Source organism: Siphateles boraxobius, unplaced genomic scaffold (genome assembly GCF_051911475.1).
Source record: "Siphateles boraxobius isolate OS27281-9 unplaced genomic scaffold, OSU_SipBor_1 119, whole genome shotgun sequence".
Classification (NCBI taxonomy): Eukaryota; Metazoa; Chordata; class Actinopteri; order Cypriniformes; family Leuciscidae; genus Siphateles; species Siphateles boraxobius.
In genome coordinates, this window is record NW_027508721.1 from 2,011,018 (window position 1) to 2,071,965 (window position 60,948).

A 60,948-nucleotide genomic window follows, 5' to 3' on the forward strand; every position below is an offset into this window, starting at 1 on the left:
GGGTGTATGCACATTTGCATATGTGTGTGTATGACAGACGTTGTCAAAGACAGTCCCAGTTATCATCTCCTCCATCTAAATTGCTCTGCTGCCCCTGAAATGGACTTTGAACTCTGGTAGAGCAGCGGTCAGGGCTAAAGCTTTCCACTGTGTTTGACCTTGTGATTTTGCTGTCACTTTCTTGAAATAATACAGCTGAACCAGCAGAATCACATTCAACAAGGGAAAAACATCTTTTGAATTTGCCCTGAAGAAGGCCAAAGAGGCCGAAACATGTTGGCATATGTTTTTTAATGGATAGCCAAGTTTAAATAAAGGCTTTTTAAACTTATATTCCTTTTGAGTGCCTCAGAATTACTGTTTATAAGGGAAAAACATACTAGCATGAAATTACTTGATGAATGCATTAAAGTGTTTGATTTCTGCAACACTTTTGGCACCGAACAAAACTGCAAAAAACAACTGTTTTTTTACAAGTTTTAAGCATTTCCCATTTAGGCATTAAGGTAATGCTGCCTTATGGCTTGTTTCCACTGAGCGGTATGGAACAGTACAGTACAGTACAGTACGATTTGTGACGGTGAACCCTGATGGAACCCTTTCCACCGCCAAGAGTAGGCTACCCTTACTTGATGGGGCCTGTAGCCATGCCGGAAAGAAGCGATCAACATCATTTTTGCGCGAAGAAGAAAGCGACATAGTAAACAAATGTTTGACATACAGCAGATCTTGTTCTTGCTTCTCGGCATGTGGCTGTTTGTCACAAGAAGACAAACGCCGACATTAGGCGTTTTTCAATATCAAGTATACAAAGTTCGGACATGCCAAGTCTGACTCAAATATTTTACCAAATTTTTATCAACTGTTAACCACAAAAGTTACCTTAAATTAGTCAGGACAATAATCATGCTCATAAATCACGCATCTGAGATTGCAACCATAGCAATATATATTTATTTTTTATTGTTAAAATAATTGGCATTTGGCTATCAGATGCTAATCAAACTGTGATGCGGTTAGAGAGGACTCAAAAGCGAGAGTGTCAATTACAGTTCTTTAATGGAAACAAAAGTCTTGACCACAGGTAATCCAAACAGAAAGTTCAATAATATTCAGCAACTGAAGATACCAGAAGACTGGCAGTATTACGTGAACATAAATGTCCTCTGTGGCAGGGATGAACAGAAGGCAGATGAAGCAGCGACTCTCGTGACTCACGGAGAAACAATTGGTGCTGGGCACTGGCGGTGAACACTGAGCAGGTAATTAGCTCCAGCCCTTAGCAGGTAAGGTTCTGTAGTCATACAATGACGAGCACAGAGTAATTCCAAGCGTAGAAGATATTCCATAGAATAGAAAAGATAAGACAGGACTGTAAAACCCACTGGAAAACAAGTAACTGTGACATTCAATAATCTGACAACAAGACAGGGAAAGAAAGGGTTAGAAGAAGCCAAGATAATGAGAGGTGATGAGGAACAGGTGGAGAGGAATGAGCATAATGAAAAGTGAAAACACCTGTCAGTAATGAGAGTGAGAGGGGGATGTGTGTGTGTGTCCAGCAGAGAGAGACAGAGAAGGAGACAGGATCGTCGAGGAGCGAGGGGGCGAGCGATTGACGGGCTTTATACAAGAGACGTGCGACAGAGTTAATGATCCTGACTATGCGGAATGGTCCGATAAAACGGGGTGCCAATTTACGGAACTCGGACTGGAGAGGCAAATTGGAAGTGGAAAGCCACACTCTCTGACCAGTTACATAGCGGGGGCTCTTGACGCGAGATCTGTTGGCATGAGATGCTCATGCGTCTTCTCGAACGACAAAGAGCGGATCTTACCCTCTTCCAAGTTTGCTTACAACGACTGATGAAAGCTAGAACGGATGGACAGTTAGAATTAGCTTCTTGTGATAGGAATAACGGGGGTTGATAACCGAGACAACAATGAAAGGGTGAGAGACCCGTGGCAGAAGAAGGCAGCGAGTTATGTGCATATTCTGCCCAGGGGAGCTGTTCTGCCCAGGACACAGGATTACGATAGGCAAGACTGCGGAGAATGCGGGCGACAATCTAATTGGACTGTTCGGCCTGACCATTAGTCTGGGGATGAAAACCCGAAGAAAAGCTGACGGTAGCACCAATGAGGCGACAGAACTCTCTCCAAAACTGCGAGGTAAATTGCGGCCCCCTATTGGAAACAACGTCAGTGGGTAACCCATGTAACTTGAACACATGATTAACCTAAATCTGGGCTGTCTCCTTGGCAGAGGGGAGTTTGGCGAGAGGAATAAAGCGAGCAGACTTGGAAAAACGATCGACAACAGTTAAGATGACGGTATTGCCGGCCGAGGGAGGGAGACCGGTGATAAAATCGAGAGCAATATGGGACCACGGACGAGTAGGGACCGGTAGCGGACGCAGCAGACCGGCAGGAGGGAAATTACCAGCCTTGGTCTGGGCGCAGACAGAACAGGAGGCGATGAAACGACGCGCATCACGATCTAAGGTAGGCCACCAGAAATGGTGATGGATAAAAGCGATAGTACCTCGGACGCCGGGATGGGCAGTTAACCTGGATGAATGAACCCACTGAAGGACGGCCAAGCGTGTAGGCACCGGGACAAAAAGACAGCCCCTAGGGCAGTTCCGTGGGGTGTCGCATGAGATAGAGAGCGCTTTACCTGTCTCTCGATTCCCCAAACTGTAGTACCCACCACACGATCGGGAGGAATAATTTCCTCCTGGGATGTGATGGAGGTCGAGAAATCAGAGAGACGAGATAATGCGTCAGGCTTGATGTTCTTAGATCCGGGACGATAAGAGATGGAGAAGTCGAAACGCTTAAAAAATAGCGCCCAACGAGCTTGACGCGCATTCAATCTCTTAGCAGAACGGATATATTCCAAATTACGATGGTCAGTCCAGACGATAAAAGGGACGGTGGAGCCCTCTAACCACTGTCGCCATTCACCCAGAGCCAGGCGAATGGCGAGCAGTTCGCGATTACCGACATCGTAATTTGTGACCGGTCACAGAAACTAGGGACACAAGTCAGTTCTGGGGCATTTTGAGTTATTCATAGATTCTGAAAGTGTAATCTCCAAGCTTTCCAACGATGTGTAACATGTGGAAATCTGATTATATTTGGAGAAGTTGTGGCCATTTGAAGGTAGGCACTTAAAAAAGCTCAAAGATGAGAAAACAACCTCTAAAGATTGTGCAGTTCTCACCTGTCTTTGCTGCTGGGAGTGACAATAGGGCTCATTTACATCTCATTTAGATAAGCCATACCCCCTGTAAAGCTCCCCCCTGTGCTTTACAGCTTTTTTTGCACTTCGAATGAGTGTACTTCTGCCGCTCTAGGCGAAAAACAATTGTGCTGCCCCTCTATTTGCAACGTACCAGCAACAACACACAAAGACCAATATGCCATATAGCCTACATATAACGCAAAACCAGCAACAACACACAAAGACCAATATGCCATATACATATAACTTAAAACCAGCAACAACACACAAAGACCAATATGCCATACACATATAACGCAAAACCAGCAACAACACACAAAGACCAATAAGCCGTAGGCCTACATATAACGCAAATAGTGTGCAACGCTCGTGTGCCCAAAATGTCAACAATATTAAAGTTTATGCAGGAGGCAAATGCCTGCTGGCATTTTTCTTTAAGCAGTCATGACAGGAATTTTGCAAATAATCACATTACACCACCTCAAATTACTGTTGCAAATCTCTTTACACCACTTTCTTATGTGCGTATACACACACAAATGAAATGTCCGCAAGCACATTATATCATAAGCAGGTTCAGCATCTTAAATAACGACTAAAGAGCAAATGAAGCTTAACCTACATTTCAGAAACGCGCACGGCAGGCCGTCATCGCAGCAAAGGTCTTAACTGCATCCTCTATTTCGATTCTCTGTGCCAGTTCATGTTCTATGGAGATTGTTGCCAGTCCATTAACTCTGTTCCCTGTTCACAAAACGTTCCCCATTCAAAGCAATCGGGACCTCACATATGAAACAGCCAGCCACCGCTGTCAGCGAGCCGAGCGGCCGTATTCAGGCACTGAGGGCGCGCACGCCGCGCCCATACCTCAGGTTCAGTTTCCCGAGCCCACGAAGTGCGGCGAAAACATTTTCGGTGTAACTGCCATTGTTCAGCTCGTCTACGACAATCTTTGCGGCATCCATCATCATTGAATTTTTATATCAGATAGAGCCGGCCAGAGCACAGCATAATAAGTAGCCATGAGGTTCACTTGGAGGGCGGGGGCAAAAGCGCCGGGTTATTCAGTATGGAAATACACACAGACAATGACACGCCACGCCCCTACTGCATAATAGAATCTCCGAAAACAAGCCGATTTCAACCTCAAAATGTAAGCTTTTAAATATACCAATACTGCTATCTCAAACATGGAGAGGCTTCTTCGTGATTTCAATTAACAGATTCTGCAAAAAATTGAAATTCATCAATTTTGAAAAAAAACTCTTCTTTCTCATTTTGCTCGAAAGTTGTGCTGCCGACTTGTGTCCCTGGTTTCTGTGACGGGTCACAATTACGTTCTGCGGGAGCGAGTCGATGAGAAAAGTAAGCGCACGTGTGTATCTTGCCATCAGAAGCTGACCGCTGAGAAAGAACGGCACCTACCCCCACCTCAGAAGCGTCGACCTCGACGACAAACTGTCTTGTGACATCCGGAGTGAGAAGAATGGGGCGCAGAGGTAACGAGAGTCTTTAGACGGTGAAAAGCCTCTTGAGCTGATTCTGACCATCTAAAACGGGACTTAACTGAGGTTAACGCGGTTAGCGGCGTGGCTACTTGACTAAAATTGCGCATTAAGACGATGATAATAATTTGCAAAACCTAGAACGCGCTGCAACGAGACATGAGAATCAGGGACGGGCCACTCGGCAACAGCCTGGACCTTAGTGGTATCCATACTGATTCCCTCTGCAGAGATGACCGAGCCCAGGAACGTTAGGGAGGATGCGTGAAAGGTGCATTTCTCAGCTTTGACAAAGAGTCGATTCTCAAGTAAGCGTTGGAGAATGCGGCGAACGTGTTGTACATGGACCTGGGGAGAGGGTGAGAAAATGTCGTCGATATAGACAAAACTAATATATTAAGCATATCCCGAAAGACGTCGTTGACAAGAGCCTGAAAGATGGCGGGGGCGTTGACCAATCCGGACGGAAGAACCTTATATTTGAAGTGCCTGAGGGGTGTGTTAAAGGCGGTCTTCCACTCGTCCCCCTCTCTAATTCGTACAAGATAAGCGTTACGGAGATCGAGCTTGGAAAAAATCTTTGCTTCCTGCAAGATCTCAAAGGCCAATGACATCAGTGGCGAGGGATAGTGTTTCATGACCGTGATGTCATTCAGCCCCCGATAATCAATGCAGGGACGCAGAGACCCGTCCTTCTTCTCAACAAAGAAAAACCCCGCGCCGGCAGGCGACGGGGATGGAACTATGGTGCCGGCGTTAAGAGATTCGGACAGATAATCTTCTAACGCCTTCCGTTCAGGAGCCGATAGGGAGTAGAGTCTTCCCCAAGGGGGCGTGGTCCCCGGGAGAAGATAAATACCGCAGTCGTAAGGGCGGTGAGGGGGGAGAGAAGTGGCTCGGGAACGACTGAATACCCCTGCAGATCATGATATTCCTCCGGTACTCCAGACAAATCCCCTGGCTCCTCCTGCAAAACAGAAATAGAAGAAAGAGGGGGAACAGTAGACACCAAACAATCAACATGACAAGACAACCTCCAAGACAAAATAGATCCCAGGGACCAATCAATGTGAGGATTATGGAGCTTAAGCCAGGGATGACCTAAACTATAGGAGTGTAAGGAGAATGAAAATTTTTTACAATAAATTGTATCTCTGTGATTACCATAAACGGTAAGAGTCAATGGAACAGTCTCTGAACTCTTGGTAGGGAACTACCATCTAGAGCTAAAAGGGGGTCAGAATCCTTTAAGAATGTGAGAGGAATACCTTGCTGAAGTGCCCACTCCTCACCAACAAAAATCCCCTCTGCCCCAGAGTCAATCAAGGCGGAGCAGGTGACAGATAAATTGGACCAGTGAAGGTGCACCAGTAGTGAAGTGCAGGAGCTTGAAGGGGTAACCTTGGTGATGGCCTCGCCAGTAACCCTCCGCCTACTGACGAGCGCTGGCTTTTACCGGGCACAAAGAGACGAAATGATTGGCGGTTGTGCAGTACATACAAAGGCGATTAGAAATCCTCCTCTCGTGCTCCTTAGGAGAAATCCGAAGTCCTCCAAGCTGAATCGGCTCGAGATCCGTACTCACGGCTGCGGGAACGGAATTGGCAGGGAACGAGGAAAAGAGAGCGACTTCCATGTGGCAAGCTCTGCGCCGTAGATCAAACCACTTCTCGACCCGAATAGCCAGGTCAATGAGATCGTCGAGCCGAGTAGGAACCTCCTTGTGGCGAACAGGACGGCCGAGGGACGTGAGAGAACGGCGCGAGGCCGGTGGTGCGATTGCTAATGAGCAACACCTGTATAGCACACCGGTCTCGCATCTCTCACGGAGGAGCGGAAGCATAAAGGGGGAGCGACGACATTAATGATCGAGAGAGGAACAGGCCTGTATTTTAGTTGTGTTTTGGTTTTTGTATTTGTGTTTTATTTTAGCCAGCAGTCGTCCGCGAGGGGCTGCTGGCCGTTACGTTTATTTGTGGTAAGCCAGCAGTTGTCCGCGAGGGGCTGCTGGTGGTATTTTAGTTTGTTTATTTTATTTTAAATAAAGTTTGTTAAATGTTCGCCGGTTCTCGCCTCCTTCTTCCCTGAACATTGTTACACTGGTGCCGAAACCCGGGAAGAGGGAGGAACGCGCTGTCAGAGAGTCCTCGCTACTGTGTGGAATCCGGGGTGCCATCGAGCATGGTGCGCGAGTCGCCGCCGCTCGCCGTGGGCCGGAGCCTGCTGCCATCCGCCGAACGAGGGGAGGAGCAGGGAGCGGGGGACTCGCGGCCATGGACGCTCGAGGCGGTGCGCTGGAGTGAGTTGCCGGGGGGACGGTCGAGCTCGCTGCCGGCCGCCTGGGAGTTGGAGGGGCGGCTGCCGTCCGGGAGGGAGCGGGGGAGTCGCCGCCGCTCGCCGTGGGCCGTAGCCTGCTGCCGTCCACCAGTGAAGGGGAGGAGCAGGGAGTGGGGGACTCCTGCCGACTGCCCTAGGAACCCAAGGAGCCGTCGCCGTCCACCGGGCGGCGGAGGAGCGTCGAGCCGTCCACCGAGGGCTACCCAGCGTCACCGCCAGGCACCGCGGAGAAGATCACCCAGATGGTGGGGGACCAGATGGCAGCGCGTTGTGGGAACCGGACCAAATTTTTTTTCCTCTCTCCCCTCTCTCGATCTGTCGCTCCTCATGCTTCCGTCTCCGTTTCCCTCGGCTTGTCGGTCCATACCCCCCAGGGATCGCCGCCGCCCGGGGGGGAGTAGGCACAGGCTCGTGGGTACCCCCAGGCCTGTGAGGGGCGATGGGGGTATGTGGCGAACAGGACGGCCGAGGGACGTGAGAGAACGGCGCGAGGCCGGTGGTGCGATTGCTAATGAGCAACACCTGTATAGCACACCGGTCTCGCATCTCTCACGGAGGAGCGGAAGCATAAAGGGGGAGCGACGACATTAATGATCGAGAGAGGAACAGGCCTGTATTTTAGTTGTGTTTTGGTTTTTGTATTTGTGTTTTATTTTAGCCAGCAGTCGTCCGCGAGGGGCTGCTGGCCGTTACGTTTATTTGTGGTAAGCCAGCAGTCGTCCGCGAGGGGCTGCTGGCGGTATTTTAGTTTGTTTATTTTATTTTAAATAAAGTTTGTTAAATGTTCGCCGGTTCCCGCCTCCTTCTTCCCTGAACATTGTTACACTCCTGAACGAGGATCTCGTCCCTCAACTCAGGATTGAGACCCTCCATGATGCGAGCGACCAACGCAGGTTGATTCCAGCCACAGGTAGTAGCGAGGGTCCGGAAATCAATAGAGAAATCAGGCACGGAGTGCCTTCCCTGCCGGAGAGAAGAAAGCAGCCGAGAAGCCTCCTCATCGTAGGCAGATCGATCAAAGACCCGCATCATCTCATCCTTGAAAAGCGAAAAGCTGAAGATGCAATCCGTCTCCGCCTCCCAGTTGGCCGCTCCCCATTCCCGAGCCCGGTCAGCGAGAAGGGAGATAACGTAAGCGACCTTAACCCGCTTCTTAGCATACGTCACCTGCAGCTCAACCTGGCAAAGACTGAGCTTCTCGTCCTCCCTGCCAATCCGTCTCTACAGCACGACTTCACTATCCAGTCATCCTCAATCACCCCATCATGGTCGGTCAGAAATCTTGGAGTGATATTTGATGACCAGCTGACCTTCACAGACCACATTACAAAGACAGCTCGATCATGCAGGTTTGCAATGTATAACATCAGGAAGATCAGGCCTTTCCTAACTGAGCATGCAACACAACTTCTCATCCAGGCCCTGGTTATTTCTAGGCTTGATTATTGCAATGCTCTTCTAGCTGGACTTCCATCATGTGTTACTAAACCTCTACAAAGAATCCAGAATGCTGCAGCCCGCCTTGCCTTCAACGAGCCCAAAAGGGCTCACGTCACTACTCTGTTCATCTCACTGCATTGGCTACCACTCGCTGCTCGCATCAAATTCAAAGCTTTGACACTTGCTTACAGATCTACCACAAAATCAGCTCCGTCCTACTTTCACTCCCTACTACAAGTCTACGTCCCTACCAGAAGCCTACGATCGGCCAAGGAGCGACGGCTCGTGGTGCCATCACAGCGAGGCACTAAATCACTCTCCAGAACATTCTCATTCACGGTTCCATGCTGGTGGAATGATCTCCCCACCCTCGTCCGTAATGCAGAATCCCTGACAGCATTAAAAAGACAACTGAAAACTCATCTCTTCCGTGAGTACTTAACATAAAAAAAAAAATAATAATAAAAAAAATTCTTCTCTTTTAAATCTTTCCTTCCCTTTTAAATCTTCCCTTGTCTGGCTTTTGCTACTCTGAGCAATGCCTGAACTTTGTATTTTGAGCACTTCTTGCGTCGTTCTTCCCTCTTCACGATGACTCGTTTGCTTTAGTCCTCAGATATAAGTCGCTTTGGATAAAAGCGTCTGCTAAATGACTAAATGTAAATTTAAATATCACGGGCTGAAGGGAAAATACCACCTCGCACTGGGTAAGGAAAGAGCGACATTGTGTTGGCTCACCCGAATAGACTGGAGGATTATTAATCCTCGGCTCCAGCTCTGAGCGGCCAGCATCTCGACAGCGTGTCTGGTGGTGGAGTTGTCCTCATGTGACTCACGGAGAAACAGTTGGTGCTGGCAGTTGGTGCACAGCCGGTGAACACTGAGCAGGTAATTAGCTCCAGCCCTTAGCAGGTAAGGTTCTGTAGACATACAATGACCAGCACAGAGTAATTCCAAGCGTAGAAGATATTACGTAGAATAGAAAAGATAAGACATGACTTTAAAACACACTGGTCAACAAGTAACTGTGACATTCAATAATCTGACAACAAGACAGGGAAAGAGAGGGTTAGAAGAAGCCAAGATAATGAGAGGAGATGAGGAACAAGTGGAGAGGAATGAGCATAATGAAAAGTAAAAACAGCTGTCAGTTATGAGAGTGAGAGGGGGATGTGTGTGTGTGTGTGTGTGTGTGTGTGTGTGTGTGTGTGTGTGTCCAGCAGAGGGAGACAGAGAAGGAGACAGGGTCGTGACACAAACAAACAGATTAAAATTCTGTTTGCTGGCGCTACTGGCACAAAATTATCACACTTTAGGTGTTATGCCCCTTCAATCACACAAACTATTTTTCAAATAAACACAACTCAAGCAATCACGCAAAACACTTTCAAATCACTCAAAATCACTAATACACAACAAATGCTAATTAATGATATTGAAGGCAAGCAAGCAAAAAGAATGATGCGATAAGTGACGACAGGACGTTTTATAGGACTGCAGGTGCTGACCAATCAGGGTGTAGAAGTTATCAGTCTTCCCTGATGAAAAATCCAGCATAAACCAGCATGAATTCCATGTTGGTCCGGGCTGGTTTATGCTAGTTAGAGCTTGTATAGTGTCAGTATAGTGCTGGTCTGGGGTGCGTTTCCCAAACGCATTGCTGGCTAACTATGATTGCAATTTCCATTGAACTCCATTGGTAACAATAGAACTTGCGACCATAGTTGGCTTTGGGAAACGCACCCCTGGCTGGTTGACCATTATAGTCATGCTGTTCTCAAGCAAAACCGAGCTAGTGTAGCTGGTCATCTTAGCTCCACCCCCTTAAAATGTGAGGGAAGAATAAACCTGTGTATCCTCACTCATGATTCCTCAGGAAGCTTCCTTGCTCCTCATTCCCACCTCCTCGTTGTGCAATTAGATAACTGAGATGCCCTTCAAGATTGCTGAGTTCGATTGCATCAAATTGAGTTTTGAGAAGCACCCAGTGTGTTTCCTCTCTAATGGTGTGTTCACACTTGTAGTTCAGTTCCTTTAAGAGTTTGGTTAACTCAACATTGGCTGCGTTTCCATTACCTTTCTAATTGTGCAAACTGAAATTGCAAATTGAAAATACGCCCAATGGAAACACGTAAATTTAGCAAAAACTCACACGTATTGCAAAAAAGTTTTATATGCTTACATGAGGTGGTTTTTGAGGCTGTTTGAAAAAAGGAATATTTTGCAAAACTGCAATGGAAACAGTTTCTGCGTATTTACAGGTCACCTGACGTAGATGGTGTGGTATGTTTGGACAGAAGACGAGTTCCCTTTCAAGGGAACTCGAGCTGCGTCAAGTAGGGCTGGACCAGAATATTCGAATATTCGTTCGGTGGGTTGGTATTCGATTTGAAAATTTGACATTCGAATATTCGTTTTTTTTTTTTTTTTGCACACCTGGGATCCCCCGCGAAACGGTTCTCACTCGCGCTTGAATAAGGCCGGCGACACACTGGCTGCATGGCGTGAGCGTCTCAGCTGTGTGGCATGTACGTTTTTATTTCAGCTCCCATGTTAACAGGTTGGAGTTTGCACACTGCCTGTGTGAAACACGCGTCTCAGGCGCGGCTCGAGCCACGCGGAAAATGCGTGCATGCTAGAAATAGAACCGACGCCTAACTGCAACGGGAGTGTTCTCTGGCTAGAGCGCAGAACAGCGGAGTTTGTATGGACCGAAGTGCATGCCTGAGCTTGTGTTTTGGGTTAAGCTGCGTTGCTTTGACATTGTGGAAAATAGAATAATAGAAACAAAATGTATTAGCCTTTTACCCGTTATTATCAATCTAAATTAATCTCGTTTTTAATTTAACTTAATTTCGATTTTCTTTATTTAAATTTTGTTTTTTCTTTATTTAAGTTTCATTTTTCTTTATTTAAATTTCGTTTTTTCTTTATTTAAGTTTCATTTTTCTTTATTTAAATTTCGTTTTTCTTTATTTAAGTTTCGTTTTTCTTTATTTAAGTTTCGTTTTTCTTTATTTAAATTTATTTTTTTCTTTATTTAAATTTAGTTTTTCCTTATTTAAATTATTTTTTTTCTTTATTTAAATTTCGTTTTTCTTTATTTAAATCTACCCTTTACTGTGTCAGTAATTTGTTAGTCAGAAAAATATTAGACTACCTTAAAAGTATTGCTTAATTTAACAGACCTGTGTGTGTGCGTTTTATATCATAGTGGTGTGTCCGTTCTCGGAGCATATAAACCCTGCCCGCGTGAGGTGCGCTGCTTCCCGCTCGCGCTGTTCTGTAGCTGACTAAAAGTTTATTAATTCTGAATGTGTCGCGTCTCGCGTGTCCATCTGTATTGCACCAAATGCAACACTGCACTCCCTTGTGAAGTCGGTTGGATGAACGGTTCTCAAAATAATCAAAATGCAAAAAGACAGACCAACACAGAGATTCCTGCCTTTATTAGTGAAAAGAATATGTTCAGCCCCCTCTCGCCGAAGCTTCGAATATTCGATGTTCATTACTACCGAAGCTTCGAAGCTCAAAAAATGGTATTCGGACGAGCCCTAGCGTCAAGCTGTGGGAACGCCTCTGCGTGTGTGCGTCATGAAGCACGTATGGAATCAGTCCAATGGAGAGACGGAACGTCATAGGCGGGTGACTTCATCGACCAGGAAACTATAAAGCACCCCCAAAACACAAGCGCGACAGCTTCTTTGCCTTCAGTAAGCGCTATATGTGGATCTGTCTCAAGTGTTTTTGTCTGTCACTAAGCAGGAGTTTCACTATTTCAAAAAACTATATGTATATATATATATATATATATATATATATATATATATATTATATTGAGAGACAATGGCGAGCGAACAACAATTTAAGAAGTGTGTTCCTCCCTGCTCGCGCTATTTAACGAGCGGGGATACACACAGCTTATGTGTTGTTTGTTTGGGAGTGCAGCTTGCCCAGTCAGCTCTCGAGGGGGCTGATTGTGAGCATTGCGAGCGTTTGCCTCTTAGAACGCGCCGCTCCCGCCGATCACTCTTTGAGGAGAGTGGTTCGGTTTCGCGATCCCCCCAGATCGGGTCACGCTTATGCCGAGGCTGAGCGGCGACGTCATTCGTGGGGATCGCAGATGGATCTAACACCGGGGCTTGAGACGGGCTCTGCCCTATCTCAGCCCTTACCTGTTAGATCCAGTGCCTCAGTCTCGGGTTCGGAAGCACACTCTGCGGTTTCTTCCCCCCGAACTGAGGCCCCAGTACTGCAACTATCCAGTTCTGAGGATCTGGATGTTGTTAGTCTGGATGCGGGAGAAGTCGATGATTCGCCATCTCGCTCTCCCGAAAGTGAGGAGCTTATGGAGGTGCTCACTCGTGCTGTTTCTAAATTAAGCATCGAGTGGCCAGCTGTTAGGCAGGAGTCTAGAGAAAAATCTAAATTAGATGAAAGATTCTTGCCTTCCCGTTCTCAACCTCCACACCGGTGCTTGCCCCTCTTCCCTGATCTCCACACAGAGGTTTCGAGATTGTGGAAAAGGCCGGTCTCTTATCGTGTTTTTAGCCCTCAAACTTCCACTTATTCAAACATTTTGGGGGGGCTAAATCTCATGGTTATGGGGCGATGCCCAAAGCAGAAGCGGCGCTTGCTAGTCATCTTTCTGCTGAAGCTGCATCTTCTTTTAAAGCACCACTTTTACCCTCTAAGCCTCTTAGAAGTACGTCAGCTTTAGTGGGTAAGGCGTATTCGGCGGCCGGTCAAGCCTCGGCGTGCCTGCACACGATGTCCATCTTGCAGGCATACCAGGCTGACTTATTAAAGGATGTGAGTGACACTCAAGAGGTCAGCACTGACGTAGTTCGCGAACTGCGTCAGGCTGCAGATTTATCTCTGCGCGCCACCAAGGAGTCGGCCAAGCTAATGGGCCGTACTATGGCAGCCCTGGTGGCCGCAGAGAGGCATCTATGGTTAAATCTCTCTGGTATGAAAGAAAAAGACAAAGCTTTTCTTTTGGACGCTCCGCTCTCTCCTCATGGTCTTTTTGGTGATTCTGTAAATACTGTCATAGATAGATTTCAGGAAGAGAAGAAACAGTCGGCAGCGTTTCAGAAATGTATGCCTCTTAAAATTCATGTCCCCGGTACTGCTGGGCGGGAGCAGTCCAGGCCGTCAGTCAGCTCCTCACATAGGGCGCAACAGAAGCAGAGTGTCGCGTCTCGCGCTCCCCCTTCCAGAGGTGAAAGCGCTCCTTCAAAAGGGGGCTATAGAACGGGTTCCTCCTCCCAGGTTGGAGTCAGGTTTTTACAGCCGATATTTCATCGTTCCAAAGAAGGATGGGGGGTTGCGTCCAATTTTAGATCTGCGCCTGTTGAATCGCTCGGTAGGGAAGCTAAAATTCAAGATGCTCACTATCAAGCAGATCGTGTCACAAATCAGATCCGAGGACTGGTTTGTCACGATAGATCTGAAGGACGCGTACTTCCATATTTCCATCCTTCCACAAGACAGGAAGTTCCTGAGGTTCGCCTTCGGGGGCGAGGCGTACCAATACAAGGTTCTTCCATTTGGCCTAGCTTTATCTCCCCGCACTTTCACGAAATGCATGGATGCAGCTTTAGCGCCCCTGAGGTTTCAGGGCATTCGTATCCTCAATTACATCGACGATTGGTTGATTTTAGCTCAGACAGAGCAGATGGCGGTTCAGCATCGAGATGTTATTCTCGCTCATATGAGAAAGTTGGGGTTGAGGCTGAACGCAAAGAAAAGTGTATTATCTCCTTCTCAGAAGACCACTTTTCTGGGTGTTGTTTGGGATTCGATCTCTATGCGGGCGCGACTTTCTCCGACCCGCATCACTTCGATTCTTTCAGCTATGAAACAAGTAAAGCTAGGCCAGCTACTCACTGTAAAACAGTTTCATAGACTGTTGGGTCTGATGGCAGCAGCGTCCAACGTTATACCTTGCGGCCTGTTGTACATGCGGCCTGTTGCGGCTCTGCTACCAGGAGTTCTGGAGAGGGTTCGCTGGGACGGGGTCAGCCTACTTCTAGTAGCCCCGTTCTGGCCGGCCCGAGTATGGTTCGTGGACCTAATATCTCTTCTGGACGGCTCTCCCTTGGAGATTCCGATCAGGAGGGATCTACTCTCTCAGGAGGGCGGTACGATATTTCACCCCCGCCCAGAGTTGTGGAAACTGTGGGCTTGGCCTCTGAGGGGGCCCAGCTCATAGAATCTGGTCTCTCAACTGAGGTTGTTGAGACCATCCTTCACTCCAGAGCTCCGTCCACGAGGAAGTTATATGCCCTGAAGTGGAAACTTTTCACTTCTTGGTGTGCAGAACACCGGCAGGACCCAGTTAACGGCCCAGTGGGTGCAGTGCTGGAGTTTCTGCAGGAGCGTTTCTCTGCAGGGTTATCCCCCTCCACACTAAAGGTGTATGTGCCGGCACTAGCTGCTTACCATGTCCCTTTCAGTGGAGTTTCTCTTGGGAGACACCCACTTATAACTCGCTTCCTTCGTGGCACTTTGAGGCTGAGGCCTGCAGTTCGTACAAGGGTGCCGACTTGGAATTTGGCCATTGTACTAAAGGGCCTTTCTTTGGCCCCCTTTGAACCTATTGAGGAAGTTTCTGAGAAATTTCTCACGTATAAAACTCTTTTTCTGCTTGCAATCTCCTCACTTAAGAGAATCGGAGATTTGCAGGCCCTGTCGGTTGCACCCTCGTGCCTGGAGTTTTCGCCTGGTATGGTTAGGGCTTTTCTATACCCTAGACCAGGTTATGTCCCTAAGGTCCCTACTAATGCTGTCAGACCTACAGTGCTGCAGGCTTTCTATCCTCCTCCTTTTGTGTCATCAGATCAGGAGAAACTTAACCTTCTCTGCCCGGTTAGGGCGTTAGACGCTTATGTCCACAGAGCTGCCCTGTGGAGGAAATCAGAACAGTTATTTGTGTGCTTTGGTCCACCCAGGAAAGGGTGTCCCGCGTCTAAACAGAGAATGAGCAAGTGGGTGGTTGAGGCCATCTCACTTGCTTATGAGTCGGCTGGTCAGACTTCACCTTTGGCTGTACGAGCCCACTCTACTAGGAGTATGGCTGCTTCTAAAGCATTGTTGTCAGGAGTATCGCTAAGTGATGTTTGTGATGCGGCTGGGTGGTCCTCACCGCATACATTTGTTAAGTTCTATGAATTGGACTTAAGTTCCACTCCTGGGGCGCAGGTGCTCTCGTCCTCTGTGCGCTAGTTCCCACATGACGGTCATTTGCTCCTATGGCGACGTGGGTATTGGCGTTCCCACAGCTCGACGCAGCTCGAGTACCCTTGAAAGGGAACGTCTCGGTTACGTATGTAACCCTAGTTCCCTGATAGGGAACGAGACGCTGCGTCGTTTTGCCATACTCCCAGCATGCCCGTTAGCGCTTCCTTCAGGCCTATCAGAAGATGTCGCGCTTGTGTTTTGGGGGTGCTTTATAGTTTCCTGGTCGATGACGTCACCCGCCTATGACGTTCCGTCTCTCCATTGGACTGATTCCATACGTGCTTCATGACGCACACACGCAGAGGCGTTCCCACAGCTTGACGCAGCGTCTCGTTCCCTATCAGGGAACTAGGGTTTCATACGTAACCGAGACGTTCTTTATTAAACTCATAAAAGAAAAAAGAATTAGGGAATACTGGAATGCCACAATCAAGACCTGAAAGCAGATATGAGGGAGAAACACCCAGAAACACCTCATACGCAGACATATAAGGGGCTTTCCATGCCATTAATGCTTGGATAACATGCAAAAAATAATGGCTCGTGAGGTGGCTGGGATATACACAAACCTACCAACTTTCGTTGGCATAATTGTTGGAATGACTTATTGCAAGAGAAAAAAATTACGTTTCAGTCGCATAACATCAGTTAATGGAAACGTCATCATTTCGCAAAGGTTTTTTATTGACATTGCAAAAATATCACAAAAGTTTTTCACAAATCTGTAATGGAAACGCGGTTACTGTGTCAGTAGCTGATGCTATGGGGAAACCCTTCTTCCAGAATACTGAAGTCCTATTGCATTGCGCCAACCTCTCTGCCTCTTGCTGAGTGGTTTGCGTTTGTAGCTACAGTATGTAGACCTTGTTTTAAACCTCTATTTTACTACCATTCTTTGTGGTTTAAATAGCTAAGTATAACTTAATCATCACCACATATCTGATATGATACAATATTATATAATATCACATTCATCTGACATTGCTATCTTTTTAAAATAGTGTTTATTTTAAATTGTTATCGCTAAGACAATCCATTAGCATTTCGTTAGCCAGTTAACTTGGAATTCGTTTTTTCCCCCTTTCTTGTCTCTCTTGTGCCCCATCTTTTAAGAGTCCATCAAACAACTGCGCTAAGTCGATATCAATCAACAATTATAAACAGTTTGCCACATGTTTAGCATATGTTTAGCCTTCTCTGTCAGTGCTGAGGGATTCAATTGTGATAAGTGTAGGGAAATAGTTAATCAGACAGAGAAGATTTCAAAATTAGAGACACGCATCCAAACTTTAATCGAGGGTAATAGGAATGCAAGGGCTTTAGAAACTGCTTTGAATGCGAGCCTTGTACATTGTTCGGTTCCGGTTAAGGAGCCCACTGCAGCGGGGCAGCTGGGTGAGTGTAGGACAGAATAGTCGCAGGACAAAACACCGGTCTTCCGTGTAAACTCGCAACTACGATGTCGAAGTTACGAAGTTCTCCTGTGCGTATAAATACGAAATAGTCGCAGAACAAAACACCGGTCTTCCGTGTAAACTCGCAACTATGATGTCGAAGTTACGAAGTTCTCCTGTGCATATAAATACGAAATAATCCACGCAATTATTAGTGAATGAGACCCGATGTCAGATGCAAAAAATTTCATTCATGTGTTCATAACCTCAAGGCTAGATTATTGTAATGCTTTACAGGGTCATTGCTCATGCTCAATAAACAAAGTCCAGCTGGTCCAAAATGCAGTGTGACCATATTAGCCTGGTTCTGGCAACACTGCATTGGCTTCCTATTAAACATTGCATACAATTTAAAATCCTGCTGATTACTGATTACAAAGCTCTAAATGGTTTAACTCCTCAGTACTTGTGTAAAGATCTCATCTTTGGGTTGCTGTTCCCTTCCTGACCAGCAGGGGGTGCTCTCCTTGAGTCTTCTATGCCATGCTCACTCCAGGCCTACAGATGGCACTTATACTCTGGGTCCTGTTCTCTCCACTCCTGCAGATGGTGCCAACGTCCCTAACCTTGTTCAGCACTCTGCTCGTTAACCCTCATTCCCATCACCTGTGTCTAGCCCTTTATAAGTCTGTTTGTTCCCTGCCTTTGTGTTCAGTCTTGAGACTATGTACTCTGTGTCTCAGTGCTTTGTGATCAGTTCTCAGTGATCAGTTCTCAAGTTAAGTTTGTTCTTTATTAAGCCTTTTTGACCCTCGTGTCTATTTTGTTTCTCTGTTTAATGGAAGCTCTGCTTTCCTTGTTTATTTGTACTTTGTATTTTTTCTTCAAGTAAAGATTATATTTTTGGAAAGGAACACAGACTTTGTGGATCATTTCTCTTCTGCTTTTCAACTGTTGGGGAGATAGCTCAGTGGAAGACACCTTGCACTTGAGCACAGCAGACCCGGGTTCGATCCCCACCTAAGGCAACCCTGTTATAGCAAGACTGAACCATGGAATCAAGCCCAGCGGAAGAGTCTTCACCACCCTCAAACGTAGAACGGATTCTGTCAGTCCTTTCGGATCAAGCTGCTACCGTTCAGAAGCATGATCAGGCTCTGGCAGAGATCCTTCACCTTTTGAGTCACCAGTCTCAAGCCTCTTCATCCCAAGACCAACCTCCTGATCCTCCCCCCAGATCCATGGCTGCTTTACCATCAGAGCCCAGACTACCAGCCCCTGAGCGATTCGATGGCAGTCCTGAGAGATGCAGAGGTTTCATTACCCAGTGTACACTGGCCTTCCAGCTCCAGCCCAGCAGTTTTCCCACTGAAAGTAGTAGAGTGGCTTACATCATTACCCTTCTCTCTGGCAATGCACTGGACTGGGCCTCAGCCTTGTGGGATCAGAGATCTTTACTTACTGCCAACAGTCAAGACTTCATTTCTGAGATGAAGAGAGTTTTCCATCATCCAGCTAGTACGGGAGATGTGGATCACCGCTTGCTCAATCTCTCTCAAGGTACCCGGAGTGTAGCGGAGTTTGCTATAGAGTTTCGCACTCTCGCTACAGAGAGTGGATGGGATCAACGAGCCCTGAGAGCTACCTTTCACCATGCCTTGTCACCTGAGCTCAAGGATGAGTTAGCATTCCGAGATCCTGTTCCTGATCTCGAATCCCTCATTGACGTGGCCATCCGGGTAGACCTTCGACTCAAGGAACGCAGACAGGAGCGACAGCTGGAGAACAGATTGCATGAGTCTGCTGTTCCTATTAAAATGCCTTCCTCTCTTAGTGACCCCGAGGAACCCATGCAGCTGGGTGGAACCAGGATATCCCAAGCTGAACGCAACAAACGGATGAGAGAGAGATGCTGTTTCTATTGTGGCAAGCCAGGCCACTTTCGCTCGGCATGTCCTGAGTTGTCGGGAAAAGCCAACTCTCGTCCAGGAGGAGGGGGGCCAGGGCGAGAAAAGAAATTATCCCCTGCTCTGCGACCTCTGGTTTGACCATCCATGCCACCATCACCCAGGGCATTCAACATCATCAAGTTAGTGCCTTTGTAGACTCCGGGGCCGTTGGGAGTTTTATGGACTTTGAGATGGCCAAGAGACTTTCTATTCAGCCTGTGATGCTTCAGAAAGCCCTTAACATTACGGCAGTTGATGGCAGCCCTCTGGGTTCAGGACAGGTTAATCATTGTACCCCACCTCTCCAGCTTAGAGTGGGGCAACACCAGGAACAGATACAGTTTTTTTTTAATTTATTCTCCTAAACTCCCTCTAATCCTTGGCGTTCCATGGCTGACCGCTCACAACCCTCACATTGACTGGTCCAGAGGGATTGTTAGAAACTGGGGAACTAACTGTCGAGTCTCAGACATTGCCTTCTGCTGTTCCCTCAATCCACTAGAATCACTCCCAGAACCTTTGCCCGATATCTCCATGTGGAGATCTGCCTCTGTTTCCGAGACACTGTCCACGGAGGTCATGGCTGTTCCCAAGATGGAGCCAGTTAAAACCAAGTCTCTAGCTCAGCTTCCCGAGTTATCCCGAGTTCCCCCGGAGTATGCAGACCTTTATGAAGTCTTCAGTAAGGACAGAGCTGCCTCACTGCCGCCTCATAGGCCTTATGATTGCCCTATTGAACTGGTTCCTGGTACCTGCCCACCTCGTGGGAGGCTCTACTCTCTCTCTGGTCCTGAAAGATTAGCCATGGACAAATACCTCAAAGAAGCTCTGGACAGTGGATTCATCCGTCCTTCCACCTCACCGGCAGGAGCTGGTTTTTTCTTTGTTGAAAAGAAGGATGGCAGCCTCCGACCCTGCATAGACTACCGAGGCTTAAACCATATTACCATCAAGAACCGGTACCCTCTTCCCCTCATGACCACGGCTTTTGAGATCTTGCAGGGTGCCACCATATTTACTAAACTGGACCTTCGTAATGCTTACCATCTAGCGAGAATCCGTGAGGGAGACGAGTGGAAGACTGCATTCAACACTCCAACGGGCCACTACGAATACCAGGTAATGCCATTCGGCCTGGTTAATGCCCCATCCGTCTTCCAGGCCTTTATTAATGATGCTCTTAGAGAAATGCTGAATACATCTGTGTTTGTGTATCTTGATGACATACTCATATTTTCCCGCAACTACAAGGAACATTTTCAGCATGTTCGGCAGGTTCTGGTCCAGCTGCTGAAACACAAACTCTTTGTGAAGTTGGAAAAGAGTGAGTTTCATGTTCCAGCAGTCTCATTTCTAGGCTTCCATGTGTCCAAGGGCAGCCTCCATATTGATCCTGGGAAGATTCAGGCAGTCCTGGGATGGACCCATCCAACTTCTGTGAAGCAGGTACAGCGATTTCTAGGCATTTCCAATTTTTATAGGAGGTTCATTAGAAACTTCAGTTCTGTTGCAGAACCTCTCTCTGCACTGACAAAGTATCACAGAGGAGTAGGAGTGATAACAAGCTTCACCCATGTGCATTTTTCTCTCGTCGACTCACCCCAACTCAGAAGAATTATGATATTGGGAACAGGGAGCTGCTAGCCATTAAGATGGCATTGGAAGAGTGGAGGCATTGGCTGGAGGGGACCAAACACCATTTCCTCATATGGACGGACCATAGAAACCTCATTTACATCCGGGAGGCGAAGAGTTTGAACTCTCGACAAGCTCGTTGGGCTCTCTTTTTTAACCGATTTAACTTCACTCTTTCCTATCGCCCAGGTTCCAAGAATCTCAAACCAGATGCACTCTCGAGACAGTTTGAGCCACAAGAGGAGGAGTCCGTTCCAGAACCCATTATCCCCACTTCCAGGGTGATGGCCCCTATCCAGTGGGATATTGAGACGGCTGTCAAGATGGCTCAACTGCAGCAGCCTAGACCAGGTAATGGCCCTCCTGGTCGCCTCTTTGTCCCTAAAGGTCTGCGTTCTAAGGTATGGCAGTGGGCTCATGCTTCCCTCCCTTCTGGACACCCGGGTACAACCAGAACATGCAAGCTTGTCCAGAGGAGGTTCTGGTGGCCTAAACTGCACAAAGATGTCCGGGCCTTTGTCGCTGCATGCTCCGTTTGTGCCCAGAATAAGGAGCCTAGAACCCACCCTCAAGGCTTGCTACACCCACTTCCTATTCCCAGACGCCCTTGGTCCCACATTTCCTTGGACTTCATCACAGGCCTACCACAGTCTCAAGGAAATACGGTAATTCTGGTGGTGGTGGATAGATTTTCAAAGACTTGCCGTCTCTTACCTTTGCCCAAGCTCCCCACAGCAAACCAAACAGCAGAACTATTGATGAGGCATGTGTTCAGGATCCACGGCTTCCCGCAGGATATGGTTTCCGACCGGGGTCCACAGTTTACTTCCCGGTTCTGGAAGGCATTCAGCCGGCTCATCGGATCTTCCATCAGTCTGTCTTCTGGCTTCCACCCCCAGTCCAACGGCCAGACAGAGAGGGTAAATCAAGACATTGAAAGGACATTAAGATGCCTGGTTGCCGACAATCAATCCACATGGAGCTCTCGATTAATTTGGGCTGAATTTGCACATAACACCCTTTACCATTCCTCCCTAGACATGTCTCCCTTTGAATGTCAGTATGGTTTCTATCCCCCTCTGTTTCCTGGACAGGAGCCAGAGGTTGACGTCCCTGCTGCTACTCAGCTGGTCCGCCGGTGCCGACGTTCCTGGCAAAGAGCACGTGTTGCCTTATTGAGAGCCACCCGACAACAACATAGGCAGGCTAACCGACACCGGAGGGTGGGACCCACGCTTCGCTCAGGGCAAAGAGTATGGCTGTCAACCCGAGATCTTCCTCTGCGGGTGGAATCCCGCAAGCTGGCCCCACGATACATCGGTCCATTCAAGGTCCTCCGGAGGATTAATCCAGTTTACTATCGACTCCATCTGCCCAGGTCCATGAAGGTTCACCCCACTTTTCATTTTTCCCGGTTGAAGCCTGTTGTTTGCTCTACTCTGTCCCCAGTTAGGAAGCCTGCCCCAGTACCTCGCATCATTGATGGCAAGCCAGCTTACACGGTCCGCAGACTGCTTGATTCTCGCTAGGTCCGCGGGAGAACTCAATATCTGGTGGACTGGGAGGGCTATGGTCCGGAGGAGCGGACCTGGGTTCCTGCTCGAGACATCCTGGATCCGACTCTAATCTCAGAGTTTCACCGGGCCCGAGGGAACTGCCAGACGAACGTCGGGAGCCGTTCCTAGGGGAGGGGCTCCTGTAAAGATCTCATCTTTGGGTTGCTGTTCCCTTCCTGACCAGCAGGGGGTGCTCTCCTTGAGTCTTCTATGCCATGCTCACTCCAGGCCTACAGATGGCACTTATACTCTGGGTCCTGTTCTCTCCACTCCTGCAGATGGTGCCAACGTCCCTAGCCTTGTTCAGCACTCTGCTCGTTAACCCTCATTCCCATCACCTGTGTCTAGCCCTTTATAAGTCTGTTTGTTCCCTGCCTTTGTGTTCAGTCTTGAGACTATGTACTCTGTGTCTCAGTGCTTTGTGATCAGTTCTCAAGTTAAGTTTGTTCTTTATTAAGCCTTTTTGACCATCGTGTCTATTTTGTTTCTCTGTTTAATGGAAGCTCTGCTTTCCTTGTTTATTTGTACTTTGTATTTTTTCTTCAAGTAAAGATTATATTTTTGGAAAGGAACACAGACTCTTCTGCTTTTGGGTTCAACTGTTGGGGAGATAGCTCAGTGGAAGACACCTTGCACTTGAGCACAGCAGACCCGGGTTCGATCCCCACCTAAGGCAACCCCGTTATAACTTGAGCGAGCTCCTATTGCATCATATTCCTTCATGTTTATTGCTGTCTCAAAATTCAAAATTAATAATACCTCGAATATCAAAATCAACTAAAGGCGGTAGGTCATTTTCCTATTTCGCACCTAAACTTTGGAACAGTCTTTGTAGCATTGTCTGGAAGGCAGACACACTCTGTCAGTTTAAATCTAGGCTAAAGACCCCATCTCTTTAACCTAGCAAACACATAACACACTATCACATTTCTATAATTCAAATCTGTTAAAGGATTTTTAGGCTGCATAAATTAGATCAACCGGAACCAGGAACACTTCCCATAACACCCAATGGTGTTACATCATAAGAAGATTGCCATCTATGCTTATATTAGTCTCTCTAATTCATCCTTATTCCAAAGATTATCGGTGTCCGCCGGAGCCGTCCAGATCAAATGGTGGACCTGCACCTAGTGATGACCGCAATTACAGCCCTGAATAACAGCGGAGACCATGACAACTAGATGTCGTCGACATGAAATCCATCAGCACAGATCGCCACAGCAAAGACCACAAGAACCAGACAAGTCCTCTGAACCTGAAGTTTCACCTAAGATTTTTTTCTCCATTGTCATCAATAGTGTTTGGGTTCCTTGCCACTGAACTGAACTGAGCTAGGCGATGACATCACCATTTTCTACAGAGATGCTTATTGGTGAATTGAACTCATTCTATATTTGAGGATCTTTACACAGTTATTGAATGAAATTGAATCAATACTGAAATGATCTTGAACACAATACACACTTATATCAATGGCAGTTAAATGTTGTGAAAAGTGGTTGCCAGAGGGGTTGGATATGGATGATCATGGATCAGAACTGTAATCTCACCTCTCTTAGGTACCAGGTGTTTGTCTTCCAGAAATAGAATAAAAATGGCACATCTAATGAATTATCCCTGTCCTGTTTCAAAATCTGTACCCCTCCCCAGGATATTACAGAAATCTGTCTCTCACACACCTTTATAATGCCCATCAATCTCTTTTACTGCGGGCTACACAAGGCGAGAGGTGATCCAAGTCCATAATGACAGATTGGAATCTCCATCATCCTGTAAATGAGAGGTGAGTACAATTTACACAACACTTCTCTGTTATAAACCACCCTGCACCTAATATGGCATCCAAGCCTTTGATTTGAGTCAATGCAAAACATATGTGTGTGTGTTTTTAAAGTAAGAAAATATCAATGAATAATTATAGTACATGAGGTGCAGTGGAATGAGGATGTTTGGTAAACTGATAATGTTAACAGCTTTTGTAGGAATTTTCTTCAAGAAAATTTCTGGGACAGTAAGAATAAAACTGAACCTAACACAACCCATATTAAGTCTTAGTACTTGAATAGCTACACTGTAAGAGCACATTTGTCACGTTGTCATGTGTTTGTGTTATTCTGGTCTGTTGTGAGCACATGACGGTCTTGTTATTTCTTGTGCCATGTGCTCTCCTGTCTATTGTCTAACCCCGCCCATCTTGTTATCTCATTATTGGTTAATTTCCCCCACCTGCCCGCCTTGTTACCTCTTTCGTTTGTTGGCCTATTTAATCTCCCTGTGTCTGCAGTCCTGGGCTGATTCGTTGTACATGTAACGTGTTTCGGGTGTACCTTCCCGTTTGTTCTGAGCTTTGGAGTTCGTGCCTTACCTGTCTGTCATCCAAATAAACCACTCTGCAACTGAATCCACGTCTGTCTTCCCTCACCCGTGACAGAACGAATCAGCTAACATGTGGATTCAGCGGAGCGAACTTTGTTCTGCAGAGAGGGAGAACGGGATCTCCTTATTCAAATACTTCGCCATGTGCGCTCAGAGGAATGAGGAGATCAGGGCAGCCGGCGGTCAGTCGGGAAGAGGTGAGACCAGGACTGCGACTGGCAACCATATTAAGACCCCTGCTGACTCTCAGGGGTTTGAGGTAACCCGGTTGGCCAGGTTCTCTGGGACCCGCGGAGGTCGTAGGAGAGGAGGTGATAGAGGTGAGTCCCAGCATCTCTCTTCACATTGATCTCTCCTCGACCCTGAGTTCCATCACCGCTGGTTTCGTCAAGCATGAGGACATCACCACGGGTCCCATCCAGCACAAAGCCCTCACCGCCGGTTTCGTCCAGCATGAAGCCTTCGCCAATGGTTCCGTCCAGCGTAGGGCCTTCACTATGCTTCCGTCCAGCCCAGAGTCTGCACATTGCCGTCAGAGACGGTGGAGGAGGAAAACCTCCAGCCGCCTTGAGAACCCGGAGGCCGTGCCGAAGCAGCCCGCCGTTTTTCCGGAGGTTGTACCAGAGATCGCTCACATCACGTCTGCCGAGTCAGAGACTGTTCACGTCCCGTCTGCCCAGTCAGAGACTGTTCAGGTCATGTCTGCCCAGCCAGAGATGGTTCACGTCACATCTGCCCATACAGTCACGGCTCACGTCACGTCTGCCCAGTAGGAGACAGATCGGGAGATGCCCATTCTCGTGGCCGGAGCGGCACTGATCGGCTATTCCTGAGCCGGACCCAGTGTCTGTTCCTGAGCCGGAGCCAGTGTCTGTTCCTGAGCCGGAGCCAGTGTCTGTTCCTGAGCCGGAGCCAGTGTCTGCTGTTCCTGAGCCGGAGCCAGTGTCTGCTGTTCCTGAGCCGGAGCCAGTGTCTGCTGTTCCTGAGCCGGAGCCAGTGTCTGCTGTTCCTGAGCCGGAGCCAGTGTCTGCTGTTCCTGAGCCGGAGCCAGTGTCTGCTGTTCCTGAGCCGGAGCCAGTGTCTGCTGTTCCTGAGCCGGAGCCAGTGTCTGCTGTTCCTGAGCCGGAGCCAGTGTCTGCTGTTCCTGAGCCGGAGCCAGTGTCTGCTGTTCCTGAGCCGGAGCCAGTGTCTGCTGTTCCTGAGCCGGAGCCAGTGTCTGCTGTTCCTGAGCCGGAGCCAGTGTCTGCTGTTCCTGAGCCGGAGCCAGTGTCTGCTGTTCCTGAGCCGGAGCCAGTGTCTGCTGTTCCTGAGCCGGAGCCAGTGTCTGCTGTTCCTGAGCCGGAGCCAGTGTCTGCTGTTCCTGAGCCGGAGCCAGTGTCTGCTGTTCCTGAGCCGGAGCCAGTGTCTGCTGTTCCTGAGCCAATGTTTGTTTCTGTGTTTGTGTCTGTCCTTGTGGCTGTTACTATCCTGGTGTCTGTTCCTGAGACGGTGTCTGTTTCTGAGCCGGTGTCTGTTTCTGTTCCTGAGCCGGAGCCAGTGTCTGCTGTTCCTGAGCCAATGTTTATTTCTGTGTTTGTGTCTGTCCTTGTGGCTGTTACTATCCTGGTGTCTGTTCCTGAGCCGGTGTCTGTTCCTGAGCCGGTGTCTGTTTCTGTTCCTGAGCCGGAGCCAGTGTCTGCTGTTCCTGAGCCAATGTTTGTTTCTGTGTTTGTGTCTGTCCTTGTGGCTGTTACTATCCTGGTGTCTGTTCCTGAGCCGGTGTCTGTTCCTGAGCCGGTGTCTGTTCCTGAGCCGGTGTCTGTTCCTGAGCCGGTGTCGTGACCGCCCTGACCGGCAGAGAGGTCGTCTGCTTTGCCCTGGCCGCCCGATGGGTCGTCTGCTTCGCCCTGGCAGCCCGATGGACCGTCTGCTTCGCCCTGGCCGCCCGATGGACCGTCTGCTTCGCCCTGGCCGCCAGATGGGTCGTCTGCTTCGCCCTGGCCGCCCGATGGGTCAACTGCTTCGCCCTGGCCGCCCGATGGGTCAACTGCTTCGCCCTGGCCGCCCAATTGGACCGTCTGCTTCGCACTGGCCTGCCCGATGGACTGTCTGCTTCGCCCTGGCTGCCGGCTAAACAATCACCCGCTGTTTCTGTTCCCTTCCATGGACCTGGCCTCCCATACCTCCCCCTGATCCTCCTCCGTTCCACCTCCCTCCTGGACTCTTGTTTTGTTTGTTTTTTGTGGGTCTTGGAGCGTCTGGTAGCCGCTCCGTAGAGGGGGGTTTATGTCACGTTGTCATGTGTTTGTGTTATTCTGGTCTGTTGTGAGCACATGACTGTCTTGTTATTTCTTGTGCTATGTGCTCTCATGTCTATTGTCTAACAGCGCCCATCTTGTTATCTCATTATTGGTTAATTTCCCCCACCTGCCCACCTTGTTACCTCTTTCGTTTGTTGGCCTATTTAATCTCCCTGTGTCTGCAGTCCTGGGCTGATTCGTTGTACATGTTACGTGTTTCGTGTGTACCTTCCCGTTTGTTCTGAGCTTTGGAGTTTGTGCCTTACCTTTCTGTCATCCAAATAAATCACTCTGCAACTGAATCCACGTCTCTCGTCTCTCACCCGTGACAGAATTCTGGCAAATCAAGCACACCCACATTACTTTCACAGCATGTATCAATTATTATTAATGTTAATTTATACATATGCATTTTACATGACAAGTAACATATTGATACATTAACACATTGACATATATCATAAACAAACATGAATTAACAATGAAACATAGAATATGTATCAATAAATTTTGTAAAAATTCATTTTTAATTCATGCACTATTAAGTAAGGGATAATGTACATCCAGCAAGCTGTTATTGCAGAATAAACCTTGACAGGTCGATCTTGTATCAGCCTGAAGGGGTTTATACTGTAATAACAACCGGCTGGATGTACATTATCCAGCTTATTACATGGCTATTTGCCACATAAGTAAATGATTAGACATGAAATATTGATCTTGAAATATTTTATTAGCTCTTTAAACGCAAAGCTTCCGCAGAGAAAGCAGTTGCTAGCAAGTAGCAATTTCACACTAGACAGACATTTAAGGGATAGGTACAGTCATGCCACTTATTACACGGCACATATTTCGCCACATAAATAATTATGGGGTTAAGAGATTTTGATCTGACATTAAACTGTTTAAAAAAGTATCTGTTTGTTATGTTATAATCCATTACAGTGCAAAAAACAATAGTCGCAAAATGGCAGCATGTTGCGTTTGTATGAAACAAGAGAGTGAGGCTGCGATACTGGATGACATAGGCCTAATTCAATAACTGTACACAAAATATTGATTTGACTGAGTTTTAATATTTTATTAGCTCACCAAATGCAAAACTTGTTTCTAGCGGTTGCTAGCAGGGAATAACATAGGCCTACCACTGGATGGTGAGATTGACCAATCAGAATCAAGTATTCCACAGAGTAATAATTAATGCTAACAAATTTAACTTTATCATAAAGAGTTATGGTATTGTTAAAATGTCAACAGACATTATCACGTTTGTTTTTATGTCACACAATTATTTGAGTGTGTTAATAAACTGATGAATCTCTGTGTACTTTAGCTGTTTTTATTTTTTGTTTTAAATAACTCAATAGTATTAACTACTCTCAAAATAGCATCATACTTCTCTTAAAGAAAAAGCGTCATATAAATCCTCTTGAAGGATGCCAATTTTAAATCAGGCTATGATCCCATGCATGTTTATGGATTATATCCCCTGGATCTCAAAAATGTCAGTTCCTGTGCAGTTTCACAGCATTATATATGTTTGCTTTCTCAACCCTAACATGATGTTAGTAGATGTCCCACTCAAATGAGTGTCTCAAATTTGAGTGTTCAGTGACCCAATGAAACATAATAATCTGAATTTATTGTACAAGATATGTGAAAGTGTGTGTGTGTGCAGTGTGTTTCTTTTCTATGCTGTGAACATGATTCTGCTTTTAACAGTTGGCAGGTAACCTACTGCAGTTGTGTAAAGCAGAAGCTAGCCTTTTATAGCCTACTGTCTCTTCTAGTATTTGTGTGCGTGTGAGAGAGAAAGAGCTGGCATCTGCAGAAATCTGCAGCCATGCCCATTCAAACGGAAGATATCTGAGACATGCCGCTAAGTCAAGTAGATTTTGAATTTATACAGTATACATAAAAGAAAGATATATTTGTAAAATGTTGAGGCAGAAATCACCATTCACATGTATACATGCAGTCAAATCGAGTTGCACATTCCTCAGATCATATTTAAAATGAATATTCTGACATCTATCAACCCTAATGTGATGTGAAACTTTTTTTCTGGTATGCAAAACAAGTTATCAAAATGTTGCTCTTTCACAGTTCTTTGTGACTCGTGAGCATGTTGTAACTAAACAATATAGAAAGGGATTTGAACCCTTATGTCCTTGTATGATAATTGAAAACTAGACCACTAGACCACAGGTCATGTTATCTCTCAGAGAAGTGAGCCAGAACCATAATTGGTGTCACAGAAAGAAGTAGAATCTTTCAGAAGATAATGGAAGATTTGGTTTAAGCCCTTTTTGCGATTTCTCTGGAACAAAGGTCAAAGAGAAAGGGAGCACTTTTTTTTGTGACAGGTATGTGTTAGACAGCAGCTAATGGAAGGATAAGGAATACTTACAATTTTCTGAAATAAATTAAATTCTTTAGTTCACCCAAAAAATTAAAGATTTGAATTAGAACGTTTGATTCATATTGATTATGTTTACAATGATTTTGACTTTTGAATGTTTTGAAGCAGTAAAGTTTTGGTGGAAAGGACTTTTAAAGGTGGGACAGAAGTCTCTAGTAACAGTCTGGTCTGCAGCACTCATCATGAGAAGGAATAAGAACTCAGAATATTTATTTAAACTTCATAACACTCGGGGAAGAAATCACAAACCACTAGCCGAGAACCGACAAGGGACTGAACATAAATATAAATACAAGATGAACACAATGACTGACAGATGATAATTAACCATAGAAACAAACGAGGAGATAATAAGTAATCAATGAAACCAAAACTAAATGGAGCAGAGAAACAGGAACAAAGGTAAACAAAACAGAATATAAAAAGTCCATAACCGTGACATCTCACAGGTTTCATTAAAAATCGGCCTATGTTAATTTGTGTTTGAAAGGTAAATGAAAGTCTTATTGGTTTGAAACAACTTAAATTATAATATAATCATATTAATACTGATTAAGCTAGAATTCCGAGTGAATTGTTCTAATATAGCATATTGCAGCTACTAATAATTGATTCATATGGATTTAGTTCACAATGGCTTTGTGAACGTTTTTAAGAATGTTTTAGTAGAATGGCTTTCAATAGAGGGACACAAATCTTGCAGGTTTCATTAAAATATGTTAATTTGTGGTTCAAAGATGAACAAAAGTCTTGGGTTTGGAATAACACAAATTACCATTTAAAATTTTGGGTGAACTAATGACAAACAATGGAGATAGTTGTGCTGATACAGTTGATTTTTTGTTGATTTTTGTTGGCCTGAGATGGAAGATGACCTCTAAATACTGTCTAAAAACATGTTGTGGTATCCCTTAAAAAAGACACTTGGCCGTATGTAACAGTAATAAATGTAAGAAAAGAAAGACATTTTGATAGATAGATAGATAGATAGATAGATAGATAGATAGATAGATAGGGTAAAGTGAAACATATTTAAATTAATATATTAACTGTTTAATAAATTACCTGTTATCAACCGTTTCCAGCACTTCGCACGGGAAACGGCGCGGTCCATCACGTGGTTCTCCCGGAGCGATGCCCCATTTGAGAATGTATCTGTTCTCAGATCCTTGCACTGCATCCGAAGATCACTCAGCCAGGAATACACAATAGCCTGGTACAATAGTATAAAATATTGACGGTACCGAAGTTTGTGAGCTAAAAATGCAGAAAAGGATAAAAGCAGACGTATCTGGGAGATTGAAACAGTCCGTCCCATCATTGTTCCTGCACTTCATCGCTTAAAAGTTGGAGCCGGTGTCTTACTGTCGGTTATTTTCGTGTTTTCGGGAAACATGTTTACAAATGCAATAACTATGTTTCTTTCTTGTTAAGACATGCGTGCTGACTTGATGAATGGCTCAAGCGTGCTTCAAATGTAAGCGCGCGTAATCTGACTGGAGTCTGTGGACGGGCTCGCGAACTGGAATACATTGTATTAACGCGAGCAAAACATCTGTCGATGATTGGGAGACGGCTGCTGAAAACTGAGAGAGGAAGAGCAAAGCCTGGAGCACAGAGAATAAGTCTCGTGTAGTGTTAAACACACCTGTCCTGGAAAGGACGGAGGGCTCTGGAGGGTGATAGTGACCGTGGACTGGACATCACTGTGAACCTTCACCCGGGACAGAAGAGAGGAAGAGAGAGAGCGCGAGTAAAGGGCTCCGTGATGGCATCAAAGTGGTTTTTATGTCCCTGTCTATTTTGGCTGTGCGTGACAAGTAAGAAGCTTTGGCATAGGCTACTTGTTTTTCAATAACACTTATTTTTATATAGGGCTATGGTTTGTCTTATATATTCAGAATATTAGTAATGACACATGAACTCAGCATGCAATACTTTTTATTACAGACATTGGTAACAAGGTGTTTTTCTTTATCCTTTGTACCCCCCCTCCTCCTCTCCATCTCCTCTTCTCTCTCTCTCTCTCTCTCTCTCTCTCTCTCTCTCTCTCTCTCTGTCCTAATGGATGCATGAGTTCATGTGGGACACGTGCATAGTGAGAGACTTGTTGATTAAGTTTATGTATTTGTTCATTAAGTAGGTCAAATACTATTCTTTTTGTTTCCATGTTACTGAAACTTAACAGAGTTGATAAGTAGTTTTTTACACTACTTCAGAAGACCTTAGATATAGTGCTTGAGTTGTATAGGCTTTTGATACAGGGCTTTTTGTAATTTTTGGAGCTTGAAGGCCCCTGGTCCCGATTCACTTTCATTGAAGAGAGCAGAATGAACACAATTTTACTTCTCTTTTTGTATTCCATGCAAGAAAGAAAACCATATAGGTTGTATTTTTTATATTTAACCTTTCAACCACATACAGAATGAGTCTGATTTAGTCAAATACACACACACACACACACACACACACACACACACACACACACACACACACACACACACACACACACACACACACACACACTATATATATATATATATATATATATATGTATATTTATATATACAAATAGTAATACATCATTATATACAAACATTTAAGAAACCTGCATGTGTAGATATTATTGTGAAAGTTTTTGAAGTTAAGATATTTTTTGAGCTAAACTATTTATTTTTCTGTAGTCCATATGTCCATAGACCCTTATAAGTTGAAGTAAATTAAGTAAAAATAGAGGTACATGGAAGAGATATGTTATCACAGAATTTCCTTTCCCAAACTTCAGTAGCTTTAAAAAAAAAAGAATCCCATGGGTTATATAACACAAAGTAGAGTTTACATGTACAATAAATAATACAATAAGAAAGAAATAGTTTTATTTTGGGTAAATTAAATCAAACATCAATAAACTTTTAAAAGAGTTCATAGATTTTTCCACTGTAGTTCTGTAGAGGCATGGATTTAGATTCAATTTATAACAAGCATTCAGTTTATTTTACATAAAAAAATTATGGTCCAAGTCTTTGTGACAGTTTGTGCCCATAGCAAGACAGAAAAACTTCTGTACAACATCCGTATTTTCAAATGATCAACCGTATGTTACTGTTATATGTAGCAGTTCCGAAGATACAGGATTAAGATCGATGTGCATATATAACTTAATAAAGATAGCATGTGATTTGGATTTATTTGCTATCGTCATTCAATTACATCTGCAGATTGAAAAAAAAAACATAAGATAAAATGAATATGTAATAAGCAAAGGTACAGAACAGTAACCATAATATCAAGAAATTTGTCATGGAATTACTGTCAAGACTTTGAGTAAACAGTATGTCAAATCAATTTCTAAGATGCAAAGAACATACTATATATTTTTGTGTGTGTTTGTGTAGTAGTTATGGTTATGCCTGTGTAAAATTATTACTATACTGTAGGAGAAGACCCATAATGTGAGGGATGAGAGCACTTAACCCCCACTAACATCCATTAACACAAGAGCAATCATGACAAAAGCACACAACCTCTTCACAGGCAGTTCACATAAATTACAGCTCAACGAATATAGCCACAAAAACACATATATAGTGTAAATTACATCTATATGATTCATTTCACCTTTAATTATCATCTCTTTCACAAGTTGTTGCTTATGTTGATGTATCTCTTTTACACATCCTTTCTGTAAGTCTACAGTTTAAAGTATAAATCTACCTTTAGCTTTACACTTGGGTTCTAAACTAGAACCATGTTATGGATACATGAAATTAACTAAATTAGCTGTACCAAGAGCGTGCATTTAAAATGTTTACCTGAAGCTATAGGTAGCAAAAGAAAGACAATGAAAGAGGGCAATCTTACAAATATAAGAGTAGCTCAATTTGTGAAAATAAAATGATCTATATAGGGCTCATAAGTAAATATGAGATCACTGATGACATCAAGGCAGTAAAGATCATCACTCTACTGTCTGTAGTATGATGGTAAAGGCTGCTCCAGGGTCAGTGCTCATTAGTGCTTAGTAAACCGATGCCACTAAACAAATATTTAAAATATATATGTTGTGTCTATGTTTCAAATGCTAAGAGATTAGGTAGAGAGAGAATCCACTTGCATGCACGTTTTTTTTTTATAACAAAACTCAACATGAATAGGCAGGAACATCTGACCCAAAACACAAACACGATCCACCATGAAACAAGCAAAGGACAATAGAAACATGCAAAGCATAATAGGGCTATATATACACAGGCAAACAGGCTTAACCGGGTAATGAGGAAACGAGACACACCAGGGGATCCTAATCAACATGAAAAACTACAATGACAAACATGGCTCTAGGACAGGAAATACAACAAAAGTCCAGACAAGACATGGGGAAATATATGACATGCTACATTATTTTGGAAATTCAATGTGAAAGTATTACAATATAAAAAATATATTAAAAACTTTAATGTTATGTGCGATTTAACACAATTATTTACATAAAAATGTGCGATTAAACACAATTAATTACAGAAAATGTGCTATTAATTAGTTCTTTTTTAAAATCGATTGACAGCACTAGTATACATGTTTTTACATTCTGTTTAAAAAATACCTGCTTGTAATTACAGCTGTATTTAATTTCTGTAATTACATCTTTAATTACACTGTTGAGCTTATCCCTTAACACATCCTTAAACCTAACCATACCATGAAACATATCCATAACCTTACCCATGTCTCACCTCAATAGCAGCAAAAGTGTTTTGTAAAACAACTTAAACACAATAAGTACACTACAATACTTAGCAATTAATATTACAAAAATATATCAGCACCCCCAAGTGTGTGTGTGTGTGTGTGTGTGTGTGTGTGTGTGTGTGTGTGTGTGTGTGTGTGTGTGTGTGTGTGTGTGTGTGTGTGTGTTTCTCAAACACTATTAGAAGTTGGTGACACAATATTAACAACATTTAGTTTCAGTCTTTGAATTTCATTAGCTGAGTGGCGTTCCAAGAGTTTTGATGTACAGTCCAACAACACTGGGAGTTTTCTCTGTTTGTATCAGTCTGCTTGCCTTCGTCTGTGAATTAGAGGTGGAGATTGTTTTGTTACTCCTTCTACAGTTTTTATTGTTACGCTAGTTGGTGGTGAAATGGGCTGAATGAAAAAAAAATAAACACAATTTAAAATAACTTTTCTATAAGCAATAAGACTTCAGTTATCTTGACGTCAGATGAGCTTCATTACATTTACAGTGACATCACAAAGGACCGGGCTCGTTGGTCTAAGGGTATGATTCTCCCTTTGTGTGCAAGAGGTCTCGGCTTCAAAACCTGGAAAAGCCCTGCGGTTTTAGAATGAGTGGCAGGAGCAGCCAATTGGATCCTTCCTTGCAGCACTGAGTGTGAAATCCCTGCAGCGGGTTGTGTTCATCTGTACTTCAATTTAAACAAGATTTAATCAGATGACAAGAGTTTATTATACATTGAAAATGGTTGTGCAGCTTAATATTTTTGTGGAAACCATGATACATTTTTGGATTTTCTGACGAATAGAAAGTTAAGATTTATTTAAAATAGAAATATTTTGTGTAATTATAAATGTCTTTATTGACACTTTTATTGAATTTATGTTCATCCTTGCTGAATAAAAATATTATGAATAAAAAGTATTAAATTCATTAGAAAAAAACTTACTGACCAAATACATGGAATAGTTTGTATCTACCTTGGCTTTGTTCGGAACAGACAATATTGTGTCTAAAATGTAATGTAAATTGTGAAATATTAAAGTCCTGTTTATTTATAAACGTGCTCATATTTTTATAAGTGGTTTTGGGTACTGTACTGATTACTGCATTTGATCCACTGCAGTTCATAAACATTGAAATACTGACAAATAGAATCTATAAAATGGATATTAGACTTTGAATCAGATGCTGCTGCAGATGTTTTTTCTGTCTTATGACGCATTGGCCAACGCCTGGAAATGGTGTTCACAGATGGGTCTAAGATTAGAGCTAATAGGTCAGACACACATACACTCATTCATTGATTGTCCTTCCAGAATCGTCTATGACTTTTGCATGGGAAACCATGGGAATCTGGACTTTGTGTTGCTTAAGGAGACAAGCCATCCAAAATTACTAAGGCTCAGCATAGCCTCAAAAGCTCAAAGGTGCGTGTGTGTGTGTGTGTGTATCTCTTCTGGTGTGGAATGGATCATACCAATTGAGTCTGACACAATCTTGGATTCATGACGGGAACTAGGGGTGTGTGTGTGTGTGTGTGTGTGTGTGTGTGTGTGTGTGTGTGTGTGTGTGTGTGTGTGTGTGTGTGTGTGTGTGTGTGTGTGTGTGTGTGTGTGTGTGTGTGTGGTGTGTTTGTGTGTCAGTGTTCTGTTTTGGGAGTAGGAGTAGAGTCACTGGAGATCTTATCCCACATGCAGTGGGGAGGAAATGGCATGTGTCTGTGTGTGTGTGTTTTTTTGCTACAGTCTTGGCAAGTCATTGTTTTGCCATGTCATTGGCATACTCCCTTCAGCGCATTGGTGGGCTTATGAGTTATGATGGGATAAGATGCATAGTAAAATTATTCTGACATGTTTGTGTTTTTTGCTCTGCAGTGAAAGCAGATTACATGCAGTTTAGCAGACATTTTTTACTTTTTCATGATATTCTAAAAAACCCAATAACTATATTTTAAAATGAAACTGTAGAGATGTATCACTGCTGTGTGACTTTAATGTCTTTCGATGAATATCTTAGGTTTTGGCAAACAAACATTAGATAGATTCAAAGCTAGAACAGCATTGAATGTGCGATATCATATATCAATTTAATTATTAGTGATCCATTTATAATTCTTTTAGGCAAAACAGTCATCATTTAGTTTATTTATAGTAATTTATAAATAGTCAATTTAACACAATATGCTGCTCAGACTGGTGAAGTCAGATGTCAGAAATCCAAGGATTTCAGAATGATCTGTTTTTGCTGTTTGTTTTCAGTAAATGGTCTTACAATCTTTGATCAAGGAAAGTTTGATTAGTTTGATGACCCATTTGCCATTTATTGATCTTCAAACATTTCTTTTTCTCCCCATGTGGATCTGTGTGTGTGTGTGTGTGTGTGTGTGTGTGTGTGTGTGTGTGTGTGTGTGTGTGTGTGTTTGTGTTTCTGTTAGTGTCTCTTGCTGCTGATGCAGAGGAAAGGCTGGTAGATTTTCTGCTTGGTCCTGAGCGTTACAACAAACTTATCCGGCCTGCAGTCAATAAGAGTCAGCAGGTCACTATTGGCATCAAAGTATCTCTTGCACAGCTCATTAGTGTGGTAAGTGTTTCTCTCTCTCTCGCGCTCGCGCGCGCTCTCTCTCTCTCTCTCTCTCTCTCTCTCTCTCTCTCTCTCTCTCTCTCTCTCTCTCTCTCACGCCCAAAATATTAGAGCAAAAAACTACAGACTTCAAACTTTTAAACGGTAGTGTATATAATTTTATATGAGTATATATTTATTTTATATAAGTATATATTTATTTAAATAAAAAAAAATTCTGACCCCAAACATTTGAATGGTAGTGTATGTAGTTTATATTTTAGGCATTTAGCATACAGTAGTATCCAGAGCAACTTAAAGAAAGTTTATATAAATATGAATTTAAATATGAAAAATGTATTACAAATTTAAATAAATATTATAAAATATTCTTGCTTTAAAAAGTTTAAAGCATTTGATGTTCAAGCACACAATTGCATTACATCCATGGTGCAACAGAAGAATGCCCTTGACACATTAGAGACTTAAGGTACATTCACAGTGAGAGGTAAATTAACTTTGACACTGTGCTCTAACCAGGCATAATGCCACAAAGTGACAAGCAACACAACAATTTGTTTCTATATTTGTCCGGTTACATTCTGTATCTCCGCCCACTGCAAAATTTGTTCCGCTCATTTGTCCAACTCTGTGCTTCAGACAGCTGTATATTAAACAGTATATATATATTCAGACTGACTTCCACTCTTTGTGAGGACGCTGGAACCCTGCCACATGGGTGATACAGGTTTGAGTCTGGATTGTGTCATATCCTCATTATATCCAAACAAATTTCTGTCATGAAACTCTAGATGGCACAGGCCAATAGCTCAACCTGCTTGCAATCAAATCATTATCTAAAGTGCACAGCTGATTGGTTCCTGCTGTATCAGTATACAACTGTATCAGTGGCCTGCTGTATCAACCTTAAAAGACAGCACTTGGTTAGCATTTTTGTCTTAGCAGTGCTGCACGCTATTCAGCACGGTGGAGCCTGGGAAGGTGGAGCGTGCTGAATAGTGTGCTGCACTGCTAAGGCAAAAATGCTAACCAAGTGCTGTATTTTAAGATCTATTCTGCCAAGACCAAACATTTCAACATTGCCATACCCATTACCATGCCAAACACTCCGAGAGTTGTCATGCCAGAAATTATTTTCTCTTCCTTTTTCACTGTTGCATACAAACTAGGACTGTCAAGTGATTCAATTTTTTATTCATATTAACTACATGATGTGCGTGCCGATTTTCAAATTTGTATTCAGCTTAGAAATTACCCCCAAAAGATCATTTAAAGTTGTTATTGTGTTAAATGAGAAAAGCATCAAATAGACATTACAAAAAGTAGCTTTTATGTTCCAGAAAAGAAAGAAAGTCATAGAGGTTTGAAACACCTGAGGGTGAGTAAGTGACAGAATCAGACGTTTCGGAATCAGACGTTTATTTGGACAACTGAGCGGGTGAACTAGAAGCAGGTGAGTAAGAAGTGCAATGATGAATCGAAGAGTGGGATGCTGGCAGTGAATGGAATGTATCTTCTTACAGGAATGTTGATGGGTCAATGAAGGCGTGGAATGCAGGATTGCTGGCGACTTTGGAGACACGGAGGAAGGACGAGACGCTGGGAGAATCACACGGAGGACAATGAGAGAGAGAGCCTGGCATATCTGTAAAAGTACCCCCCCTCCACGGCCCGCTCCTGAGGGCCCGACGTCGTGGTGGCCGACCGCTACCTCAGGGTGCTGGACAATCGGGATGAGCAGCATGGAATGCTTCCAGTAGAGTGGGATTGAGGATGTCGGCTCTGGGAACCCATGATCGTTCTTGAGGTCCATAGCTTTCCCAATCTATCAGGTACTCGAGGATACCACCACGGCACTGGGAGTCCAAGATCTCCTGGACCTGGTAGGTTGCGCCATCCTCAAGGATTGATGGAAGGGGGGGTTCCACTGCTTGGCCAGGCTCTGGGGAAACGGAAACAAGCGGGTGATGGGGTTTATGGAGTGAGACAAGAAAGGCAGGATGAATTCTGAAATGTGCTGAGATTTGGAGGAGGTACTTGACCAGGTTGATCCACCTGATGATTTTGAAGGGACCCATAAATCTGTGACTGAGCTTCTTGCAGGGTAGGCGCATCCTGATGTCCCGGGTTGACAGCCAGACATTCTGACCTGGTTGATAGGAGGGAGTCTCAGCACGTCTGAGGTCGTCTGTCGTCCTGCACCTGCGCACTGCCTGTTGGAGCTGGTGGTGAGCTGGTGTTCTGGGTTCTGGTGGCCCTGGCAGAAGGTTCGTAAGAAACTGACAATTTCCTGAATCTTCCTCTCGTTCTGCCCGTTCGACTGCAGGTGGTTCCCGGACGATAGGCTTACGGTCACACCTAGGAGAGAGAAAAACACTTTCCATACCCTGGATATAATCTACGGTCCACGGTCTGAAACGATGTCTTCTGTGAGTCCATAGTATCTGAAGACGTTATTGAAGAGGACTTCTGCTGCTTCCATTGCTGTGGGTAGTCCTTTGAGGGGGAGACGACAGGATTTGGAGAATCGGTCAATTATCACCAGGATGCATGTGTTACCGTCAGAAGGTGGGAGGTCAGAGGTGCAACCATGGCCGGTTAGGAACGGGCAGTGGTAGAAACTTGCCAGATGGTAGGTGGTGAGGACTCTTGGCCATGGCACAGTCTGCACATCCTTGGATGAACCTTCTCACATTCCTAGCCATGTTAGGCCACCAAAAGCGATCTCTTAGCAGCGAGAGGGTGTTATTGGCCCCTGGGTGGCCAGTGCCCAAGGATTTATGTGCAGAGGGAATCAGGGGTGCGTGTTGTGCTCTGGTGACATATTGATGTCCGGAGGGACAGCCCGGTGGAGCGGTGTTGGAGGCATTGGAGGAGGTGATGGAGTCTGAAGACCACTGGATGGGACTCACAATAAGCTCGGGTGGCAGGATGAGCTCGGGTTCTTCGCTGAACTCTTCTGGAGCATACAGACGGGAAAGAGTGCCAGCCTTCACATTCTTTGAACTTGGAAGATAGGAAATGGATAAATTAAAATCAGGTAAAGAACAATGCCCAATGGGGCTGGCGGGAATTGAGTCTCTTGGCTTATTTTAAGGTTCGGAGGTTCTTATGATCAATGATGACTGTGAAGGGGTATTGAGCACCCTCCAACCAATGCCTCCACTCCTCTAGGGCTAGTTTGATGGCAAGGAGTTCTCGGTTGCCGACATCTTAGTTCCTCTCCGCCAGGCTGTGTTTTTTTGGAGTAGAAAGCGCATGGATGGAGTTTGGCTGGTATCCCCTGCTGCTGAGACAGCACCGCTCCTACCCCGGTGGTGGATGCATCCACTTCCACAACAAAATGTTGCTTGGGGTCTGGACAGATGAGGAGCGGTGAACTGGTGAATGTCTTCTTCAGTTGTTGGAAGGCTTCGTTGGCAGCTGGGGGCCAGGACAGAGACTTGGGCTTATTCTGCAGGAGATTGGTGATTGGGCTGGTGATGGAACTGTAGCCAAAGATGAATCGTTTGTAAAAGTTTGCGAAGCCAATGAAGCATTGGAGTTATTTAATGGTGGATGGTGTGGGCCAGTTCTGGATGGCTTCCACCTTCCCCTTATCCATCTGGATTCCTTGTCACTTATGGTATAGCCAAGGAACTGCACTGAGGGTTAGTCGAAGGAACACTTCTCAGATTTGAGAAAGAGATGTAATTCCTTCAGGCGTTTCAGGACCTCCGCAACATGATGGCAATGGTCGGCCATGCTCCGGGAGTAAATGAGGATTTCATCTATGTAGACAAAGACGTATCGGTGAAGAAACTCCTGGAGCACCACATGCATGAAGAATACGGAGGGGGCGTTTACTAGATCATATGGCATAACCAAATACTCATAGTGTCCAGTAGGGGTCACGAAGGTGGTCTTTCACTCGTCCCCCTAACTTATCCGGATGAGGTTTTATGCGCCGCGGTGGTCCAACTTGGTACACAACGTGGGGCACTGGCTCACCCGAAATCAGGTCGATAGCGCAGTCCATGGCGCGTTGCCTGGTTCTGGAGTGCTGAGGTGCTCTTGCTGGCGGAGGAAGATAGATGGTGTTTGACAGATTGCCTTGACAGAGATGATAAAGTTGCTCAACTATTGATGACTCTCCCACAGGTTTGCCCATTGTAGCGCTCGCCCCCTCAGCAGGGAAATGATGAACGCGATCTTATCCCGGTCATTGGTAAAGAGATGCATCTCCAGGGTCAACGAACATTGCAGGAGAAATCAGTTGCAAACTTTCGCCAGACCAGAGGTACTCAATCACACGGAGGAGAATGGAAACAAGATGCTGGAGAATGACGCTGGAGTAAAGGTTGGAGATAGATCGCTGGAGAAGTCAGGTAGGTCGTTGCAGGGTAAGGTAAGTAGTCCTCTTCATACTTCATTAGCAAAATTTAACAAAAACAGTCTAAAATCTAACACAATATTAACTTATATAAAATCAATATCACATTTGCACGTGCTATTTGGGACAGAGACAGCACTCGTGTGATGCTTGTTAATCATGCCATGTTATACTGCTTAACTATTTAATTTGATATAAAATGAGACAAAAACTTCTACAGGGGTTGCCCCAATATCTTGAATTTTAGGGGCATTCTAACTGCATTCTGTAGTATAGGCTACATCAAGCAGTGAGCTGTTGCCCTGCATCATGTTTGTCACGAATCAACTGTATGAAGGTGACAGCCCTAATACAAACACATTCAATGTTCTGTTCTTTTTACAGAATGAGAGGGAACAAATCATGACAACGAATGTGTGGCTGACGCAGGTAAGCTCACTCTGTATGTTTGTGCACTCATCTGAACAGTGTTATAAAACACAGTCAAATGAGCTGTCCTATACATGAGTACAAACACAGCACGTAGCAGATTAGAGTTGAAATTAAATTATAGTTCACTTTAAGGTCATTTCTGTTGCATGATGGAAAATCCTGTTTAACCGAGCGAATGCATTTAGCTGTTCTGTTTTAAATGAATTTGGTGCATCGTCTTTTTTTTTCAACAGCATTTCCAACCACATTCTACTTTTTCTGTAGGAGTGGAATGACTACAGACTGGTGTGGGATCCGAATGAGTACGATGGCATCAAAAAACTACGAATACCATCGCAGCACATCTGGCTCCCTGATATAGTACTCTATAACAAGTATGCCATAACTTGACCAGTAGCATACTGTGTACTGTATATAGACTTCCATTCAAACGATTGGGGTCGATAATATTATTTAATGTTTTTGAAAGTCTCTTATGCTCTCCAAGGCTGCATTATAATTACAGTAAAATAATAATATTAGTAAAAAATAGTTATTATTAAAAGTAATTTTGTGAAATATTATTACATTTTTAATTGACTGTATTTAATATATTTTAAAGTGTAATTTATTCCTGTGATGTATATATAAATAGTAACAATGTAAAAGTCTTTACTGTCACTTTTTATCAATTTAATGTAATGCATCCTTGCTCAATAAAGAGAAAACAAAACTTACTGACCCCAAACTTTTTGAACAATAGTATGAGCACAACATTAAGGATTCTTTCTGTTGGATGACTAGTTCAGAAGATTTTTTTTGCAGTTTAGTTTATTTATATTTGATATGAATATTGATATTATTATAAATTATATATAATTATTTATATATTATTTATTAAATTATTTATATATTAATTTCATACTATATTTCTGATATACTGTATATACTTACATTCAGTATAGTTATACAGTGCTTAGCATAAGTGAACAAACCCATGCTAAAGTTGATTAAGAAGAGGAATAAAACTCATATTTTGGAAATTTATCTTAATGCCTTGATTAAAAACATGAGGAAAAATCCAACCTTTAAGGACACCAATTTTCTTTGTGAATGAATAATGTATCGTAGATTAATAAATGTTCTTCCTTAAAATACAGGTTGCATAAGTCAGGACAACCCTATGTTAAATTCCCATAGAGGCAGGCAGATTTTTTTTTAAAGGCCAGTTGTTTCATGGATCCAGGATATTATGCATCCTGATAAAGTTCCCTTGGCCTTTGGAATTAAAATAGCCCCACATCACCACATACCCTTCACCATACCTAGATATTGGCATGGGGTACTTTCCATAAGATCATCTCTCAATGCAAATCAAACGAGCTATTAGGCTAACTGAAATAAAACCATGCCAATCTCTAGGTGATGATGTGGGGCTATTTTAATTACAAAGGCGAAGGGAACTTTATCAGGATGCATAGTATCCTGGATCCATAAAACAACTGGCCTTTAAAAATAAAAATCTGCCTGCCTCTATGGGAATTTAACATAGGGGTGTCCTGACTTATGCAACCTGTATTTTAAGGAAGAACGTTTATTTATTTACGATACATTATTCATTCACAAAGAAAATTGTTGTCCTTAAAGGTTGGATTTTTCCTCATTTTTTTAATTAAGGCATTAAGGCATGATTTTTTATTCCTCTTTTTAGTCAACTTTAGCATGGGTGTGTTCACTTATGCTAAGCACTGTATACTGTAATAATCAATTCTCTAATGCATATCACAACATCTGATGAATTGATGTTTGATTAGTAATAGCTTGGAGCAGTAGATTTGAAAAGAGTTATTAGTACCTCACTAATGTGTGTTCACAGTTGTTCCCGGCCATAAGCCATGTAAACTTTTGGGATGTTTTGAGGCTTTGATGCAGTCACTGTTTAATGACAAACTCGATACAACAAGCAAGCTGTCACTGTTCCAAAAGACTGGCTAATTATGCTAAAGAGTTGCCAAAAGCAAAAGCAGTTGCCTCCCTTGTTGCTGTTCTTTCAGGTCGTTCACGTCTTCGCTCTTGACAAAGCTCAAAAGAATGAAGGAAAAAAATAAGATGAATGGCAAGCAAAAATGTTGAAACTGTTTGATCTAGGTCAGATGTTTGTTTCTAGTGGAAGCATTGTGTGTTATTTAATCCCCATTTTAGCGGATAAAAATGGAGGATGCACTTGCACATGTTCATTTCTTAAATGGGTAAATTGGGTGGGATGAGACTAATTTGCTTAAGAGGCATTTCCTCATGTAAAGAGACACTGGTGCATGTAATCCTTTGCTAAAATAAGCATTGTGTTTCTATGCTAATTTTAATTAAAAAGCTGTACACTAATCATTTTCAAAGGGCACTGAGAAAAAGAGAGATCCTGGATTAAATATCTGTTAATTTATGCATATTAATCAGGAACTGTGTGTGACGAGGAGGCGTTCTCAACGTCTCATATGCATGGGGTTTTCAAACTAGGGGCTGCAAGGAAGTGCATGGGAAAATTTGAGAGCAAAAATATAAAGATGCTAATAAAATGATTAGGGCAAACAAAGTTAACTTGTTATTTTAGACACTACTTGTCTAATAGTGGGCATAAAATCATGCGCTAACTTAATACCATATAAATATTCTCCAAATAATATTTAATAATTTGCTTTGGCTTTAGTACAACTTTTAAGAGATTAACTTAATTTAGAAATTAAACAATAGCCTATTTAGATCAAATATTTTTCACACAGTATAAAAGGTCTTTATTTATAAAAAATAAATTGCTGCCATTGTTTGTTTGTTTTTAAGAAGGTGGTCCCTCGCAAGGGAATATTCATATTTGGCAATGGTTGGCATCAAAAAGTTTGAAAACCCCTCTGCTAGTGAATGCATTTTGCCACTGTAACACAATTAATGCTTTTTACACAGTATACACTTGATCTATATTTAGAATGTATCTGTTCTTTTGCAGTGCAGATGGCGTGTATGAAGTATCATTTTACTGCAATGCAGTTGTCTCCAACACCGGTGACATTTTCTGGCTCCCTCCTGCCATCTACAAGAGTGCCTGTGCGATTGAAGTCCGTAACTTCCCCTTTGATCAACAGAACTGCACGCTTAAATTTCGTTCCTGGACCTACGACCGCACAGAACTCGATCTTGTCTTGACGTCTGATTTTGCCAGTCGTGATGACTACACACCCAGCGGCGAATGGGATATTGTGTCGCTCCCTGGCAGAAAAAACGAAGACCCCAATGACCTCACATACCTGGATGTCACATATGACTTTGTGATCAGGCGCAAGCCTCTTTTCTACACGATTAACCTCATCATTCCATGCATCCTCATCACTTCTCTTGCAATTCTGGTTTTCTACCTTCCTTCAGACTGTGGGGAGAAGATGACACTTTGTATTTCAGTTCTTCTGGCTCTTACTGTGTTTCTGCTCCTGATTTCGAAGATCGTTCCGCCAACATCACTGGCTGTTCCATTAATAGGGAAGTATCTGATGTTTACGATGGTGCTGGTCACATTTTCTATCGTGACGAGTGTGTGTGTGCTCAACGTGCACCACCGTTCTCCATCAACCCACCATATGCCCGAGTGGGTCAAGCGTGTGTTCCTGCATAAGCTTCCTGCTTTCCTTCTAATGCGACGACCGGGAAGGTCTAATGTACGGGAGAGGTTTAGAAGGAAACACCAGCAGAAATCGTTTTCCACTGATGCAAAGAGCATAAGGTTGGATGGAGACTCATTCTTCTTAAGTGATGACCCTGGACGTGTGTGCGGGGCATGGAGGGTCGGCGACCTTCCTGAGGGGTCAAGCTTCAGGCAGAGAGTTAAAGTCAGACACGACCCAGATGTGGATGAGGCGATTGAAGGTGTGAGGTTCGTTGCTGAACATATGAAGATTGAGGATGATGATGAAGGGGTGAGAAGGGTTTTGAGATTATTGATTTATTGACTTATTGAGGGTGTTTTCACACTGGCAGTTTAGTTCAAATCAGGGCACTGTTCGCATGAAATATTCGTTATGGGAATGCTGTCTTGCGGACCCAGGAGTGCACTGGAGTATCGAACCCAAGACTATCTGTATCCTTAGTTCAACAAAGCATATGTAGGGGATGACAGTGATGATGATTTACCTTGAGCGTGCACTGTAACACCGTGTCCTAACTACAAGTGACTCGATGCCGCAACACACAATAAAAGATCTCTTTTCCATGTTAATCAGAGTTTTTGTGCTTACCACCCGCAACAACAACACGGGACGATTCTATTTTAGAAACGGTTTCTATTTTTCTGCGACATCGCGCTGGAACAACGAACACATAGTGTGGCAATGATAATCTCAGGTACTGTTTATGTGCTTTATTTAAGGTTAAAAGCATGTAATGTGACTTTGAATATCATTTAGTGCTCCCAGCTTTGTAGCCGTAAAAGCAACAATGGATGATTCACCTCAGATCTTGTTAAACAAATGAGAAATTAAACAAATGAGAACAAGAACGTTAAAACTGTAAACAAACAAGTGTATTCTTTGACAAGGATTAAGTAACTCAGTATGCATTTTTAATAATGTTTAAATTGTGTAATATTTGTGAATTTGTTTATGTAGACTACTTATCCATTTTCTTGCGAAAGCCGTCAAGATTACCCTCTGGTGCTGTGCACTTGCCGCGAGAGCCCGCCTACACGCTGTTTTGATTAGCTGTGGGTTTTGATTGATTTTGACGAATCTCGTAGTCGCGTCACATCTGGTGTGGACAGGCAAATTGCTTGTCGCTGAAATCTTATCGCATCGCGTCTGGTTGTGCGACGCACATACAGCAGCAAGTTTCATTCACTGTTTTGTGCATAATAGCACCAAATTAATAAAAAAACTATATAGGTATTAACCTGCTTTCTGTCTTCTATTATATGCCGTCCACGGCAATCACACTCGTATTCAGAGTCAGGCCACTGCAAACGCGCCAGTGTGAAAGCCCCCTAAAATAATTGATTGCTAGTAGTTTGCAAATTTAATTAGATATAACAACCATGTGTACTTTCCTCAGAGGTGTAAAGAGTACCTAAAAAACATACTTGAGTAAGAGTACAGATAGCCTACCTTACAGCAAAAATGACTCCATTATAAGTTCTAATATGACTTGAGTAAAAGTCTTAGAGGTTCTGATTTTAACAGTGCTTTAAGTATTTTTACTCATACTGAATGTAGGCTCAAAGACGCACTAGTCAACACCTAAAACACATGCCAATGAAAGACAAGAAACAGTTGATTTGTAAGGAGAGTAATCACATGTTTATTGTCTAAAGTCGAAATAAAACGGAACACTTCAATATTGCAATTTACACAACAGCCTCTTAAAAGTCTACAAACACTCAAGTCTCAGTTAAGCTTGAGTGCTTAAAAAGGGCATAAGTACACCAATATTTAAAAGGTTTCTTCAATATAATGGATAAATAAAACATTAAGTAAAATTTAATTATCAAAAATTGTCAAAGCCAGATGCACTAGATGTGCTGGTTTCGGCCTCATAACCAGCTGCAGCTGCAAACAACGTATCTCCATGCATCTCATGTATGAAACACCTGCGATTTACAACTAAGTGCTAATGAACTCACATTTGCGTAAAGTAGCCTTGTTAACAAGTTTGGGTGAGTAAGGGCAAAATGCACAAGGTATAGTACTTTCAATGCCCTGTATATGGTGATATCGCTTCTTTAATACAGTAATAAACTGTTGCAGAAAAATGTAGGTGCCTTGCTAAATGTTTCGAGTAATTGAATTACTTATAACAAATGTACTGGAGTAAAGAGTACATAACAGGGCCCACTTATTAAAAGATTTAGTCAGGTAGAAAGTAAAAGTTAATATCTTTGATAGCTACTCAAACTACAAATTAGCCAAAACGACACTTACAGTAAATAATCTACATTTACTCAAATTAGTTGTTCAAACCATGTTAATTATTACTTTTGTTAATGATGTCACACAGGTAATAGTAACTTCTGCTTATATTACTTAAATAACTTCCTCTAATTAATCTGTCTGAGGTCAAATTAATGTCAGATTATTGCTGTACATTTTTAGATTATTCTCTTGACTATTGCTGTTTATAATAATAATAATGAATGAATGAATGAAATCTGTTATCACATGTTGTTTCTTTAGTATTGTTGTTTAATATGCCAATTGTTAGACAGCATTTATGCTTCCTCCCAAAAGTAAAAAAAGTCTGTGTAAACATCTTGTACAATAACGTGTTTATAAATATTTATTAATGAAATTAATTAATGAACTATTTAAAATTACCAAAAGAATCATTAACCATTAAAAAAGTTAATTCTTTACAATTCCCATCCCTAGACACTACATCTGAAGTGTGGAACAAAATACCAGGCATGAAAATATTGTGCTAAAACACGTTCAAAGCTTACTAAACCACTCAGGGTTAAGCTCATCCCTAATTCCCTCCATGACTATGCATATATGTAGTTGTAATTAATGTGTTTTTGCTTGTATGTGTCATGCAGATCATTGAGGACTGGAAATATGTAGCCATGGTGATCGACCGGCTCTTCCTCTGGATTTTTATCCTGGTGTGTGTCGTCGGCACACTTGGACTCTTTGTTCAGCCTCTCTTTCAGAGCTACAACACCCCCGTGGCAGAGGAAGTGTGAGTCACTTATTTCTTTCTCTACTCCTTCTCTTTAATTCATGATAGAGGAGTATTTGGAGGCCAATGCCTTTCAGAGTTTTGTAAACTTCATATACATTTAAAGATAGGGTCACCTTCAATGTGGAAAAGTTTTCTGACGTTTACTGATGCATCTGCTTCTATTTTTTCCTCGCTTCATTTTCCCATGGTGTTCTTCTCTTTCCTTTGTCTTCCTTTTGCAGATATGGGGATTTCTAAAATATCTTCTGAACGATCCTGTGACTTTTGGACAGAACTGTTGACCGAGTTTTGACATATCACAAACACAAAAATCCACATTATTGTTCAGCAGAACATAACCATTGTGGGGTGAATTCACTAAACTTTTTGCACCACTTTAGCTATGGTGTTTCAGCGCAAACATGAATCTTATTCACAAACCACCTGCAATCCAGTTTTAGCTAGAACAAAATAACATTTTGCATTCAAATTCATTGTTTTCTCTGCTAACCACCTTTCTATGCAAATTATTAGGCTTCTTATAGAATATGTATTAAAAATGAGCGCTGTGTGCCTGGTACAATTAACGTTGTGCTATTATCGACCTTAGAAAGCAAGTAAATTATCAAATGATGATTAATTGGAGAAGAGTGCTATAATAAGCCAGAAAATCAGCCATTACCTGATTTGAATAATTCCTTGATGAAAATGAACCCATCAGCTAGTTCAGTTCCTTGTTAGTGAATTCCTCCCATGTGTCACATGACAAACTCTGCCCACTACACTCTCAAAGCATAAACCAATGATCCTGTCTCTTTAATTAAGAATTTCTCATTTGAACAATAATAGCATCTTATGACAACTGTCAGTGCCACTCAGTCGAAATCTTTGCAGCCAAATTGTTGTATAACTATAATATTATATGTTTTATGTAGTGTTCACTTTTATATTTTTTCAAGACACACATTCACTTCTATCAAAGAAGGTTTACAGGGTTTCAAGAGCAGGATGATTATCAGAGACCTTGATACAAGGACTAATTTTCTAAGATGTTTTTCTCATTCTTGCTTGACACACAAATGCATTGACACACAAACTGTAGTTCACTCAATATTGTTTGATATGAACATTTAATGGCTGTGAGTGGTATTCTGGAAATGAATCACATTTTAATGGCCTTAAAATAAAGTTTCATGCTGTGATCGAAAAGTACTTCACCACCACAACATTATGATCAATAGACTTTTCAAACTAAGCATTGTAATTATAAAAATAATACAATAAAACATTTTTTTCCTTCATTTCTTTCAGTGTTACTTTTTATGTGAAAGCAGTTTCTTTATCTCGCCTTTTCTGTTCTGTTAATTCTCTTAATGCACATTCAACTTTTATATCCCATCTTTGATTCGAGAGAGTCCATTTACAGAGTACATAAACTTTAAATCCCTAGCAGACAACCCACCATTATTGACATATGGGTTATAAATTATATCATACATACACCGGTGGGTATTTTTTTCAATGTGTCCTCGCAGTTACTAATACAGAGACAAACTTGTAACCTTTTCACTGATACTTCAATAAAATGCAGGTGGCAGGTGCATAGAATGATCTTGCTAATCTTTTCTTTAACATTAGCATGGAAAGTATTCCATTGCCACGGAAACCACTGAGACATGGGTGTGTTGTCCATTTTAAAGTAGTCTTCCCTATGTCATTAATATTCCCTGTAAAGGGGTAAACCCTAGCAACAACTTAATCATTTCAAATATTACCATGAATGTATGATGACATTATTAGAATTGCTTTTAATATTATTAATATTTGTTTAATTTCAGCACCTTCATATACAGTTTATAATTATATGTAAACAATATTCCTAAAAAATAAAATAAAAATCAGTTTAACCCTGTAAAGCCTGACATATGACATAATAGTCAGAAGAATTGAATTTTTAAAAATGAAATATGAAGAGAAAATGAAGATCATACTCGAGGAGGGAAAAGTTTTATTTAGAGGCCCAAACTAAGCAAAAATATGCAATTTGCTGCAGTTGTTGATATTTATATGGCCAAAAAGTAAGATTAAATTCTCATAGCTTACAGTGCAAATTAATGAGATCTTTAAAACAGTTTAGCAGACAGCTTACATGAATGAAAATAAATATCAGAACTTGTCACTCTATGGCCCTGTTTAAACCAAGTATTAAGATGCGTTTTGGTCGATCGGATCGGAAGTAAACAAGGGAGAGACATACCCGTTTACACCTGGTGTTTTAATCCATCTCTTTTGTCCACTTTCAACCTATTCTGTCCTGATTTCTTTGAGGAGAGGGTCTATGGGCAGGTCTATTTCGATCTAATGGACACAATAAGCTTGCACAATTAACATATGAACAAGCACGGAGACGACGGGAAAACATACGGAGAGCATCAGCTTTCGTTTCTGCTCTGATAGCCACAAGACCATGCCAAACGCTGTGAGTGCATGTTAGAAATCAGGAATGATGAGAGAACATTTTGCTTGGAAGGTTTTTCGTCTTCAAACAAAACTTTGGTCTCCAGCCAACAAAGTGTAAATCTCGTCAGGCTAGCGCACTTCCAATAATGTTTATGCATTAAGTCAGAAGGCGGAGAGCAAGCGGTCTTTTGTGGTTGTTCGCAGAGCCAGTCCGAGCCTTTTGGGGGCCCTAAGCAGAATTTGATTTGGGGGCCCCCTCCCAAGTCACCTGTGCTTGACGATTATTGACACATATGTCACGCAATAATGATACATTATAAATGAATGCTGTATTAATACAAAATAAATACTTAATAAAAAATAGATGCCTACTTAAATAAAAAAAGTTTTAACTTTTACTTTACTCTTTTGCTAACTCCTTGAAACTTCTTAAAACAAACTGTCTCTAAACATAAAATAAATTATTTGCTAAAAAAAATGAAAGAAAACTGAGAAATCAGAAACATTATAAGAGCAAGGGTTCAACAATGACAATTATTGTTGAAAACTGTAAAAATATTATTATTTCTCAATTGTCTCAATACACTGTAACTGTCCTCAAAATCTTTTTTATTATTATTATTATTATTGTAACAGACTTTGTTGGATTGTACATGACAGAATCCAACAAAGTCTGTTACTTTAATACCGGTAATGATGTACTGGCGCTCATTGTATATGTATGCAATCTATTTTTCCCCTCGGGGCTTGCCATAGATAGGAATGGGTCGTGCACATTTGGTACTGGAGTGTCGCGGGTTTTTGGAGTTAGTGATCTGATGTGTGTTATAATAAAGTGGAGAAGAGTTCAAACTGCTATGTTTATTATTTATTCAAACTACTACCCTTACACCTAGAAGGTTAAGTTCCCCTGCGACTATTTTCTCCAACTTAAACCGATACCGTTACTATGGGCAGTTGCGCACGAATTGTCTATACACTCGCGAGGTGTCTAGATTATGCGCATGACTTAAACGCTGGCAGACACAGCAGCAGTTGTTGGCAGTTATATTGATCATGAAATCAGAATTTTCTTGTCTTGAATTATTCATTCATATTCATTCATTCATTTGTCACTTGTTTAAGTCATCTAAAAAAAATTAAACTCGATTGGGGGGCCCCCTGTTGGCCAGGGGGCCCTAAGCAGCCGCTTAGTTCGCTTATGCCTCGGGCCGGCTCTGGTTCTTCGAACACATTCGACCACATGCAACGCCGAATACGTTTTCCACTACCTCTGGAAGTGGTCAAAAGTGGACAAATTCTAAACGTTATGTACTTGTGTTTTCGATCGCCCAAAACGCATCTTAATATCAGGTGTAAACAGGGCCTATATCTCCCAATAATATTGTAACATATTCGGTAAGTATGAGCAGAAGAAGGAAGAGACGTGGAAGCCCGAGACGGAGACGAAGAGCTGCACAGTGTTAGCGGCGGGGGCAGAGACGAGAAACAGAACGACACCAGTGGAGCCGACGGATCCAGGAGGCTGGACGTAACCAGCCAAGGAGATGGGACCAGGCTGTTGGGAGGGAACATCGGAGGAGGAAGGTCTCCGGATGGAACCAGAGCAACTAGACAACCTGACAGGACAGAGAGAAAGGGCATCACTTTGAGGGTCGGGACTCGGGAGGTAACTGGATCCGCAGACCACAGGTCTATAAGGCACCTGCTCCTGGCTCTGGGAGGGATTGGGGAATGCAGTTCAACTCCGGGACAACCCAAGTGGCAGGCTCAGGCTCATGATGTGTGGGATACACGGCACTAACAGGCTTCTCCTCTCGCAGATGAGAGAGGAACCGCTGTGCCATATACCCACCACAAGTACTCCACTAATGTCTTCCATTCAAGGAGAATGAGACGCACTGCTGGTGAGTCCATCACTTAACTACACTCATTTTGAGGGCCCGGTATTCTGTAACATACTTACAAAGCAAGGATGAGCAGAAGAGGGAATTAACTATAGTCTGTTAATTAGATGAAACACAATTATCCAGGAATCACAGGAGTAAACAAAGGCAGTGTAACGGCTTGTATGAATAAACACAAGAAAATACCAAACTCAAGACTCAGGACTTAAGAGATAACTCAGGAGATAACAATTAACTAAATAAGACACAGCTGATAATTATAAGTAACCATAGAAACAAACAGGGACATAATCAGAAACCAAGGAAACCAAAACTAAACAGAGCAGAGGAACGGGAACTAAGGGGAAAAAAAGAATATCGAAATAAGAGTCCATAACCTTGACCAATAACAATGTCTTATTAAGATTATATTAAAATGCTTGGTTACTTTATGAAAAACATAAAAGATTTCACAGCAAAAAGACACATGTACCATGACCTCGTTTTTTTCAGCAAAGTGATCATGTTGATATAATTTAGAGGCCATTTATTTTTAATTTTGCATATCAGTAAGGAAACAATAGGCTTTACTGGATTAAAGCACTTAGAATACGAATGGATTTATGGGATATTTTCAAGGTCTGACTTCCTGGAAAAGTGGATGTTTCTAACTGAAATGCAACTACAAATTGAGGTTGATGAGCTACTCAGTGTGCCCTGAGAAGTGATGCTATCTGGAATGTAACCTTTGTTACCGAAAACTGTCTTACTGTACTAGGAGAAACGACCAAAATGTATTTCTAATGATCATTGAATTTGCGGGAATGCGAAACTGGGATCCCTGCCATCAGGCAGCATGCTCGACAAATTAACCATCTAAGTGAAAATTGGTACCAGCATTTGATCCAATGAGACAAACTCCAAAACTGGAATGCATCAAAAATGTCACATCCATTTTAACTCAGATTAATAAGTAATTATCAATATGGGGGGGGGGGGGGGGGGGGGGGGGCTGTTCGATCTATTCTCTTCTTTTGTCAATCTTGCAATGTGTGTGCGCGTGAATGACTTCAGTTGTTTACACATCTTTTTCCATCTGTAAAATCCACAAAGTATTCATCTCCAGTGTGTAAATGAGCACGAGGAAGCCTTTTTGTACAATACTATGTTGTGTGTCTGCACATAAAAGAGACACACTGTCTTCATTTACGGTCTGTTCGGATGTCTGCATTCATCTTTTCATGGCTTATCTCATTGTGAGTGGTTGAATGATAACATAAAACATATAAGACCTAATGGAATGTCCTTTTCTCGACTCATCTGTACTCATATAATTCTATAATTCTAATTCTCTAAATTATTTTTAAATAAGGAGACAATTAGAGCTACATAAGAATATTGTGGCTGTAAAGTAAAAAGAACGGAAAAATATCCATTATATTATTTGTCGAGGGACCATAATCTGTATGGCCTGTCTGGTCTATTTATATATATATATTTTTTTTATTTGCACATATATTTTCAGCTGCCCATAGCGATGATGTCGGGGGGAAGATTTAACATGGTGAAAACTTCATTGCCTCAGCAGAGACAGCCGTTATTGTCTGCAATGCTGCTGATCAGCAAAAATGCCCATCCATTGCTTAGTGTGCTGAGATATCGACGTCTCTCATATTTACTGTCAGATTCTCACACATGCACTGGTGCATTCTGAAGTCTGGAGAAAGGAGGGATGTGTTTGTTGGTCCCAGTAAATCTTGAATTAAATATAAACCATGAGCGACATTAATAATAATAATAATAATAATAATTATACAGATTTATACTCAGATGGAGTGAGTTTATAATCCAAACATAGTAGGAATTGTGCATGTGTTGTTGGGGAGATGGGGAGATGACCTTTGAGTGAGGTTGTATTTTTTTAGGGAAAACTTTTATTTTTTTGTTTTATTTTTATTTTATTCTCAAATTATTTATTAAATTGTTTTATTGCCCCATTAGATTTTAGCACTCCTAATTTGATTGATTAATTGAAAATATTTTTAGTGTATAAAAGTTCACAAAGCCTCCAGAGCTCTTCAGATTATTCTAGAATGTTTGCTTTGGTTAATATTGTGGCTTGTTTTACCAGAATTATCAGTGCAAACTGCTTGGCCCTTCAGCCAAACCAGTCTTCTGCAGCATTGCCAGACGGCTCTTTGCCTGTTGTTTGGAAAACAGCCCATCTTAAAATGTTGATGGAGTGAGAGAGAGAATGAGAAAGAGAGGAAAAATGAAGAAAACATATGACAAAGCAAATATAAATACCATTAGAATGGGGTAATCCGAGGAGTGACTGCCACACACACACACACACACACACACACACACACACACACACACACACACACACACACACACACACACACACACACACACACACACACACAAATATACACATAATTTCATTAGTTTGTGAACCTCTCCAAGATATCTCTCATTAAATATTGTCTTAAGGTCGCACATCCCCAGAGGCTTATGGAGAGACTAGCTGTGCTTGCGTTTGATCACTCTTGCTGTCATTGAAGATTAAAAATAAGAGAGTGCAGTGACGTTTATTGCCAACACTAACCATACACAGCTGAAACAAGCACATAATGACTCCTTAACACTCTGTTAGTACTCTAGTCTATAGGCCTACACAAGGTCAAATTTACGGGCATGCTTTGATTAGATAATTGCTCCCTTTTTGCTGTATTTTTGCTTGATTAAAAGGAATGTTATTTTATTTCAGGAAGAATTACATAATTGATTTCAAAATGACTCCTGTCTCCATTTAAATGTCATGACACATGTTCCTTGTGACTTTTAGAAAAATCATCTCGAATGATGTATTGTTTTTTTTAATGTCATCTTGTGATGGGTATGACATTTTTTAAAAATGCAATAAAATGGCTGACTCTGTGGCTGACTTTGTCTTGATGACGCTAACTTCATATCTAGAATTTGAGGTATCATAAATACATATGTATTTATAATACATGTTTCATAATTGTCACACTTGTTGCATTTTTCGACAACCACACATTGACTGGAAATCATGCATAACTTTCTATGGTGCATAAATAAATTTGATATATTTGCCATGAATTATTATATAACAAAAAAATTAAGTTTCAATAAAAAAAAAAGTTATGTAAAATATAAATGCTTGAAGTTTAACAAATGCCCATGTAGTGTTTTGCACATACATGTGCTGGTCATATAATTAGAATATCATTAAAAAGTTGATTTATTTCAGTAATTCCATTCAAAAAGTGAAATTTGGATGTTATATTCATTCATTACACACAGACTGATATATTTCAAATGTTCATTCCTTTTAATTTTGATAACTGACAACTAATGAAAACCCCAAAATCAGAATTTAAAGACACCTGGTGCCACGCTTTAATCAGCTAATTAACTCAAAACACATGCAAAGGCCTTTAAATCGTCTCTCAGTCTAGTTCTGGAGGCTACACAATCATAGGCTGCGTCCGAAACCGAATACTCAATGAGTAGGTAACGAGCACGAGCGCTAAAAGAGTAGGTACTTTATCTCGTTGAGTATGAATGCGAACCGGACATCTGCCATGTTGATGTTATCATGTGACCTACGACGCGTTATCACACGCGCAACAACTTAAAATATTTGAAAGACACGTTTAATTCATCTATCTGTAAATATCTTTATATTGATTAAACTTGCTCATTTTGTGGTCTTTTTGAAGAAACTGCTGCCCATTTATTTTGTAAATACATTTAGGGTTGATTTAAGTTCTTATATTTAACCCTACTAATGTGACCCACCGTTTTATACTTATCGATATTATTTATTTTTATTACGAAATCCCCAAAAATCCCTTGAATATGTTATTAATTTTTTTATTTTATATCCAAACATTTTCATCCACAAGCAAAAGTGCTTACTGCTTTGTTTTGCTTTTTCTTGTTGAATTTAACTCTCGTTTCATCCCTAGGCCTATACATTACAAAAAAAATAATTTTTTAAATGTATTATAATTAATTATTTAAGAAAATATATTTTAAGATATTCAACCCTGTAGGTTCTTTTTTCCTGTCTATAAAATATCATATGATGTATGTAAAAACCCATGATATATATATATATATATATATACAGTATACCTCACAAGTTATAACATCAGTAATTCGACAGCACTACCTAGAACGGGTTTCCTCAGCGTTTGTAATGTCTACACAAAGGGCAGCTGTGTGAAGATTCACCTTTAGAGAAAACTGTTGATTTTATACTCAAAAAAAATTAAGTATCATTAATATTAAAAATTAATATTACCCCAGAATGAATTGCATTGCTATCCCACCCCCAAAACATACAATAATAACAATGATAAATGCTGACCAATTCTTAGTTATATTACTTTTTACTGAAAATATAATTCAATAAAACAAACAAAATGTAATGTCATATGACATAGCTATGATTGAATACACTCTAGATGTGTACATAGTGAACATATGTACATTTTCATACAAACAATTAAATAAAGCATTAATTAAATAATTATATTTTATTTACTGACAACAATGAGAAATATTAATAAATTAGTAAAAGAATGAATGAAAGTCACCATCACACAATAAACAAATGCATAAGTCAACACATGAAACAAAGGTTTATTCAAACTACAATCATGTATGTAGACTACAGGCGCTGAACCACATCCTTCTACCGTCTCAACACAGCGGATCCCATTCTGAGGCTTTATTCTGATGAATCAGCTGACTGCCAGAGGTAAGACGTGCCTTCGTGCCTGAGGTTGTTGCGTGATGTGTTGTGCTTCACAATCTGAGGCCATACGAGTAGGTGGAGTGATGAATGGACTCGTAAGGGCAGATGGAGTGATGGAGGGACTGGAGGGACTCGTAAGGGCCGTTGAAGTGATGGAGGGTCTTGTAAGGGCAGGTGGAGTGATGGAGGGTCTCATCCATGGCACCATCTCCAGGATTCAGCTCTGGACTCCTCTTCCTCAGTGCTCACACCAGCCTGCTGACATTTCAGATCCTACAAAAATGCACAAACATAACACAAAAGCAGTCATTTTAACCACATACATGTCATTTGATTTCAGTATTATTTAGAAGACAAAAAAGCTTTCTTTTTTTCACCTACATCATCTTTCCTTGCAGGTCCTGCTCCACCACAAAAGATCTGCAGCAAATGCACAGAAATCAAGAATCAGAAAAGTGCTGTAATAGCTCTGTTTGAAATTACAATAATTAAAATAAACTACAACTTAATATTGAAATAGTTGTTGTTATTCATTTCTGTAGTGTCACTCAAAGACTTTGATGGCAGAATTCTGCTTCATGATCTCTCCACCGGATAAACACACATCTGTTCATCTGTCCCTGTAACATCCAGACAAGATTCACATTACCTCTGTGATTTATGAGCTCAACACTACATTTACTTGTTGAGGTTTTTTTTACTTTTTATCCAACATAAATGTTCCTCAATTTGTCAACAGTAATGGACAAATAAAATAGATAACTTATGTTTAGTTACTTTACAGATTTGTTCTACATAGGAAAGTGCACACATACATCTATCACTCAGAAGTCAATTTCATGTTGTGATGTGCTTTTCTGCAATACTTACTGAAGATTTTCCTGTCAGATGTAAATAGACATTTAAAATAAAAGTCTTTAAAATGTATGTGGTTTATGTAAATCCACGTTAGAGAAGTAACTTATGTGTCCTTACTGAAGTTCCCCTGTTAGCTAATGTTATACATAATAAAACGTGTTTTTACAGCAAAATCACAACTATACTTTACTGTGTAACGTCTTTACACCTTCAACAATTCCACAGTTTACTCTACAGTAGTTCAACACATGCAATTTTAACACAAGGAACCATGTTTACTCACATTTGAAAGCACCCGCGTCGCCGATCTCTACGATGTTTGATAATGACGTGTCCTCTCGCGTGGCCTCCTGGGAAAGAAGAGTATCCATCGGTTGAGCACTCGAAAATCTGTCCAGAACTAGTAAGCCATCTGGGAACTTCTCGCCTACTCTTTTATGAATACTGATGTTTCGAACGTACTGCTTCCTTCACGTACTGTTTTCGCCTACTATATAGTAGGAAAGTAGGCATGTTCGAACGCACTTAAGTCCGAATCTCGCGATAATTAGTACGTCACCCAGGTAATTCTCGCCTACTCTTTTGGATTCGTACATACTTTTGCGCTCACCTACTCTTTCTACTCATACATCACAGATGTATGCAAGTCATGGGTTTCAGCTGTCGCATTCCTTGTGTCAAGCCACTCTTGAACAAGACACAGCGTCGAAAGCGTCTCGCCTGGGCTGGAGGAAGAGAGGAGAGGCACAGAATCCACGTTGCTTGAAGTCCAGTGCAAAGTTTCCACAGTCAGTGATGGTTTGAGGTGCCATGTCATCTGCTTGTGTTGGTCCACTGTGTTTTCTGAGGTCCAAGGTCAACGCAGCCGTCTACCAGGAAGATTTAGAGCACTTCCTGCTTCCTGCTGCTGACCAACTTTATGGAGATGCAGATTTCATTTTCCAACAGGACTTGGCACCTGCACACAGTGCCAAAGCTACCAGTACCTGCTTTAAGGACCATGGTATCCCTGTTCTTAATTGGCCAGCAAACTCGCCTGACCTTAACCCTATAGAAAATCGATGGGGTATTGTGAAGAGGAAGATGCGATACGCCAGACCCAACAATGCAGTAAAGCTGAAGGCCACTTTCAGAGCAACCTGGGCTCTCATAACACCTGAACAGTGCCACAGACTGATCGACTCCATGCCACGCCGCATTGCTGCAGTAATTCAGGCAAAAGGAGCCCCAACTAAGTATTGAGTGCTGTACATGCTCATACTTTTCATGTTCATTCTTTTCAGTTGGCCAACATTTCTAAAAATCCTTTTTTTTGTATTGGTCTTAAGTAATATTCTAATTTTCAGAGACACTAAATTTGGGATTTTCATTAGTTGTCAGTTTTAATCATCACAATTAAATGAAATAAACATTTGAAATATATCAGTCTGTGTGTAATGAATGAATATAATATCCAAATTTAACTTTTTGAATGGAATTACTGAAATAAATCAACTTTTTGATGATATTCTAATTATATGACCACCACCTGTACAATATAATCTCTCAATTCTTCTAAATCTTCTAAATCTATAATTCACCCCAAAATTATTTCATTGTATTTTCATCATCTGTATGATCTTACTTTGAACTGTTGGTAACCAAACATTTTTGGATTCCATTGACCTCTATTGTATGGATGAAAAAACACAGATATTTCTCAAAATATCTTATTTTACATTTCACAGAAAAAAAAATCCATAGGTAGGAAGTGTCACGGATACACCAGTTTCAGCGCCAGACTTCTACACTCCACCCACTCGTTCAGCCTCACCCGAATTCTAATCATCCGCACCTGTCATCACCACCTGTCTGCAATCCGCATTCACTTCACCACTGCTTAAAAGCCACAACAGTTGACCTTCCCAGTTATTTGGTCTCGTCTATCCATACGACAACCTGACTCACGATCAAGAGACCCTTCCAACCTGCTGTTTACCTACCTGCTGTGATTCTTACCCGTCTGATCCCGTCTTCCTCTCATGCACGAACCGGCAGATCACGCTGGAGAGGAAGATTCCCCCCCGGTAACAATCCCTGATACTTTGCGGGACGTTCATCACAACCCATCACCATCCGTCATCCGTTCTTCTTCATCTGCCTCTGTATGTCGCATGGCCCGTCCCGCGCCCTTCTCAGGCGAGGAGGGAAGTGCAGCGGACTCCTGTTGCAGTGCGAGCTGTTTATGGAAATAAATCCATCTCAATTCCCCACCGAAAGAGCTAAAGTGGCGTTTGTCATTTCCCTCCTCACTGGTCGAGCCCTTCTCTGGGCACATGCTCTATGGGAGGATCACGGCCTCCGTTACGCGATCTTCCCCACCTTCACAGGACACTTCCGGGAAGTGTTTTCCCAAGCCACCAACACTATCTCAGTGCAGGATCAACTGCTCCGGTTAAGACAAGGTAAAGTCCAGCGGATGGAATGAGTCGGTGCTTATAACAGCTTACCGCCATGGATTAAATCCGGAGATTCGTTTACAGCTGGCCATTTATGACGATGTCATCGGGGTTGAGAATCTCATCCAGCGCTCCATTCGCGTGGATCAACGCTGCACTGCCTGCCAGCTCGACAGCCCTGCACTGCCTCATTCTCGTCCTACGTCTACGCTCAGCCCTTCAGCACCAGAACCCATGGACGTCGGTTCCACCCATCTGTCTGCCGCTGAACGCCAACGTCGCATCACCAGCAGTCTGTGTCTGTACTGTGGATCCTCCGGTCATCAACT

The 60,948-nt window shown here is 42.5% G+C and overlaps 1 protein-coding gene and 1 long non-coding RNA gene across 3 annotated transcripts; one reads left to right on the forward strand and one right to left on the reverse strand.

Moving 5' to 3' along the window:
* Positions 1-30,554: 30,554 nt before the first annotated feature.
* Positions 30,555-49,483, forward strand: chrnb5a (cholinergic receptor, nicotinic, beta 5a). 2 transcript variants are annotated; one of them, XM_077204139.1, is made up of 7 exons: positions 30,555-31,211; positions 36,564-36,709; positions 41,466-41,510; positions 41,778-41,887; positions 44,491-45,451; positions 48,058-48,200; positions 48,425-49,483. In XM_077204139.1, the coding sequence occupies exons 1-7, from the start codon at positions 31,160-31,162 to the stop codon at positions 48,438-48,440; spliced, it is 1,473 nt and encodes a 490-aa protein (XP_077060254.1). In that variant the 5' UTR covers positions 30,555-31,159; the 3' UTR covers positions 48,441-49,483. The 2 variants fall into 2 exon arrangements, with proteins under 2 accessions (XP_077060254.1, XP_077060262.1); XM_077204147.1 differs by lacking the exon at positions 30,555-31,211 and adding an exon at positions 35,395-35,556.
* An 8,016-nt stretch (positions 49,484-57,499) lies between these two features.
* LOC143711517 (uncharacterized) lies at positions 57,500-58,789 on the reverse strand. Its single transcript, XR_013194862.1, has 3 exons — positions 58,465-58,789; positions 57,705-57,943; positions 57,500-57,596 (listed from the first exon to the last, which is right to left on the reverse strand). It is a non-coding gene; the product is annotated as an uncharacterized LOC143711517 (long non-coding RNA).
* Between the last annotated feature and the right edge of the window lie 2,159 nt (positions 58,790-60,948).

What these genes read in the sequence shown, in the direction of transcription:
- chrnb5a (XM_077204139.1), top strand. Translation starts at nt 31,160, where the DNA reads ATGGCATCAAAGTGGTTTTTATGTCCCTGTCTATTTTGGCTGTGCGTG. An exon ending in TTGCACAGCTCATTAGTGTG is followed by an intron (nt 36,710 to 41,465) that starts GTAAGTGTTTCT and finishes TTCTTTTTACAG; the next exon opens with AATGAGAGGGAACAAATCAT. An exon ending in TTGAGGATGATGATGAAGGG is followed by an intron (nt 45,452 to 48,057) that starts GTGAGAAGGGTT and finishes TGTGTCATGCAG; the next exon opens with ATCATTGAGGACTGGAAATA.